This window comes from Myodes glareolus, chromosome 10 (assembly GCF_982192425.1).
Source record: "Myodes glareolus chromosome 10, mMyoGla1.1, whole genome shotgun sequence".
Classification (NCBI taxonomy): domain Eukaryota; kingdom Metazoa; phylum Chordata; class Mammalia; order Rodentia; family Cricetidae; genus Myodes; species Myodes glareolus.
Window position 1 is genome coordinate 30,526,490 of NC_142035.1, and position 60,948 is coordinate 30,587,437.

The 60,948-nt window shown below is 44.7% G+C and overlaps 1 protein-coding gene and 1 long non-coding RNA gene across 6 annotated transcripts; both read left to right on the plus strand.

Annotated features, from left to right (window-relative positions):
• Positions 1-37,146: 37,146 nt before the first annotated feature.
• Positions 37,147-41,402, plus strand: Foxa2 (forkhead box A2). Of its 3 annotated transcripts, XM_048455539.3 has the most exons (3): positions 37,147-37,432; positions 38,385-38,454; positions 39,446-41,402. In XM_048455539.3, exons 2-3 carry the CDS (start codon positions 38,386-38,388, stop codon positions 40,757-40,759), a joined length of 1,383 nt encoding a protein of 460 aa, XP_048311496.3. In that variant the 5' UTR covers positions 37,147-37,432; position 38,385; the 3' UTR covers positions 40,760-41,402. The 3 variants fall into 3 exon arrangements, with proteins under 3 accessions (XP_048311496.3, XP_048311495.3, XP_048311497.3); XM_048455538.3 differs by lacking the exon at positions 37,147-37,432 and having other exon boundaries at positions 38,303-38,454; XM_048455540.3 differs by lacking the exons at positions 37,147-37,432; positions 38,385-38,454 and adding an exon at positions 38,812-39,002.
• A 2,602-nt stretch (positions 41,403-44,004) lies between these two features.
• On the plus strand, positions 44,005-58,996 carry LOC146892691 (uncharacterized). 3 transcript variants are annotated; one of them, XR_015004198.2, is made up of 3 exons: positions 44,024-44,234; positions 54,726-54,793; positions 58,523-58,996. It is a non-coding gene; the product is annotated as an uncharacterized LOC146892691 (long non-coding RNA). The 3 variants fall into 3 exon arrangements; XR_015004197.2 differs by lacking the exon at positions 58,523-58,996 and adding an exon at positions 55,184-56,778; XR_015004196.2 differs by lacking the exon at positions 58,523-58,996 and having other exon boundaries at positions 44,005-44,234; positions 54,726-54,913.
• Positions 58,997-60,948: the final 1,952 nt, after the last annotated feature.

The following is a 60,948-nucleotide window of genomic DNA, read 5'->3' on the forward strand; positions in this document are numbered from 1 at the left end:
CATGTTAAAGAAAATAAGCCTGAAATAAGTAGCAATAAGAAAGATATCATCAAAATAATATTAAAGAATTAAACCAACAAACTGGGGGACTTGTGAGACTTCATGGGGAGAAGCAGACATAGCTCTCAGACTCAGGGACGTGAAGGCAGTCATGGGATTTGATAGAATACTCTGGATGTTGGCTTTATTAGTTTTTTTAACTTACCAGTCCAGCAAATCCTCTCCTAGTTTAAGATCATGGAGAAACTCATGACAATGTTTGCTGAAGCAGTAATTATGACAAAGCATATGGAGCCCAAATGTCGATGGGGTAGAGAACTGGACAGAGAAGGTAAATTCACGCACTCTAACATTGGACAACTATGAAAATAAAACACAGACACAATAACATAGGTAAAATTGAAAACCATTGTGGATGGTTAGAAGAGTCACTTAAAGGAATGTATACAGTATGAATCCATGTAAATAAAGTAAAAAATGCTACAAAATTAGCTGAAATGTGAATGGCATTTTCCATGGTACTGTGATTACAACAGACAGCAAAGAGAGCTTGGTCTCTATATTATGATGGTCTGCCCCTAATCTAATATAAGTGATGAATGGATAGGATGAATTGTGGATCCCCCCTGGGATCACAGAGGAGCCTGCTGGCATCCCATTGGGAGTGAAATGGGGCATCGGGCTTGCACGGCTAGTGCTCTCATCTGTTTTGACTACTTCTATGACCCTTCCAGGAACTCCTTTCTTTGTTTTTCCCTAGCATGAGGGTGGGCATGGAATCATAGGTACTCAAATTCTCTCACACCCACACCTTGCTGGAAGTCCCCAGTCTCCTGTTCTCTTTCTATCTGTGAACCCTCATGAGCCTCCCTCTCCTGTAAAGTCCAGAGCTTAAACACCACCATCTTCATCACTGTGGGGGAGAGAACAGGAAAGCAATGGCAAATGAGTTGAAATTAAATCTCAGAAATGTCTGTGGATTTCAGTCAAGAAAGAGTTCTACATCAGACCTTCTGACAAGAACCAGTTCATTTCCAAGTAAGACTCTGACTCCATTTCTTTGGACACCTTAAGGAGTAGAGCTTGTAGGTTGTCTTGCTAGAATATTTTTCTCACTGAAGACTGCTAGACACTCTCCCAATAAATGCAAGGGTCCGAGTTTGCACCCCAGACCGAAGAGAGGATGTGAGAGAGGGAGGGAGGGAAAGAGGGTGGGAGAGAAAGAAAGAAAGAGGGAGGGAGGGAGGGAGGGAGGGAGGGAGCATCGTGCCACACATTTATAGTCCTAGGTGAGACAGGAAGATAGGAAGAGTGAGACCTCTGTAGTCAGATCCTCCAACCAACCCCCCTCCAAAAATTAATCTATCTCCTAGACTTCTTACTCCGAGAACTCAATAGCAGAGGAATCTGTGTGTGCTGTCACTGAATTAAAACGACATGACAGTACAGAGACTGTGACTCAGTTTACATTAAACAAGTAAGAAGAAAATGCAGAGTAAGCCCTACATCCCTCCTCTTCCTGTTTCCTAGAAGCAATAAAAGATACCATCCTGGGTCGTGGGACCCAGAATGCCCACTTAAGGATAACCACGGAAAGAACTGGAAAAAACCTGACTCCCCATAGGGGCCTTGACCTTTCTGACTCTATTTTTTAATATGAAATGGTGCGGGAGAATTGTTTGTATTCTGTCAATCATATTTTAATAAAACGCTGATTGGCCAGGCAGGCAGTATAGGCGGGAAAGCCAGACAGGAAGTAGGGGTGGAGCAAAGAGATTGGGAGTATTCTGGGAAGCAGAAAGCTTGCTCCGCCACTCCTGCCCAGATCACCGAAGAGGCAACATGTGAGCTGTCACACTGAGAAAGGTACTGAGCTGTGTGACTAACATAGATAATGATAATGGATTAATATAAGTTACAAGGACTAATAAGAAGCCTGACCTAATGGGCCAATCAGCTTATAATCTTATAGAGATCTCTGTGTGATTGATTTTCTCTGGGACTTGCCAGCTGTGGGGTATCGGGTGGGGACAGATACCCCAACAAGCCAGCCTTCATGTTACAATGAAAAACTGAATATATTGGTAGTTAGGCCACTTTTTTGTTTTTTGTTTCTGTTATAGCTCATAGCAATTATTAATCTGTCTACATCAGAACACAAAATTCCAAAATCACTTACGTGGAAAATGAATAGGAATGTGCCTTTAAAGTAACACAAAACTGTTTTCTTTCTCTTTCTTTAAAACAATTCATATTTAACATCATGTAGCTTGTTGTGATCTTGGATTTCCCACTTCACCCCTGCATCCGCTCCACCCCAGCCTACAGGTTCTTATACCGCACATGATAATATGGTACTACTATTAGATCACAGCCCTGGCTGTTGGTTTTGGGTTTGTTTTTTTTGTTTTGTTTTTGTTTTTTTTGGGGGGGGGTGTTTGTTGTTGTTGTTGTTGTTGTTGTTGTTTTGAACGTGGTACAAGTTAAACAAATGTAAACAAGGAACATGACTGTTGCTGAGAGAAAGCTATTAGAAACTGAATAGAATTGTTATTCATGTGTGAGAGAAAATCTAGAGGGTCAAAGACACTCCAACACGTGACAGTCCATTTCCTGTTATGACGTTGGATGGAAACTATCCTGTTTTGTCAGTTACAAAAGGAAGCACACATTCAGAGGAGTGGTGAGGCTGAAGGTTATATGCAAGGAAAGTGGACATCGGCTCCAGGAGTGTGTGAGAAAAGTAATATTTCATTGCTTCCTTCTGTCTTTTTCTCTTTTATAATTGCTGAACAACTGGCTTATGTTTCCTACATCATTCCATAATTTCACACCGTGGAAATTCCTTTCCCATTATCGTGTGTGAACTAAGGGTGTGCTTTGGCTAAAGTCCAAGGGACTTTCCCAACAGCCAGAGCAGTGGGTTCAGTTAAAAGCACCTCAGCCATTAGCTCTCAGGAAACCAACTCTGCCTTTCTTGAGAGAAAAAGCTAAGTTACTTCAGTCCTGGACAACTTTTGTGCTGTCTGCTTTCTTACTACATGGGCAGCTTATGCCGCTGAACCCTGGACAGGACACTTGTGGCTGGCCGGGAGGGACAGAATCTGCAGGGGACAAATCGGCAAGAGTGTGTATGACATCAGGTCTGCTGAAACCCAAGTCAGTATAGGTAAATAGAATCTGCTGACTGGGAATCAGACAGGCGGGTGCAGCATCCGAGGGCTGAGTGCTGGGCTCCGGACAGTGACCACAGTGGTGTGTAGAGAGGACTCACTGCTGGGACTGACAGTGATTTAATACACATCTCTACACACTAAAAGACCTCAATAAACGTTGTTGACTGACTACCCAACTGGCTTTGACCTCCCCTGAAAAGAGGGTGGGGGCACTAAATAAACTGAAGGTATTATCATAATAATACCTGTTGGCCAAGAATGTCCTCAAGATGAATGAGCGCCTTTTAAAGGGCAAAATCGGTTTCTCTGCAGAATGACACTAGGTGAATACTAACTTCAATAGCATCTGAATGGGACCTTATATTGCTTCAACTCTGCCCCTTGCTGTACGGCTACCGGCCTCCTGGAAAGGCAAACACTCTCCTCAAACAGCTGAGCCAAAAGGTGACCTATCTTGACACTCATGACTTGCTCTGCTGTGATTGACTCGGAGCCCTAGAATGGAATGATGCTGAACACTTTGTCATCCGCCCAAGGATAAGACTGCCCTGAATGCATCTCGAGGTGGGTCCTGACTTCTCTGTCCCCTTCCCCCAAGACAGCCCCAGGCAGAGAGATTCCCTACAGCCCCCTATCACTCCCGGGAAACCATGCCAGTCCGAATCCTTTGTGCTTGACCCTAGTCCTCCAAGAAATGATTACTCAATTTCTTATCATTTAGTCTTCTGGGAAAATAAAAATCAATGCTCCAATACCTCATGCTGGTATTGGAATTTCGGCACACATGTTAACTTTCCAGCTGGAGTCTTTACAACTTGATTGTCGTAATGAATTCCGGATAAACTCTAATTCTTCATAACTACGTATCTTTTTATAGTCTCGTTTTTGCTCCTTCTACCTTCAGTCTATTTTCAATTCAAGCCACAAGTTCACAGTTATTGAAGAGAAGAAAGAAAGAGAGGAAAGAAATGTAAAAAAAATTGCATAGCATACCCAAATAATGCCTTTGGCCCAGCACTGGGGTTTCCTTTTTTCCTTTTTTGTAGGGAGATGGGGTGTACCTGTCAAGATTGAGGAGTGAAAGAACAACCAACCATTCTTCCACATGCCCAGTGATTCGTAACCCCAAATCTTGATGTTACCTTTAGCGAGAAGCCTCTAACTTTGTGGCTTTCTACAAAGTCATGGAAAACAGCTGAAAAGCAAAATTTTCAGACATTAATTATATTACTGAGAAACTCACAATTTTTCACTGGATAAACATTTTTTTATTAATCATTTAAAGAAATATAGACAATACTGACGTTGCTGCCTTAATTTTTTAATTTCATAGTTGTTTTGGGGGGGGTGTCTTTCAGAAGGAGCTCGAAGTATTTGAGCAAGATCACTTGACTAGAGTCAACTGATTTCTTTTGTGTGGTGAATAGGCCTCGGATGATGTCTAGGAAAAAACAGCTTCCCCCAACACAGAGATTTGTAATTCCCGAATGCTGGTGCGTAGGTGATGGACACTGAGGCTCTCTTCTATTCTCAGCTCAATCTGTCACGAGCAAGGGTTCTCCAGGAGGTCTTAATGGCTAGGGCACAGGAACAGTTTAATGGTTTCCCTCACTTATGAGAAACTTGCACAGTCAAAGGGGTCATCCATGTGCTGTTCCGCTAAGCTGTTCCGCAAAGCCTTTCTGGAACTTTTCTATTCGTGTTCCCCACTTTCTCTGCTTTTAATAGACTTCTGAGGAAAGATCAGCAAGTGACTTCTCTGGCCCCTGAAGCAGTCTAGCTTGGAGACCTGGGCTCCTTTTTGGCATGGATCTTCTCAATATGCTGATTTCGGGGGGTCAGCTTTTTTATTCAAATGTTTCTTCTGCTAACTGTGATCTGAGAGAGATGTCAAGCTTAGTTCCTATAGCAGTTCCTTGGAGACCAGGAATTCAGGTCATTTGTGTTCCCCACAAATACACTCTGAACTAAGGAAGAGAGGGAAAGAAGAAAAAAGAGAAATAAAAACTTCACAGACCACAATGAAATGAGTTATTTCCAGGGAGCTATAAAGTGTGGATGTTTGGGAGACAGTGTAGTAATGCCTGACCAAGGAGGTCTGACTTCAGCCTTTGAGAACAGGCTGCCTGAATTCAAAATCTGTAAAGCCAGCCAAATACTGTGGAGTATGGGTGAGTCCTCTACTGCCCTGGCCTGTATTTGTCAATTGGATATAACAGCAGAAGAAAGGACAAAGAATTTAGGAGTGCAAAGGCCACAGAATGATACCCAAGACCAGGAGTAAGAGTCAGAGCGTTAGGTAAATGTAAACTTGAAGGATAACAGTGACTTGGGACACAGCCCACTAGCCTACTATTTAACTTAGGGAGGTCCAGGTAGATCCTCAGCCCTGGAGAAATTAAGAGAGCTGGGAAGTAGTACAATTACAGTGTTTGTCTTGCCCTGTCGGGCCCTGGATTAAATCCCCAACATCACCACAAAAAGCAAGCACAGACGTGCTCAAGAGGATAAAGGTCCTCAGTGGCAAGGCGGCAGGGTGCTTTCTTAGAATAAGCAAACCCTTGAGTACAAAAAAGAAAATAACAATGATAATTATAATGATGATGATGATAATAACAAAATCCAGGAAAAATATTCCAAAGTTTGCCATCTCCACACACTGGCAGTTGTATACATTTCCAAGAACAGTCCTTCCTGGGACTATAAACTGCTCATCAAAAAATAGGTTCTGAACAATTGCTGTGGTGATTTATATACATCATGTACAGTCTCACAGCAACAGGCGTGTGTGTGTGTATGCTTCGAATTAGCACATTTCCCTGCCTGTCCTTTAGTCAACATTTGATTTACATGCAAATTATGCAATCAGCCAATTATACAGTGGGCTCAAGACATAGCAGACCGTACTCATTTCTACAGTGGCGTTGCTGAGGTTCCAGAAATTTCAGCTTGCCTTGGATCCATGCGAGTCCCCAGTTCTTGTTTAGAAAGAGTTACATAGAGAATTGGAGATGCAGCTCACTGATAGAGCACTTGCCTAGCACACACGGGGCTCTGGTTCTACTGTACAAATAACTGTGGACAAGGAGTGGAGGAATGACAGCACACTGCCTGCAAAGAGGAAAGAGCTGAAGGCGAACTGTTCCCACTCTGTCACTGTGGAAAACTCATTCTCTGAATTATATATCACTCACTGGTTTCTTTTTCAAGTAGATGCTCAACAATGAAATATAGAAATATGAATCCATTTCTTGTTACCTTTTGGCATAATCATGATTATTGTTTGATGACATGATTATATCAACATATACAAAGTTTAATTTTAAAAAAAAAGTGTTCCACATCTGCGTTTTATCTCATGTGCTCGGTCAGACAATCATTGTATTGTACCCTGGTTTCCAGTCTGTCAGCTGTTCTACTTCCTGGAACCAGGTAAGCACTCAGCCAGTGCTAGCTAAAATTTAACTTTTCTAGGACTTCATATAAATCTATTTTTGATGCTTATCTCTCTCCTCTCTTTTCATCTTCCATAAAGTGAATACAGTCCACAAGACAGTTGATAGGATTAAGTGTCACAGATATTCAAAAGACAAAGGAAGATCCTTGGATAAACCAAGTCTTCAGGTCTCCCAAGAGAGGAAAAGCAGAGAATAGAGTGAGACAGGGTGAAATCAGAAGCAATAAGAAGAATTCCAGGCAGGAAGATTGGAAAACAAGCACTACAGTGAATTCGTGTGTGTTTTGATTCATGTTGGGACATGTGATACACAACAGTGCCATTTGTCACACTTCAAATCTGTGCACTATTTTTGGCTTTTAAAACATTCATTCTTTTAATTTAAAAGAGATTATAAGTTGCTAAATTTTAAAGTTCAGAGCAACATGAATGAAGTAAGAGAAGATCTGGAGAGAGGGCTCAGCAGGTGCAAGCATGTATTGACTTTTCCAGAGGGCCCAGGTGCCATTCCCAGCACCCATGTCAGGTGGCTCACAGTCTCCTGCAGCTCTGGTTCTAGGGACCTGACTCCTCCAGTCTCGGAGGCACCACACTTACCTATGCATGCACAGAATTAAAAATCAATGTTAAAAGAGGAGGAGCAGAAACCCTCCAAGATTCTATAAGTCAAGACAGCCAGGATTAGATGTTAGAAAACATCAAGCAGGACATCTGTCTCTGCGTCTAGACAAAAAGGCAAACTGATAGGCAGACAGACAGCTAGGGAAAGTAAACCAGAGGATGCCAGGAGCGTCCTGTCACATTGTTGATGTCCTTTTCTTTGGATTTGCTCAAACATTTTTATCTTAAGCAGATAAAATGACTGGGACTCACCTTTCTGGAATTACTGGAATTCAGATATTTTCCCATTGCAGAAAGGGAATGTAAGCACCCAGGCGATGGTGTTAGTCATTTCTATAGCCAAATTGCTACTGTGGACAGTATCTGGTGCTGACTACGAAAGAAAAGAAAGCAGCAGATAACAATTTGAAATATAAAGTTTTTAGTTCCGCAAGTTACCTGTCTATGGAAACATGTGTTTTCATTCAACCTTCTGTATCATTTCATGGCTTTAGTCCTGTTCATTGAATCCTTGCTCATTCCTATTGTGAGAATAACTCATCTATAGGATTAGTTTATCCATTTTTAGGTTGAGATAGATATATATATATATACATATATATATATATCCATTTCACAATTTCACAATATTCTTTTCACTTTTTTAGTTGAGAGAAATTTCTATTTTTTTTAAATTTTTCTTTGGAAGATAACTTCAGATTTCCCAGATAATTGCTGAAGTAGAAAGCACTTTCATGTATTCTATGCTCAGCTTCCTCAACTGGTAAAGTCCACTTACAAGGCCACAGACAATTACCAAAGTAAAGAACCTAATAACTTTTTTTTTAACAAAGATTTTTTTAAAAAAATAATGTTAAGGAAACACCGTTCCATCCCATCAGTTTTCCCTCTAAATGTCTATAATCCAGGGACCAATCTATGATTGCATATTGTATGAAGCTATTGGAGGTTTCTTTCATTTTTCCTTAATTGGTGCTGTCAGTATGAAGGTTTCAGTTACGGGGATTTTCTTCTGATCTTTGGTTTATTATCTCTTTTAATTTGACATCTCCCATTTTTTACATGTTCAATCTTAAAAGTGGGTGGCTGCAAGTGTGCTTTAGCAAAACCCCCTTTCTTGTTTCTGGAACTTCAACCTCATTCAGGACTTCATTTTCCTGGTGCTAGGAAAAGAACTAAGGGCCATGTATGTGCTGGGTCATCGCACCCCATCCTCACTCTAGCATATGCTCGTTAACAGAGCTGTTTGGTACCCTGTAAGACGTACCAGGTCAATGGGATCAAATAGCCTTCTGAGACAACCCAACCCAAAATACCTCAACTCTTAACCCCGGTGGAAAGAACCTGGGAAAAGATGATCCTGCAGCATGAAGGTTGAAGAACGTAGGGGAAGAGAACAACAGCCTAATGTTGCCTCTTAACCCCTGCCACTGACTACCAAAAGCATCACATCCTCGCCAACTGTGAGAACATGATACACAAAGCTTTTGGTAGAATATATACAGTAGAAACCCAAGACAAGTACAGCTGCTGACCCCGAATAACAATGTCAGTGAGCCTAAACCAAGACAAGGAACTAGCTCCCTCTGGTCTCCATAAATGAGCAAGAGAAATCTCCCTTGTGGAAGATGCTATCCAGATGTTCTGATGCTCTCCATTGGATGCATCCTGATGGACAGGGCTGGCTACGTCTATTTTTTTTCCTTTTTTTTTTTTTTTTTTTTTTGCTCAAGCCTATTTGCATAGTTGCTTTGCTACTTTTCATCTTGCTTACGCGTGAGTGGCTCTGTTCAGACTGCTACTTCCTCTGACCTAATGGGACTAAATTGTCCTTGATGACTTTCCCACTTTTATTTGAATCCAGTGTGTCCTTGTCTGTGAGGTAACATGTGAGGGCTGACCCTGCTCTCAAATTACATGATGCAGAGATTTTAATTGTAAGGACGAAAATGATACGACTTTGTGAGGTTACCACTCAACTCAAGTTATATACAAGTAAATCGGAACTCAGAGATGAAACCCCAGTGTCACAAACCTAGAAATGGGCAGCCTGCTAGGAGATAACACACTTGTACACTGTAAAGATTTGTCACTCATATTGGTCTAATAAACCACTGATTGGCCAGTAGCCAGGCAGGAAGTATAGGCAGGGCAACCAGACTAAGAGAATTCTGGGAAGTGGAAAGGCAGAGATGCAGTCACCAGCCAGATGCAGAGGAAACAAGATGAGAATGCCTTACTGAGAAAAGGTACCAAGCCACATGGCTAAACATGGATAAGAATTATGGGTTAATTTAAGTTGTAAGAACTGGCTAAGAATACACCTGAACCATTGGGCAAACAGTGTTGTAATTAATATAGTTTCTGTGTGATTATTCGGGTCTGGGAGACTAGGAAATGAAAGCACAGTCTCCATCTACAGCAATTCCACCTCATATTCAGACTCCTTGTGACACACACCCTCCAAGACCCTGCCAAGCTCATGGAAAAGTTTCATTTCCCCAAGCAAAGGCCTAATTACCCCCTTCACATAACTGTCTGGGACATCTCAGGCCAGCGGCAACAAGATGCCTAGTGTGGACTTCTTGTTCCTCTTCCCCAGAACTCAGTGACAAGGCTAAGTACACATAGTGTTGGGCAAGAATGTCCTTCCTTTCATCAGAAGGATTTCTAGAGAATTTCTACCTTATCACTCCTCCCGCTTGCCCTATCTACAGATGTCAAGAAAAGACAGCAGATTACACATATTTAAAAAGAATGGCTTTTGTATATAACTATAGAGAGAAGATTACAATGAAAAGATATAACTTTTAAAGTCTTAAAATTTCATATAAGGTATCCATTCTCACCAGTGTGAGAGAGGACACCACCAAATAACTAAACACCACTGACCAGCTTGAAGGAGGTCTGAAAAGATCAGACTGTCAGACTGTCCTCAGCTCTAGAGAGCACTTTGCTTGAATGTGTCTTCTTATAGTAATGAGAAAGGTATTGTCTTAATGACTCATACAATGTAAATTTAAATTTTGAATAAACATTATAAGAAATCAAATATTAGAAAACCATTCCTCAAAAGCAGCAGTGATTTGTCAAAGTGCTGGGTAAGCTTAAGTAAGATCATTTCAGATTATGTATGCAGTGCTGAGCCAGTTCAATGTAATTTCCCTAAAATTGTATTTTCATTAAGGCTCATCCCTAAGGTGAGAATGCGTTATAATTATGTTCACTGACATTCTTTGAATAAGACGGCTTTGAAGCTGCAAGACGTTTTTCCAGGTGGTTGTTTTTAGATGTATGGTGTCTCTGTGGGAATAGACTGCACCGACCATGGTCAATGGGATGCTGAATGGAATAAAAGGAACACTATTAAGGTAAAGCAAGAAGCTAATAGCCTAAACCCAGTAGACACTTTGAACACCACTGTACTATTACTGCTACTAACAATCTCTGTCTTAACTGTGCCACCTGTGACAACAAACACAGATGTAAACAGAAACCATCTCTGCAAACGCATCTGTGAGCTGTTGGCAATGTAGAGATGGGACACAGGGACTCCCTGCTAGTGGCTGACCCTTACAGATGAGTGAAGAAGAGGAGGAAAGCTTTTAGAACTAAAGCAAAGCTCAGTATGGCTAGGCTAACAAGGATAAGTGCACTGCTATGCAGCACCCAAGAGCTGGTATGTGAGATGATGATCAGGACCTGAGCCACGATAGAGCTTCCTCCACCACACACATACTGATTGCACATTGATTGCTCACTGGCTAGTCCAATATTTATTTTGCAAGTGCTTGTTACGTGTTTAGCATGTGCTTGGTGCCATTGAAGGTCCTGGAGATGCTGCTGTGAATGGGGATAAACAGATCCCGTACCTCTGCATCTTATCCTCAGAAGAGAAGCAGGATAACAAACAAGACCACAAATAAGCAAAGTAGAGAACACTGAATGGTGACTGCTTACGGGAGGAAAACAGGAGCAACTGGACAAATAGTGAACCAGGGTGCAGAGAGCCAGCCGAGACACAGTGGGAGGAAGGTAGCACTTGAGCTGGGAAGGAGTCAACACATTCATGAGTTGCTATAGAAGTCCGACCTCTTCACTTTAAGGTCACTTTGCTCTATATTTAGAACTAGATTAGATGTGGGCAATCAATGAGAAAGAATAAAATTATTAATTTTCAATACAGGTTCTGAAGCACAGAGACAAACCAGGAATGGATGAACAGTGATCAGAAAAGGCCCATGGAAGATGAACATAATAGGAGAGAGGGGAACCAGTAAAAGTCATGTGTAATTATTAGACTTTGCCCATGGAGTTCTGTCAGGCTACCCAAATGTCAATCACACAAACTCAAAACTGCAGCAAGGAAGGTCTCTGGTGACATCTAATCATTCCTACTTCCTAAAGTTCAAACATTTCTATAGTTCCTACCACTTGATTATGGGTTAAGACTTGTGAATTGCTTCCAACCAGTGGACAATAATGAGTTGTCGCTACCATGGTTACATTGTATTGTTCATGAGTTTATGCCCTCTTGCTGGCTGTTGGGGAGGTTCATATAACTAGGAACTAAGATGGCCTCCAGCCAACAGCCAGCTAGAAACTGAGACTGTCAAACAGGAGACAAGAAACCAAATTTGGTCAAAAACCCTGGATGCTCGACGAAGATCCCTCTGAAATCTGGCTCAGGTATCTTGAATTCATTTTATGACAGATTTTGAGGTTGGGTACCAAAGAAGCTGTACCAGGCTAGTCCTCAGAAGTGTGAGGTAATAAATGCATACTGTGAGCCACTAAGTTTGTCATGACTTGTTATGAACAAAATGAAACAAAAATAATGGCATTGGTGAAGGTTGATAAAGGACTCAAGTATGTGGGCAAAGAACCAAGTGAAAATCTTCCCCGAGTGAGGATGTCATGGTGGGGAAATTACTGCAAAGAAAAATGTCTATTTTTGACTTTTAAGAAAAATAGGAAATTTATGATTTTTTTTCTAGACAGTGTTTTTCTGTAGCTTTGGAGCCTGTCCTAAAACTCACTTTGTAGACCAGATTGGCCTTGAACTCACAGAGATCCACCTGTCTCTGCTTTCCAAGTACTGAGATTAAAGACTTGCACTACCACCATAAGTGTGCCCAGCATTTCTTATGATGTTAAGGTGAAATCTTGTGTAAATATTTTCATTTGTTTTTGAAAAATGCAGGGCTAGGCGGTGGTGGCACACACCTTTAATCCCAGTACGCGGGAGGCAGAAGCAGGTGGATCTCTGTGAGTTTGAGGCCAGCCTGGTCTACAAGAGCTAGTTCCAGGACAAAAACCAAAGGCTATGGAGAAGCCCTGTTTCGAAAATAAAATAAAAAAAAGGAACTTGTGATTATGAGTTAATGTTATCTTGCATAAAAATTTTTCTATTTGGAGGTATAAAAGGGATAGGAAATAAAAGAGATATAGGAGAAGGAAGGAAAGATGTAGAAGTAAAAAAGATCAAGGAAGAAACATCAAAGGGATAGAAGAAGAGCAACTGGAAAAAATGTAAAGAAAAATACAGTGGGGTAAAAGAACAGAATAGAAAAAGAGCAGAGAGAAAAATAAAACAAAAATCCCCCAGGGATGGTTTAGAAGTTGGGTCCACAATGAAGGATTTGCACAGTGTTACTTCACACCTTTCCTGTGACGGGAAGATCTGATGAGGAAGCTGACAGTTAAGACTTGCACCTCGATCAGGAGAACCTGAGACTAGAACAGGAGTGCCAGTAGACAAAAAGGAAGCAATGTGGATTAACTCAAGAAATACACAGTCATGTTCCCAAGTAGAGTTTTTGCTCATTTAAAAAAAAAGGTCATGGGAGCTGGAGAGATGGCTCAATGGTTATGAGCACCGACTGCTCTTCCTGAGGACCCAGGTTTAATTCCCAAAACGCACAAGGCAGCTCACAACTGTCTGTGACACCAAGATCTGATACCTTCTCACAGACATACATGCAGGCAAAGCACCAACGCACATAAAATAAAAAAATAAATAAGTTTTTAAAGGCATTGCTACAATAAAATAATTCAAAAAAGTATGATATTTTTCAAAATCCAAAATGCTAAGAGAGTATAAAAAGGTGAGTTAATTCACCCACACCTCCTTTCAGACAGTCAATTCCACTCCTGAAAAATTATAGGTTACAGACCTGCAAGATGGCTCAATGGGTAAAAGATGCTTGTCACCAAGCCCAAAAACTTGAATTCAATCCCTGGGACCAATATACTGGAAAGAAGGAACTGATCCAGCACAAATTGTTCTCTGACCCACACATTCACAATATAACATGCACAAGCACACACACAGATAGATAAATATAATAAAAAAATGTTTAAAGATTATTAGTCATACAATTTTAATGTATTTCCCAGAAATTTTCTACTCGTGCACACATGTACTTTTAATACAAGGTAGCTTAGCTGATAACTACAGTTCTGTCTAGTGCTGGCTTTCTTAGCAACAAGTTCTGGAGCTCATGCCCAACCCTAACATTCCAATCAGCCCATCCTTGCATACTCCTGCCTGCATTCTATCTGCTGTCTGACACACCCAGGGGTGTCAGCCCCCCATGGATTGGACAGACCAGATGCTATTTCAAAGTTTTCATGCTGACAGTAAGTGCAATAGGTGACTCTGCTTGTTTCTCTAGATGTAGGGTATCCATAACCACAGCCAGAATTGAGGGATCAAAGAGTAGGCACCACACAACACTGTACACGTTTTGTCCCATGCACAGCCTATAAGGTAACAATTCTAGCTTCACTTTGGTCAGCTTCACTCACTGGCAAATTTTAATCCATAACTATTTAATAATAAAAGCAATAACTAGGCTTGGTTTTGTTTGCTTTTTGTATCCACTTGAATTTTACACAACTTTCAAGGATCTGGGATTCAAGGTAGCATGTGGACAACACAGAATGAACCCCAGTGCATGAGAGGCGGAGGCAGGCAGATCAGGAATTTAAAGTCATTTTCAGCTTTATATGGAGACTGAGACCAGCCTAAACTATAGAAGGCCTTGCTGCCATTTTGGCAGTCATCTCAACAACATTTAAAAACTTCCTTTTACTTTCAAAAGTCTCCTATTGTCTGGAACAAGATTAGGATTTGTTAAGAGCAGCAACATGTATCAGGTGCTGCTGTGGGATAATGCTTTTGTACACTGTAAAGATTTGTCACTCATATTGGCTTAATAAAACTCTAATTGGTCAGTAGCCAGGCAAGAAGTATAGGTGGGGTGACCAGACTAGGAGGATTCTGGGAAGAGGCAAGGCAGAAACACAGTTGTAATTCAGAAGAGAATTACAGAGCAAGCGAGATGAGAATGCCTTACTGAGAAAATGTACCAAGCCACATGGCTAAACCTAGATAAGAATTGTGGGTTAATTTAAGTTGTAAGAGCTAGTTAATAATAAGTCTGAGCTAACAGACCAAACAGTTTATAATTCACATAAGCCTCTGGGTGTTCCTTTGGGATTGAACGGTTGTGGGACTGGGCGGGGCATAAATTTCCATTTACAAGGTGTAGCAGAAGCATATCCCAGTGTGTGATCACTATCAGAAAGATGGCAACATGCAGGTCCTTTTATAGATGCCCAAGAAAGAACTTGCACATCCCAGGCAACTGTCATCTGAGAGTAGTCATACTTGAAGGCTAAAAAGAATAGCCCTTTTCCCATTACTTTATATTACATTCATGGGGAGAGCTGTCCCCATTACTCACTTGTCATGTGACAACATAGTGAGGGATCCCCCCACCTCAGGTGGAAGAGCTGGCCCTGTGGTCTCCTGCTCTCCATAAGCTGCTGCACTCGGGAGAGTGGCCCCTACACCTCCACTGGGCAACACAGTAGAACTAGCCCTGATGTTATAGATGTGGAGAACCAATATTGAGGATGTGAAAGTAGGAGAACTGGCTCCACCCCTTTGCTCATACAAGGGGTAAACTAGCCGGGGCTATGCAAGTGAGCAAGAGAGAGCTGGCGGGATGACCAACCCTGCAACTACCCAGGCCCAGAACTAGAGTTAAGCATCAGCCCATCCCAATATCTGACCCATCTGTGATCTGCTGGAGCACTGTTGGTGGTGTGGGGCTGGTCCTGAAGACCCAGGGTTACAGGATCTCCGTGACACAGAGCCACGCGGGATGTCCAGGAAGAGTCCCAGCGAGGTCCCATTGTCAATAGAGTAGCAGACACCAGGGGCCTCGAACCAGACCTATGATTCTTTGCGATGAACACCTGCATCTAAAGAGGTATAGAGAAAGGTGTTGACTGCGTGACTCAGTGCATCACACTGCGGCTTCCATAACGAGATTTTCTTTTTTATTTTTAATCTTAAATTTTATTTTGTTTTATTTTGAGGGGAGGTTGCAGGGACAGAGAGCAGATGCAAGGGGACAGGAGATGGGTGGGATTGGGGTGCAAGATGTGAAAGACACAAAGAATTAATTTTAAAAAAAGTTAAAAAAATAGAGACAAATTTATATATAAATATATATAAAAGAATAGCCTTTTCCTTCCACTTTCTAGCAGAAGCTCCACCCAATAAGTTTTCCTCATACAAACTAATAGCTTAAAGAGAGCAAACGAACAAACTCACAGATTTATAGAAGGGGGAGGAAGTGTTTAATTAACATGTATTAATTTTCTGTTCCAACCATGTGCAGTAGCTTTGAAGTAGCCTGTGAGCTCACAAAACTGTTGACTCACGGTAAGAAAAACACACAGGGACAGCAAAGGAACTACTCAGGTCTCTCCCGCTGGGCCGAGGCTCTGCCAAAGACTGGATTATTTTTTAAATCTATTTTTGCAGTGAAAGGAAAGCCACAGGCATCTGCAGCCTGGCTTCCCAGCCCGACGCCTCCCTTCTGCTAGTGTATGAAGAGCACCTTCTGAAAGGCTCTTCTGGACTGCCGGAGGGTGTGAAGCGAGATGGCTGTGAGTGTTTGGGTGGCTTTTGTTTTTGTTTCCTGGCCCTCCATCTTCTGGGTATTTCTCTTCTCCAAAGGACACTCTGTCCCCACCACAGCTACTCCTGATCATCCCTAGACACAAATCCAGATTCATTCTGTAACGATTCATGAGTGAAGGCTTGTCCTGTATTTTTGTTTTCCCCGGCTATAGTCTTCCTGTGCCAACACAAATGAGTGTATTCCTGTTTTATTTTTAAAACACCTTTTTTTACAAATCTTCAGTCGCTCTTTGAGTATGAAATATTCATACTTTGACTGCAAATTATGGTTGGGAACATAACCACTCAACGAGTACTTTTAGTTCGGATTCATTTCAGATTCATACAAGCAGGGAAGGAAAACTTTGGAAACACAAAGTGTCCTTTAAAGGTGAGAAAGAAAACCTGAATGAAGAAATGGGAGGAGGGGTGGCCATTCCCAGTCCAGTTGAATGCCTTTGCCACGGAGTCAGAGTCATTTAGGGTGGTGAACAGGCTTTGGCAACCAGCAATGGAGGCAGCAGTACGGGACACCCAGACTGAGGAACTTCTCCAGCCATGAGCCCTTGTGGAGAGTCAAGGTAAGTCAGTTCAAACTGACTCTCTCCAGTGCATCTTCTCCCTTCCAGTCCTTGCAGAGGCTCTTCTGAGCATCTCCTGCAGACAGCTAGAAAGCTAATTTCACTACAGATTTGGATGCTGGGAGAAGACGATCCAGATATTCAAAACCCATTTCTTAGTTTCCGTGAAATGAAACCTGGCAGGTCTGGTTGCAAATCATTTTGCGAATGCAAATGCAATCCCCCACAACTTCAGGACCTTTGCTTCCCAGGCATCCTCTTAACTGCTGCCAGGTTTTCAGAAGGAAAATGTTACTTCGATCTAAGCCTTGAGCCTTTTGTAATGGAGGTGATTTTCAAATGGGAAGTTTTGTTAGACAACAGTTGGAGGGAACTGTGCTACTGTTTCTGAAGCCTGCTGGATTGTGAGGTCTTTGATAGGCGCAGACTCCGTGAGAGGCACTCCTCTGAGCCTTGAGGCTACACTTGTTAACATTTTAACTAACCTGCCTCAGCCTCTTTTGCAAAGGTCACACTTGCCTGAGCTTCAGAAGTCGAGGTGCCTTTGAACTGGTTTGATCTGTCAGGGTCAAAGTAGCCGCCCATCTTCCTACTGCGCAGTTGGCCTCATCCAAGGTGGCAAATGGGAATCAGCTACTATTAAAGTTTTTCCCATCACCTTAAAGCAGGGAGAATAGGGACTTTCAGAGAGTGCAGCAGCATTCTCCCCGGGCACCTGCAGCCCACCTTGGGGGAAGGGCTTGCTTCTGAACTCTCACTGTCGGTAGAGGCTGAGGTATACAGGAGTTCAAGCCTGAGACCCAAGATATCTGCCAGAGCTAGAAGCCCTGGGCAAAGCCTTCTTCTGAACAGACACCAAGGACAGGGATTGCTAGCTAAGACACTTATTGCAGGGGAAAGTAAACTTCAGCGGGGATTAAGAAATAAGTAAAGATTGTCCTTGCTGACATTGGGTTTTTCTCACAGTGCTTCCTTGATGCCTGTCATGTCTCAATACCCAATTTGGACTTAAGCCCTAACCTCCATTGTGACTGTGTTTGGAAAGAAGACTTTTAGGAGGTAAACAAGGCTAAACGAGGCCCTACGAGTATGATCCTCATCTGACAGGCTTAGCAGCCTGATATGAAGAGAATGAGAGGGAATATATCTGCCCAAGTACACACTCCACAGAAAGGTCATGTGTGAACAGCAAGGAAGAGGGCCCCTTCAAGTCCAGAGACAGCTCCTGCAAGAGCCCTACCATGCTCTTTCAGCATGTTTCAGAATGTTAATTTGTATCCCCGGGATCTATGAGAAGATACATTTTGTTCTGTGTTTGTGTTTATGTGTGTGTTCATGCATGAATGTATGTGTGTTTGCATGTATGTGTGTGCATAAGACCCGGGGTCTTATGCATGCTAGCCGACACTGTCCTATTAAGTTACAACCCCAGGCTTGGTGTCTTGGAACAAAGTCTTGCTATGAAGCTCAAACTAGCCTTGAACCTGATACATAGCCCAGACTGGTCCTAAACTCACAATCCTTCTCCCAAGCTCAGCACATCTATCCATTTCTATTTTTTTTAAGTGTAATGGGAAAAAGGAAGGAGGAATAGAGGGAGGAAAGAATGGAGGGAGGAATGAGGAAAGAAAGTAAGGTATAAAGGCAGGGAGGAATATGTAAAAAAACAGAAAGTTCATGACAGCTGAAGCAGAATGCTTGCAGACATTGTATGCATGGGCCAATTAAGGCTGGCATGGGTCTCTCTCAAGCAATTAGATGTGGCAGACACCATACCAAAGGCCCTGCCTCAACCAGCCCGAGATAAGTTAGCTGTTTCCTCATCGAGAATATTCATCATTCAAAAGTCTTAAGACCTAACATTCAGTCTCTACACCCTAGAACTTCAGCCAGTGAGAAGATAAAATATTTTCCTATCAATTCAGTTAGCCTATCGCTGCATCCCTCTGTGTCAATGTCGATAACAGTCAGTAGGTCCATTGTCACTTGCTATTTTGTCTCCTCTGCGGGCCTGCTCATTTCCTACCAGATAGCACGTTTTGTCTTGATTCCCATTCAGTCAGCCTCAGTAAAGCCAAAGGCCTTCAGCTTTTCACTCTTCCCAACTCTGCACGTAGCAGTTCAAGGATGGGTGTCAGACTAAGGGTGATACAGATAGGAAGGGAAAAAAAGGAAATCCAAGTTCTAGATTCCAAACCCCTCCTCAGGACCCTGGGTCCCTTTCCCTGGACTTGCTGCCTGAAACCTGGAATGTCCCAATGACTTCTTTTCTCCTTCTTTCCAGTAGACTCTTGCTCGATGTATTCTAGATGTTTCCAGTGTGTTGATCAACTACTTCATAATCACATGGTTTCTCAACTTTAAAATAAAAAAAAAAAGTCTTAACATTTTGTCATTGGATAAAATCTGGGCTAGCACCTCCTTAATGGGCACAGTGGCACGAGGGTCTGCTACCTCTTCATTCCGCCCATATTAAAGCCCTCTCAGTCACACTTCCAAATCATAGCAGGCCTCCTGTTCCGTACTGTGCAGTTCACGGGTGCTCATCATTTCTCCCATCAAAATCCAGCCTTAGCATCACGTTTCTAAAACTCTCAGATCCAAATTTTTTGCTGTTATTTTTGAGACAGGGTTTTATGAACCCCAGGTTAAGCCCAAACTCAATAGATCTGTCCTTGACCTCCTGGCCCCTCTTGCTTCCACTCTGAAGTACTGGGATTACAGGCGTACACTACCAGGCCCAGATTCAATTCAGCACTGTTGGTGTTTCTGACCTGGCAACCCAAACTGTCATGTCATGGGTGAATTAATATGTGTTCATGGCCATTAAGGGACCAGATCACAGCCCCTGTTTTCAAAGAGCTTTCTTGCATAGAGAATACTCAATAAATGTTTGTCAAATGCATGTTATTCAAACACACACAATTAAAAATAAAAACAAAAAGAAACAAATAATTTGGACATCTAGTTTCACTGGAGGAAGTATTAACTATCCTCAACATAAATCTATTCCTGGCTGTTTTTCTCATTCTGGAGGATGCAGCGCATGTAGGCTCCCTGAATGGCATCTTCCCCTAACTCCTCCCCAAGAAAGCTTTTAGGGTACCACATAGCCCCTGGTATTGATCAGAATTCCTTTAAATCCTGTGACGGAGCATTCAGGATGGCTCGGCAGATGAAGCATTTGTCACACAAGCCTGATGACCTGAGTTAATCTCCAAATTGACCTAAAGGTAAAGGAGACACTTGACTTCACAGAGTTACCATCTGACCTCCATATATGAGCTGTGACATACACACATCCACACATACGTCATACAGGCACACAAAAACAATACAAAATTTAAAATAAATAAATTGCGTCAAACTCCATCCAGCTTTCTCTACAGCATGGCATAGCAGACATGAGGAGATGCATTTCACAGGCAGTGATTAATACCGCTGTTGATTCAACGTGAGTCCTCAGCATGAACACATGATCTTCCTGATGCGTGGAGGAAGAAAATCCCAGTATATTCATTAAGAAACAAAGAAACTGGGGTGTAGAGAGGCTAGGAACCTCCCCCGTATTACTGAATTTAGAGTCTTAAAGTCACAGTCTCTGAGACAAGCAAGATCTTAACACTAAACTCATACCCTTTACTATTTTTATTTTATTTTATTTTATTTTATTAAGTAGACGGGGCCCAGAGGGCCTTTTTTGCTTGTTTTGTTTTGTTTTGTTTTGTATGTGTCTTTTTTATTATTGATTTTATTGAGCTATACATTTTTCTCTGCTCCCCTAACTTCCTCTCCCCACCTCTTCTACCCTCTTCCATGGTCCACATGCTCCCAATTTACTCAGGAGATCTTGTCTTTTTCTACTTCCCATGTAGATTAGATCCATGTATGTCTCTCTTGGGGTCCTCATTGTTGTCTAGGTTCTCTGGGATTGTGAATTGTGACTGATTTTCCTTGCTTTATGTCTAATAAAGTCACTTATGAGTGAGTACATATGATATTTTCTTTCTGTGTCTGGTTTACCTCACTCAATATGATGTTTTCTAGATCTATCCATTTGCCTGCAAATTTTAAGATGTCATTATTTTTTTCTGCTGTGGAGTACTCCATTGTGTAAATGTACCACATTTTCCTTATCCATTCTTCAGTCGAGGGGCATTTAGATTGTTTCCAGGTTCTGGCTATGACAAACAAAGCTGCTATGAACATAGTTGAGTACATGTACTCGTGGTATGATTGAGCATCCTATTGCTGGGTCTTGAGGAAGGTTGTTTCCTAATTTTCTGAGAAATCACCATACTGATATCCAAAGGGGCTGTACCAGCTTGCAATCCCACCAGCAATGCAGAAGTGTTCCCTTTTCTCCACAACCTCTCCAGCATAAGTTGTCATCAGTGTTTTTGATCTTGGCCATTCTTACAGGTGTAAGATGGAATCTCAGATTTGTTTTGATTTGCATTTCTCTGATGGCTAAGGATGTTGAGCATTTCCTTAAGGGTCTTTCAGCCATTTTAGATTCCTTTGTTGAGAGTTCTCTGTTTACGTCTGTACTCCATTTTTTATTGGATTGTCTGTTCTTTTGATGACCAATTTCTTGAGTTCTTTGTATATTTTGGAGATCAGTCTTCTGTCTGATGTGGGGTTGGTGAAGATCTTTTCTCATTCTGTAGGCCGCTGTTTACATAATAAAGACAATATACAGCAAGCCAACAGTCAACATCAAACTAAATGGAGAGAAATTCACAGTGATTCCACTGAAATCAGGAACAAGACAAGGTTGTTCACTTTCTCTATATCTATTCAATATAGTTCTTGAGGTCCTAGCTAGAGTAACAAGACAACAAAAGGAGATCAAGGGGATACAAATCAGAAAAGAAGTCAAACTCTTACTATTTGCTCATGATATGGTAGTTTACATAAGTGACCCCAAAAATTCTACCAAGGAACTTCTACAACTTATAAACACTTTCAGTAATGTAGTAGTATACAAGATTAACTCAAAAAAATCAGTAGCCCTCCTTTACACAGATAATAAATGGGCTGAGAAAGAAATCAAAGAAACATCACCCTTCACAATAGCCCCAAATAGCATAAAAAAATCTCAGAGTAACTCTAACCAAACAAGTGGAAGACCTGTATGATAAGAACTTTAAATCTTTGAAGAAAGAAATTGAAAAAGACACCAAAAAATGGAAAGATCTTCCATGTTCTTGGGTAGGTAAAATTTACATAGTAAAAATGGCAATCTTACCAAAAGCAATCTACAGATTCAATGCAATGCCCAACAAAATTCTTCACAGACCATGAAAAAATAAAACTCAACTTCATATGGAAAAGCAAAAAATCCAGTATATCCAGAACAATCCTGTACAATAAAGGAACTTCTGGAGGTATCACAATCCCTGACTTCATACTCTACTACAGATCTACAGTACTGAAAACAGCCTGGTATTGGCATTAAAACAGACAGTAGGACCAATAGAACCAAATAAAAGACCCAGATATTAATGATTCATCAATTTTTAAAGTATTACATTATCTTTATTCTTGAGAATTTCATGTATTTCAATGAAATATGATCACACCCATCGCTATTTCTTTCCTACAGTTCCCAAATATCTTTCACCCAATTTCATGTCCTTTTAAAAAAAATGTGTGTGTGTGTGTGTGTGTGTGTGTGTGTGTGTGTGTGTGTGTGCTGCTTGTATACCTGTGCACCACATGTATGCCTGGTGCTTGCGGAGGCAAGAAGCAGGTGTTGGATCCCCTGGAACTGAGCATATTGACTGTTGTTAGCCACCATGTGGGTGCTAGGAACTGAGCCTAGGTCCCCTGGAAGAGCAGTCAGTGCTCTTAACCATTGAGCCATCTTTCCAGCTCCTAACTCCCCCCTCCTTTTAAAATAATTCACTAAGTCCAACTAGTGCTGGTGTGTGTGTGTGTGTGTGTGTGTGTATACAGGCCTATCCACTGAAGCATGGGTAATCAATTAGTGCCTACACATTCATAAAAAAAAAAGGGAAGAGTCAGGGTGTAGCAGCACACACCTTTCATCCTAGCACTTTTGAGGCAGAAGCATGTGGATCTCTGAGGTCGAGGTCAGCTTGATCTAACAGAGTTAGTTATAGAACAGCCAAAGCTACATAGTGAGACCTTGTCTCAAAAAAACAAAACAAATAACAAAGAATGATGCTCCTTCCCCCAGTAGCTAGAACTTGCCAATAGCTCCCCAGTAACAGGTGGGGCCTGGAGAGGACCTCCAATTTATGCTAGAATTGTGACTGGATTATTATGTACAGACCAGTAGAGGATACATGCAGAAGACCTGTATATAATCAATCACTCATCAATTGTTATCCTCAACCATGAACACCTTTAGTTAGTTTAAACCACCTGTTAGGCTATATGATAAGCCTTGGGGAGGGGCATTTACTGACAGAGCTCTAAAGGAAGGAATGTCTGACAAGGGGCTGTTGAAGGACCCTTGGGGACAGAGAGAAAAAGCTCTCCAGACATCAAAGTATTTTCTAGCAGAGAGGGTTCAGTCCACTATATTGACACAGTTGCAGAGGGGGTGGTGCAGATGAGCTAGACAAAGATAAAGGAAAGCTGAATTTTCCCAGCCAGGTTCTGCTCACAGAGCCATTTGACAAACAGTGGTTTCAACACGAGTACTGGCATGCCTTCATCTTATAAAAATTTAAATAAACTCAACTACAGCTCTTCCAGGTGCAAGGAGGTGTTATAGGTGCAATATGAATCACAGAACATTTTATAGTTGTTGTAGGAGGTCACTTGTTCGTTCCCAGCTGCCCAGTCCCAAAATAATCACTCAGAAACTATATCATTTGAATCCCTGCTTGACCAATAGCTTAAGGATATTTTTCAGCTAGCTCTTACATCTTAATTAACCCATTTCTATTAATCTGTGTATCACTATGTGGCTGTGGCTTATGGGCAAGGTTCCACCCGGTGTCTGTCTCTGGAGGGGCTACTGGTTCCTCTTGACTCTGCCTTCTTTCTCCCAGCATTCAGTTTAGTTTTCCCCGCCTAGCTCTGTTCTGCCCTGCTATAGGCCCAAAGCAGTTTCTTTATTAATCACTGGAAATCACAGCATACAGAGGTGAATCCCACATCATATAGTACATTTTGCATAATTCTGGAAGTGAGAGGTTCCATTCAAAGTCAGTTTTCCAGCACAATTTTCTCATGGGCCCTACCATGGTAATCGACCCATGCAATCAACAGTCTGCATAAAATTGGAAGATCCTTGTTTTGCAAATTCTGATCAACTGTGTAAGAGAAGACAGCAGCCTCATCATCTCTCTGTCATCTGTACATATCTACATATCCACTTGCTAGTATAATTTCCAAGCACTCCACTCATCCATGTCTCGCCTACCAAATCCAGTCAAGATGGAAGCCTCGTTCTGATGCCTTTGATTGGCTATTGCTGGCAGCTGGTGTCCAATCAGTGCTCCTGGAGAATGCAATTCCTGAGCAGGCTTCAGTCATCAGGGGGAAAAAAAAACAAAAACAAAAAACAAAAAACAAAAAAAAAAAACACAACGATTTTCCTATATAGGCCCCTGGAGAATTCATTATGTGGGTTGGTCTGAACATGGCTTTAAATACACATATCTTTTCAGTGCTGCCATACACAGAATGTAATAGACTAGGAATCAAGGACTCAGTCCTTTCCCTTTATGTTCTGATCATAAAGTCTAAAACATTGTGTGTGTGTGTGTGTGTGTGTGTGTATAGCAGCAAGCATCCATTTAAAATTTAAAGTGATTCATGCCTAAGAATCTCACTTATTGGAAAGGCTGATGGAAGACTGATGAGAGAGAGACAGAGAGAGACAGAAAGACAGAGAGGGGGAACATGCTGAAAGGTCTTCTGACTGAGTTAATATCTCATTAGCCTCATGGGGATCTAATCAAAGACTTAGGGTAAAAAGTAAATCTGTGCCTGGGGAGTGAGAGTTTTTGCAAGGAAGGGAGAAATTCCATCAGAGCTTTGTGGAAATGGCCCTGGAAATGGGGTGTCCCTTCTCACGTGGTGAGAAATGTGAGTCCTGCCTGGTATTTTGCACACAAGTGCATAGGGCAGAAAATTGGGACTGCTTTCTTTGTGGTCTGTTTCTCCCTGTGACCTCAGGCCTGCATGGCCTTCAGTGTTTGGGGAGCAGATCCAGGATTTCTATGGGGAATTTCTTTGTTTCTCATTCACATCTGATCAATCACCTCAGCAGAAAATCAGAAGTAAGGCCAAATGGCTTACCTCCTTGGTAGGAGCAAAGTTCATCGTGACTCAGTTCCCCAGCCTCTTCTCTCATCGCTGAACATTGGAAGTGCATAGAGTTTTAAAAGATTTCTGCTTAGGGTGGGCTTTCTCTCTTCAGTCAATGAAGAAATTCTGTTCTCTGTGAGGACAAGTGGAGTTCTCCCTTCAGTTTCCTACTGCTGACACTCCAGGTAGCACTGGTCTCATCCTTCACACTGCTAACATGTGAGGAAGATTATTTCTGCGTTACGAAGCTTTCTGGAAAACTTGCTTTAATACACCTAGAGGCAGTTGGCAGAATATAACTTTTGGTGTCTGCAGGTGATTCATAACCCATCAATTTAAAACTTCCAGTGTGGATGGTCTGTTTCATCTTGAAGGAAAGAAAACAATATAGAGATCCAGAGCCCATGATGATATTAATATTATTGTATGCCTCCTTGTCTCTCTCAAGCACATTAGCCACCCTTGAAGATATTACTCAAGAATTAAAGAAAAGCCACATTTAAATCTTACAACTCAAAGGCGCTGATATTATCCTATTATCCTTAAAGGAACCCCCTGGCATGGAACATCAGGTTCTTGCCATCAGGAAATGGAGCATATAGCCCTTACCCTACTCAGACAACACTAGAAAGATCTAGAAAATTAAGATTTTCAGCAGCAACTGTCAATAACCACAGGAGCCTGTTTATCCCTGCTCATGCTCCTTTTTCCTTAGTAGAGATAACTCAGGAGCCTACTGTGCCCTAGTCCCAAAAGGCCCTAGCATGATTTAGCCTCAGGTGGCCACAATGATCTCTTTCTTGGTGCTGAACCTCTCATCAATGTCCACCATTCCTACTTCATCCCTTAGTTCCCTTCTAGACGTTCCTGGGCCAAATGTCCTGTGTCCTAGTTAGGGTTTTTATTGCTGTGAAGATACACCATGACCTTGGCAGCTCTTATAAAAATAAAACATTTAATTGGGGTAGCTTGTTCACAGTTTCAGAAGTTCAGTCCACTATCACCATGCCAGGGAGCATGGCAGCTTGCAGGTAGGTGTGGTACTGGAGCCGAGAGTGCTACATCGTGCAGGCAACAGGAAGTTGACTGACCTCAAAGCCCACCCCTTCAATGACATACTTCCTGCAACAAAGCCACACCTAATAGTGCCAGACCCTTTGAGCTTATGGGGGCCAATTACATTCGCACTATCACACCCTGATTACATTCAATTTCTTCTATAAAGGTGTAGTTCTGAAGAAGCCAAAACTAAAACACTTTTGGCTTCCAGTTTCACATTTTTTTTTTATTTCACTTGATGTTTTTCTGTCTCGATTGGTTTGGAATTTTCTTGGGAGAGAGTTGGAGACCCAACCTATCACAAAGGTCAACTTCATCTAGAACTAGGCTGTTTTCATTTGTGCCTAGTGGAAGCCGGAGAGAGTGTTCCATCCAGAAACTCATCCTCTCTACCTGAATTAGCATTATCGTGCATGAGAACCTCTAAGTTAGGTGAAATGTATTTATGTCGTTGTCTGAGCTTGGCCTGAGGTGGTCAAGCCTCTGTATCGGTTTGTGTTCAGAACTGGATGTGTGTGGTCACCCAGGATGAAGTTGGACCTCGCACCTGGAGCTGAGATTATCCCTGGGAGGATGCTAACTGAGGGTAGCTTGTAGCCTCCACTCCTTGTAGGAGAGCAACTGGTACTGTAGTTCATCTGTGTCTACCCAGGCAGTGACTCACTCCCCTTCTGTCTAATCCTGGGTACAAAGCCCCTTCCCAGCACTCTGCTGAGGAACAGGCTTCCCAAATCTGTCCTAACTTATCTCCCCAGCTGGCAATTTCAGCACTCAAGAAGAACCAAAGTCTCTAGCCTCCGACTCATCTAGTGGTCCCGTAATCTGCTACCAGCTGGCCAGCTTTCCCAGGAAGTTCTTGCCTTAGCACCTGCAGCTGAGCTGCCTCTACACCTCTATACAAGCATTCCCCTCCACAGGAGGGGCCCTTAGTTCTCCCCTTTCAGTCTGGCAAGCTCTTTCCCTTTCTTCAGAGACTTGTTTTCTTATCAGCCCACATGCAGGAGGGTACCTAACCCTCTCCTCCCCAGGACTGGTGATAATAACTGCTATCTGAGGGATGCATGACCTTGCTGCTGTGATCTGATGTTACATGGTGGTTATTTTCCTTTCTGGTCCACTCTCACCTCAGTGACCTCCTTGAATACATTCATGGCACCCATAAATCTTGACTCCATTAGGTATGTGGTTATTTCGCAAATGACGAATGTAGCCTGAGTCACTACAGGAACACAGACAGATATGCCTTCAAATGAGGGCTAAGCTTTCAGCGACCATTTGGGCTACTGTTGAAAGAGATGAGGGCTATTCAGTGTAGACCTTTGGTGTGATATAGGGCAAATGATTATTCATCAGGGATTGTTCTTATTACATTCACTGAAGCAGTTACAAGTATCTGGCATGGGTAAGGCCTTTGGTCCCACAAGAGTCTTCAGCCAATGAGGAATAAAGGGTTCAGCCTTATCTACTATCCAAAATACCCTTTGGGATGAGTCTGAGCTCTCCTCTGTGAGACTTTACTCATTCCATCTTCAGCAGTTCCAGTGATTTCTGCCATTATCTGTCTAATAAATGAGAAACCTGAAGCATCTTTCCAAGGACTAATGCTCTCTCACCTCCTACTGCACGGAGTTTCTTAGGCTTTAGACATCACACCCACAGGAAGGGAATGGATTTCAAATCCTAATGCAAACACACATTTATAACAGAAGCAGAATTTTTCAGACTACACTTCTTTGCCATGCAAGACGGTTGGGGAACATTAATTCCATTCATCTTTCCCTTATGTTTATTAAGTCTAGTGAAACAATTTGTTATCACAGCACAAGAATGGGTCATCAATAGAAGTCTGGTAAAGGCACAGGACTAGAAATTGTTGTAAGCTGATTTGATCCAACCCAAATTAGTGCACACAAGTAAAGTATGTGTTTGTATATCACAGTGATATGCACCTGTCCTATATCCCACCCCTCACTTACTAGCACAGAGAACCAGCTTTCATCTGCAGTTCTCATCTTGAGGAAGCATATTATCTCACCAGTCTCTGTTCCAATGCATCAGTATATGCAGACACCTATTCTCGAAACACTCAACAGAGCCACACAGATGTCTCTAAAGCTAATAGCATGGGCATTCCCTTTCTCTTCTGCTTGGGGGCAGGGTAGTGAAAGAATGAAAATTTTCCTTCACACACACACACACACACACACAGAGAGAGAGAGAGAGAGAGAGAGAGAGAGAGAGAGAGAGAGGATCTGTGGGAAGAATCACTGTCAAATTTAAGCTTTGATTTCTGGAGGGCTCACCCAGCATACATACAACATGAAATGGAAAGACAAAGAGGCCCCAAATCCCACACACCTTTGTAGACCAAGGTTTCTATCCTGCCCGGTCCCACAGTCGTTCAGCCCCAAAGAAACACACAGAGGTCGACATTAATTATAAACTGGTTGGCCTATTAGCTCAGGCTTCTTACAACTTATATTAGCCCATAATTCTTGTCTATGTTAGTCACGTGGCTTGGTACCTTTCATCAGCAAGGCATTCTCATCTTGCTTCCTCTGTGTCTGGGTTATGACTGCAGACTGAATTTTTCCTCTTCCCAGAATTTTCCTGTTCTCGTCTCCCCACCTATACTTCCTGCCTGGTTGCCCCACCTATACTTCCTGCCTGGCTACTGACCAATGAGCATTTTATTAAAATACAATTGGCAGGGTACAGACCATTATCCCACAGCACATTTAGTTTCTGGACCTCTTGTGAGCTTTGCTGTCCATGACCACAGGCTGTTTAAAATTATACTGTTTGCCATATTTAATTCTCTTCTGCAGTCATAAATATTAATTAAGTGAAACCACATAGAGCCTACATTTAGTCTTTTCCCTTCCTGAGGCCCATAAAAACTAGAGCCAAGGCAATGGAAGGGCTGCTGGGTCTTTAAGATGTCTCGGACATCCACTTCTCCTTTCTAAACCTGGGTCAGATTTATTAAATCTTATCCATGTTTTCCTACCTAACTTCTCCCAGTCAGTGTGCTTCTGATCTTTTCTCTTCCAAAAAGAAGAAAAAATAGAAACTGTCTCTCCAGAGAAAGGCTTGCTCTTTTTCTGTGAAACAGAGTAGTTTTGATTAAAGAAGGCAAAAAATAAATGTACACAGTAGCTATCCAGGGGCAAAGAACACATTTCTCTGATTTTGTTTACAAAAACAGAAGATGTAAGCAGAAAAAATTAGGGAGACATAAAATCAATAGAGGGAGCCCTCTCTCATTCTCCCCAAGTCACCTTCAGAGCCTGTCCGTGTTGACAGTTTGGCATGTAAACTTCAAAAGTTTCCTATGTAATGACAGTTTTTGCTATTCTTAAAATCAAATGAATCATATTCTATGACTATTTAAAACTTCATTATAAATATGGTTATGGAGACAGAGTTCAGCCGCACAGCACTGCACAAGCTAGCAGTTCCATCCACAGAATCAAACATAAAATAAATAATATTAAGTAAATGACATGATATGCAATCTATATTATAATAATATAATATGCATTACAATATATTTTATAATAAGTTATATATTTAAATTCTAATATAATTATATCTTTTTAAATTAGTTATACTATTATATGCACATTATACAATATTATATAATCTATACAGCATATATGTATATATGTGCATATAATATAAATGCAATATTACAGTATAATTAAAAATAAATAATATAATATACTGGTCTGTCTATGATTTTATAGACATTTAGATCACCTTTTAGAACAGTGAATTTAAACACTTCTTCCTAGAAAGAGTCCTACCATTTAGGAGGAGGAATACAGGAATGAAAATGACAAAACAAATATTATGTTTCCAAATTTAACATGCCAAAGGGGAGGAGAGAATGAAAGAAGACAGAGAAGTGTCCAGAAAGTCGTATTGGTCTGACTATGAGACCTGGCAAATGGGTGTACAGTCTGAGACTCCCACTGGGCCAGTCCAGTATCCTCCACAATGAGCATCTACTTAGCACCTTATTTGGAGACTTGGAAGGATGAATGCATGCTTCCCACTTACAAGGTGTAGCTGGACCCTGGAGATTTTGAAAGTATAGACTTATCCATAGAACCTTCTCTGATGAACAAGACCAAGCACTGACATCACACCTTCCATCTAAGCATGGTGTGATCAGTCAGCTCTCTTAACAAAAAAAAAAAAGAGCCCTCTTGGGTGATTTAATAACTGGACGTGAAAAAGACAGCTAATAAATAAGTTTGCACTTCCTGCCCAGTTCCACCTAAATGTTTGAAAAGTACATTAGTATAATGTCTTTCCTAGCTTTATTAACCCCCAATCCACCGACACAAATGAGCTGACTCCTCAGTGACTCGCATTAGTTCCTCCGGTGCATATAAAAGCATTGTATAAATAAGAACTTGCCCGCAGAAGTGTTTTGCTTTCCTTATGGAGGTTCTGACATGAAAGGAAAGAGTTCTTCACAGAAAAAATACTTCACTCAAATTCTCACAATGGAAAGATGGTCTTACCACTGACAGCAAAGCTCATTGCAGCTGGAATAAGAGCCAGCAGCAGCCTGAAGCCTTCCATTTTTCTCACCTCTGAGGCTTCAGTTTCAGCTCCTAAATTTTTCTTGCTGTGCATGTTAGAAAATATTTGGATGGCCCGCCGAGGTTAATGGGAGAATTTGCTGTGATGTCTAAGAATTCAGTTAGACTCCTTCTCACACAATGACAAGCAGTGTGGCTTCAACATTGTGTCACATTTTAGGGAAGAGATTCTTTGTCCCAGTAGCCTTCAAAAGAGCCCTGGGATTCCTCCTGGGTGAAAAGGCAAATGTCATTGGAAACTCAATAAACACGCTTGTTCTTGTCAATTTCTCATCCTTTTGATCCTTGCATTTTGTTTCTTAAATGTATATTAGGATGAGGATGAGGATTAGGGCTCCTGGCCTATGCTCAGGGTCAGACCACCACCCAATGCCCGCCTGGATTCCCTGGGCATCTCCCTTAAGGAACAATGGTAAAGGGATCCCGTTCTCTGTGGCTGTTGACTAAGGTAGTAGCAGTGGACTCTTTGATTCTGCTCTTTCTCCATACTTGGAAAATATTTATCAGTGCTGCAAACTGATAATTGCCATAGATCCCCTGTCTTTCCAGTCAACCAGGGAGGTCCTTGTCTCCGGAAAGCATGTTCGGGGCGGGGTGGGGGGGGGCGGAGGGGAGGAGGATGTGCGCGAGCTAACAATGCACCATGGGGGAGCTCTGCTTTGGAACCCAGCTGCCTATAGGGTCCCTTTCCACAGTTTGCGCACTAGTGATACCCTGCAGAACCTAACCAGGGCAGTTAAGGGAGCTCTCTGGGAAAGCGAGTGTGCAGGTACTACAGAAGTGGCAGAAACTGGAGAGGGGCCTCCAGTTCTCATCTTATCACATGACATCTCACTACCTGCTCAATACCGACTGCAGGAATCGTGACAGAAATGGACCCACAGGGCTGAGACCACCTGTGGTCAGTGGACCAGCCCCTCGGCCCGTCTGCAAGGAATGCTAAATCTACCTGCTGAAGCAGAATCTGCATTTTAACAAGATTCCCTGGGGGGTATTCCTATGCGCATAAAAAGTCAAAGGGTGTGTGTGTCTCAACCCTCATTAATTAGCCCAGTGTCAGTGGGGCCCTGTAATTTGGTAGCACCCTTAGAAGCTGCATTGGGAAGGCTGATCCACTATCCTTTGGCTGGGATTCCTTTGACAAGTCCAACTGAAACAGCTAACACAGACACATGTATCACAAACGCTTAAGCCCAGCATTCATCAAACCTGACAAGTTTCTCAAACCAGTACTACCCCAGAGCACATCCTTCCTAAAGTCAGAATTCAAAGACAGGAGTTTATATACTTAGTTGTACAGCACTTGTCCAGCGTGGCTCTGAGTACAATCCACAACATCATCACCTCGACCGCCGTAACCAACCAACCAAATAACAACGACAAAATCCACAAAAGAACAAACAAAACCCAACACTTTAATAAACACCAATAGACATCAGTAGGCAACAAAGTAGCATTCACAATGTGGAAAGTGACGCCACATATGATAAGGGTACAGTGTTGGAGAACCCATCATCACTTGGAAGTTAGTCTATTTTTTGTCACCTAAAAGACTAGTTTTGAATGGAAGAATATAGATTTTTTCCACTTGAAAGTTCCTGGATCATTGTTGGAAGGAATCCTGAAAATGTTAAGAGGTTGGAACATTTTTTTTTCTCCTTTACAGGGTTTCTCTGAGTGGTCCTGGCTGTCCTAGAACTAGGTCTGTAGACCAGACTGGCCTCCAATTCAGAGATCCACCTGTCTCTGCTGGGATGAAAGGCATGTGCCACTACTACCCAGCTAAGGTTGAAACTTTTAACAGAAGAGAAAAAGGAAGAACATAAGGAAGGACTCGGGATTGGTCTCTACAGACAGGTGGTGTTCCCTGTGTGTGTACCACCTGAGTCAGAGCTCATTAAATATTTGCCAAATGGGTAGGAATATATAAGTTCCCCTTCCCTTGTCACTGTTAGTATTGAAATAAGTTGTGCACAGCTATTCTGAGTTTATACCAAGGCTCTGCATGACTTTAAAATTGAAACAAAGATGCTAAGACCACTTCCCAAGTCTCAAAGTTGAATTCCAGGCCTTGCTGCCCTGTGCCAGGTCTCTACACTGCTCAGTGCCTTGCTGCTTCTTACTTGTTGGGAGGACATTTGCCTATCCAGTAAGTCATCCATGGTTCCATGGGTCTAATGGACTATCTTCCAGGTTAGCTACACAGAGAAAAGAAATGGCCAGAGCATGTGAGCGACTTCCCAGGACTGCAGTCCTTCATGAAGTTCACTGTTCACTTTGTTGGCAGGAACATCTGCGATATCTCCCAATACCAGCCTGCGAATGGTTGAAAAGCTCCCAGGGCCACAGATGCAGGTGTGGTCCTTAGCTGAGATCTTTTTCTCACATTGCTCTATTAGTATTGCTATTAAAACGTTATCATCTTTTAGTTTTATCTTTTCCAATTATTTCAATTGCCTGCTACAAGAGCCTCATATACCAGAAACATGCTAAAAGTGCTAGAATGATGAGCCAGATGCCAAGCACATCCCAGGAATACTCCTCAAACTCTTGACCCCAATGGACAGAACACTGACTTTCAGTACTGAGCAAAACAGATGTCAGTGCAGTGTGTAACTAACTGCTCTACTAAACTGCCGAGACAGCCCATAAATGACAAACATTCATAACTAACACCCAGCCTCCAAACAAGCTCTAGGTGCAGTAAAAAGGCAGGGAGAGGAGGGAGAGAGGGGTCTGGGTGTAGAATGAATTTGGCTGAACCTTAACCCAGATCACACATAGTCTTCTGTCCCCTGCTCTGAAGTAGGACCATGCAGGGAATGTCCCCTGTGGTGGACATCAATATCTCTTCATTTCCTCTCCCTGAAGAGCAGAGTCCATCTGCTGATACCAGCAAGGAAGATAAAACAAAACAGTTTTAGCAAAACCAGAATCAGTTAGAAGGATGGCTTTTCCTTACTGTTCCGGTATGAGAAACGAGTGACTAACTATACAAATTATTTTTCCAGGATTTCCTTAATATGAGAATTAATAACCTTATTGAGTACTTCGCCATAACACAACAAATATAATAAAAGAGGATGCAACAGTGAAACAATATATAAAATGATGTCACCACTCTGCAGAAAATGTACATTGGAGACACCGTTCTACAACCCAAATCCAGTCCGGTTTTGTTTTGTTTTGAATTCATTTATTTTTTTTTATTTTATGGGCATATTGGTGTTTTGCCATAGGTATTGGCTCCCCTGCAACTGGAATTACAGACAGTTGTGAGCTGCCACATGGGTGCTGGGAACTGAACCAGGGTTCTCTGGAAGAACAGTCAGTGCTTTTAAGCACTGAGCCATCTCTTCATTCCCTTGTTTTATTTTTTGATGCTAGAGAATGAACCCAGGGTCATGCTCACAAAAAGTACCTTCTCCCACCGAGTTATGTCACCGGTTCCATCAAGGGTACTACATATTTATCTTATAATTATTCTATCCCTGTTCACTCTTTCCCATAGATCTCCCAAGAGACAACACAGCTTATTAAACTTGAAATCTTACTTTTGTCCCACCCCACTTCTATAGACATTTTTTTTCTGTATCTTTACAGAAGAGTACAAACTATTAACTCTTTTCTTCATTCATGCATGTAAATATCCTTTGATGACGTGTTCATGGCTAATTGACTTTTAATGTACTCCCCATTAACAAGTGTTTTGACTCAAAAAAAAAAACTATGAGAATCACAGAAGAGGATTTGAAAGTGTTCACAACTGTTACATAGACGAACTCTGGGGGTCTGATTTTTAAAAAAATAAACTTCAGAAACAACAACAACACACACACACACGAAAAGTGAGATGTTACCTATAACCTTTGATATATTATATAAACTCTCTACATTGAGATTTGGGGTTCACCCAGAGAATTCCATCGTGTTACATAGGGGGAATTCTGTTTAATGATGTCCTAGCTAGCTTCATTGATAGAATCTTTGGGGAGCAGTTTTGCTATGGGACACTGGATATCATTCTCTCCCCAACGACAGCAGAGGTAGCCAAGATTTGAGGTCAAATTAGAAGGCCCCCTTGCCGCCGGCCCGACGTCCAGAATACAAACAAACCTAGGAGCAGTGGCTGTTCATAAGGAAGCTAACCCCGCCGCTATGCAGGACTGAAGAAAGGGAGAAAGGAGAGGGTGCAGGCAAAGGAACTCTTTGTGTGGCTCGGCCCCAGGTGAAGTTTAGACAGTCGGGGATCAGAGTAGACATCTGTGTGTAGCCGGAGCTCCCGAGAACTTTTTCCTGGAGAGAGGCACCTGGGGCAGTTTACAGCATTCCAGCCTGGAACTCTGGTGCCAAGGTTCTGAATAAACCTTTAGAAATCGCAGCCGCTCGGGGAGGACCAGCGTAAGCGCCACCAGGAACAAGCGCCGGCAAAGCCCTAGGCGCGGGGAGAGAGAGCGCGGGCTGCCAGAATGTTTCCCCTCGTTTCGCAGCTGGTTGGGCGCCCGGCTCTCTGACTGCTTACTAAAAGCCAGCGGCTGGTGATTCTTGGAGGGTCGCAAACCTCAAACTCAAATGTTCCAGGTGGCGTCATACGCAGACAGACCCTTTCTCGGAGCTAGGAGACAAGGGGCGGGTTTGGCTTGCACACAATTTCAGGGACCTCCAGGAGGTGCTCTGGGAATGGAGATGGGGTGTGGGACCAGAAGAAAGAGAGCAGTGGCAGGAGTTGCCCGGTTAGGAGCCCTAGGATAACTTAGGACTTGGGCTTGACCCCGTGAACCTCGCGGCCAACAGGGGGCGCCCTGTCACTGTGGAAGTTGGAGCTTATCGCTCCCGGATATCCTGAGATCTGAGCACTCCCGACGCTTCAGGTGAGGGTGGGAACTCTGGAGGAAACGTGCTTTGCTCTGCGGACCCAATCTCCCAGCGTTTAGTAGCTAATTTTAAAAGGTGAATAATTTCTGGGGCCGAATTTCAACTAGAAGCACATAGAGTAATGCAGCCCACAGGCTTATAAACATCCTGGCATTCAACAGAGATGGGTGGAAGAGACCAACGGTGTGTGGTGTGGGGGGGAGGGTGTGTGTGTGTGTGTGTGTGTGTGTGTGTGTGTGTGTGTGTGTGAATAAACCAGATTGCTGGTATCCCCGCACTGGGGAGGCAGAGGCAGGCGGATCTCCGAGAAAAAGCGCGTTCCAGACAGACAGCGCTGTTATACAGAGAAACCCTGTCAAAAAAAAAGGGGGGGGGGAGGTTGGTGTCTTGAGTTTCCTATTTGGGGCAGGGAGGTCGGTACAGTGCTTCAGCATTTAAGATCTCTGTGGACAGGACAGGAGTGCTGAATCGTTTAAGGGTGTGTGTGTGTGTGTGTGTGTGTGTGTGTGTGTGTGTGTGTGTGTGCACGCGCGCATGCCTACATTTTTGCTTTGATTTTGAAAACTTTTATAAACAATATGTGTACCCTTCTTTTCCTGTGAACAACTCACCATCCTTGTGAGCTCTGGGGGAGATGCTGGGGATCTGATCTCTCTGGGTTCCCTGTAGTCACTAGCTGGTCAGATTCACCATTCAGCAGGAAAGTAGGTCTTGCCCTTGGGGTATCTTGCCCTGCACTTCTTCAGAGGACTTAACTTGTTCTGTAAACTGTCCTAACTATACGTTTCAGTAAGAAACTGTTGATGCTGCATCTTCAGTCCAAAAGGATGTTGACCCAAGAGACTTCTTCCTCTACCAATCCTCTAGGTTGCCCCTCCAGTCTGATCCTCATTCCTGCCTGCCACCTCTATCCTCTACCACCCCCAATTCCAACTCTAGACATTTGGATTTGAGCCAGAGACCAGCTGGTTCCTATTTTCTTCACCTCTGAGGTGGAAGAGTTCAGGGTTGTAGCCTTCCATTTCAGTCACATTTTCAAAACCAAAAGTGTCCACATATAAACGCTTGCCTTCCGGACCCTCTACGACAAAATTTTGTGTTACCGTAGTCTTGGTAGCAAACGATACACATGACATGTTCTATTGGTTTTTGTTTTGTTTTGCTTTCTGAGACAGAGTTTCCCTGTGTAGCCCTGGCTGTCCTGGAATTCGATCTATATGTAGACTAGGCCAGTCTCCAACTCAGAGATCTGACTGCCTCTGCTTCCCGAGTGCTGGGATCAAAGCACCACACCCAAGTGACTTTTTTTTTAACACTCATAAAGTCGAAGAAAATAGGAACTGAAAATTTCAAATTATATAAAACCTTCCCAGCCTCGGCAGGCAGAGAGACCGCAGAGCCTCCCGAAGTCATCCCATAAGGCCTATTATTGATTCCTTTTTCTCTCTCTTCCCTCCTGCCCTACCCCCACCACTGCCCTGTTTGTTTTAGTTACGAAATGCTGTTGGGCACCTTGGATTTAACTGAAAAGTAACCTTGAAACACCGAGGCCCGAAAGTCAGAGGCAAATCGCAGCCTCCCAGGCGTTGACTGCAACTAAGCGGGGCTCTCCCGGCCGTCCGGCCGTCCGTCTGTGGTGGGTAGCCAGAAAAAGGTCCGAGGTAGCTGACAACCAAGGCGGCCCGACCATGCGTGTCCTGCGCGCCTCCTGAGGCCGCTCCAGGACTTAACTGTAACAGGGAGGGGCCTCCGGAGCAGCGGTCAGCGAGTTAAAGGTGTGTACACTGTTTTTTTAAATAGGGCAGCGCTTAACAAATTGGCTGTCACCTGCTTGTTGTTTTGACAGGGAATGTGCGCCGAGAGTAAAGAAAGCCGGGATAAATAAATCTGGCTAGTCTCGGCTCTGCGGGACACCGAGGCTGTACGCACCCTCGGATTGATGCACCGGGAGCTTTGGGAGAAGAGGGTGGGGGGGATGGGGCAGAAGCAGGAGTCCAGAGCTTCTCCAGGGGTAGCCTGATCCCAGGTCTCTGGGTCCACGGAAGACTCCCCGTGGACGCAAAGAAAGGGACACCACCGGGGTGTCCGCGCGTCTGCTTGCAAGTCCCGGTCTTAGGGGTGCTGGGGACAGCGGGAGCTGGGCTGGCTCCGGGCGCGGAGCGGCAGGTGCGGAGAGCCGTTCCGGGCTTCCTCTCACCTAAGTGTGAGCTGATTATTCAAATGGGCTGCCCGGGGTCTGGGGATTGGAGGCCTGCGCCAGCGAGCCGCGCTATATCACCAGCCGCCCACGTCACTGCGGCACTTGTCCGCTGCGCGGTCCACACCTCCTCCTCCCCCTCCTCTAGCTCTCCCCCCGCCCGCCCCCACGCCGCTAGCTTCCCGCCGCCTTCCGGCAGCTCGACACTGCCAGCCTTAGCCTGCACCGTCAGCCCCGGGAGCGCGGCGACGGAGGGCACGCCCGACGGCACGGCTCGGGTTCCGGCCTCCTAGGTTCTTTGGCCCCCTCCTCCGCCAACCACCTTCCCGCCCACTCCCAGCTACCTCCCGCGGCAGGCCGCGGGAGAGAGAGAGGAAGTGGAGACGAGAGAGAGGGAGCGCGAGAGAGGGCGGGAGGGAGGGGACGGTGCCTTAGCTGACTTTTTTTTTTAAGAGGGTGGGGGTGGGGGCTGATTGCTGGTCGTTTGTTGTGGTTGTTAAATTTTAAACCGCCATGCACTCGGCTTCCAGTATGCTGGGAGCCGTGAAGATGGAAGGGCACGAGCCATCCGACTGGAGCAGCTACTATGCAGAGCCGGAGGTAAGCGCTTGCCTTCGCCGGGGAAAGTGGGGTGGTAGGTATCTTCGCGTCCCCAGCCTCCGAACGCTCCCTTCACGGGCACCCGACCCCCCCCCCCCCCACCTCTAGCCTTCCTGGACAGCCGCCTTTTCCGCCCTCCTTCGACTCAAATGGGTCTCTTTTTTATACGACACACTGTTAGCCTTGAGATAATATTAACTTTGTGATCAAATATTGACTTGCGGCGCCTCCAAATCCTCTTCGTGGCCGAGCCACGCACTATCCTAACAGAGTTATGTTTGGCAGCGCGCGGCTGGGGAGGGGTGGGAGGTCGGCTGGCGAGGGGGTGGGGAGCTGAAGAAGAGAAGGTGGGTAGGAGTTGGGGACAGAGGTGCAGGCAAAAAGTCAAAGAGAGTGGACAAAGAGAAAGAAAGTTGAGCCGGGACACTAATAGTTCCTAGCCGAGTTGGCGGTCCCTTGCCTATTCCTTCACGCAATGCCTCCAACTACCCGCGGACTCTGCGCAGACACTGCGCTTCACTCCCCTGTGACTGAGGAATGGGGTCTCGGTATGAAGGTCCAGAATAGGGACACTGAGACTATTTCCACTTGAGACTGCCCCAGTGACGTTCCAAAGGTGGCTTTTGGCGACCAGGGATTGCAACGGAGATTTCCAGCCTTAGTATGCTATCCAGGGGGTTTGGGGAGTCCAAGAGAGTAAAATACACTTGCGGCTCCTGACTTAGTGGTGGTCCCGGGCACCGATGTTCTCGAGTCTGGGCAAGGAACGAGCCACAAGCCTAGAACCTAGTCACCTCTCCTAGGGCGAACACCCGTCCGGCTCGCTTTGAGGCACAGAGGACTTGGTGTTGGTGGACAGGGGACCCAGGGAAAGAAAGAGATTCCCCAAACCCTCCAGGAAGGCGGAGGACTGGATCCAACTGGTGGGTGGGAGGGTCTGGCACGCTCAACTTAGGTGCTAACCTGTCTCCTCCCCGGACTCTATCCGTAGGGCTACTCTTCCGTGAGCAACATGAACGCCGGCCTGGGAATGAACGGCATGAACACTTACATGAGCATGTCCGCGGCCGCAATGGGCAGCGGTTCCGGCAACATGAGCGCGGGCTCCATGAACATGTCATCGTACGTGGGCGCTGGAATGAGCCCGTCCCTAGCTGGCATGTCTCCGGGCGCGGGCGCCATGGCGGGCATGAGCGGTTCAGCTGGTGCGGCCGGCGTGGCGGGCATGGGACCGCACCTGAGTCCGAGCCTGAGCCCACTCGGGGGACAGGCGGCTGGAGCCATGGGTGGCCTTGCTCCTTATGCCAATATGAACTCTATGAGCCCCATGTACGGGCAGGCGGGCCTGAGCCGCGCACGGGACCCCAAGACGTACCGGCGCAGCTACACACACGCCAAGCCTCCCTACTCATACATCTCGCTCATCACCATGGCCATTCAGCAGAGCCCCAACAAGATGCTGACGCTGAGCGAGATCTACCAGTGGATCATGGACCTCTTCCCTTTCTACCGACAGAACCAGCAGCGCTGGCAGAACTCCATCCGGCACTCGCTCTCCTTCAACGACTGCTTTCTCAAGGTGCCCCGCTCGCCGGACAAGCCTGGCAAGGGCTCCTTCTGGACCCTGCACCCCGACTCGGGCAACATGTTCGAGAATGGTTGCTACCTGCGCCGCCAGAAGCGCTTCAAGTGTGAGAAGCAGCTGGCGCTGAAGGAAGCCGCGGGGGCGGGCGGGGGTGCAGGCAAGAAGACCGCTGCTGGGACCCAGGCCTCGCAGGCTCAGCTTGGGGAGGCTGCGGGGTCGGCCTCTGAGACTCCGGCGGGCACCGAGTCCCCCCATTCGAGCTCTTCCCCTTGTCAGGAGCACAAGCGAGGAGGCCTGGGAGAGCTGAAGGGGACACCCGCCTCCGCGCTGAGTCCCCCGGAGCCGGCGCCGTCGCCAGGGCAGCAGCAGCAGCAGGCTGCAGCCCACCTGCTAGGCCCACCTCACCACCCAGGCCTACCACCCGAGGCCCACCTGAAGCCGGAGCACCATTACGCCTTCAACCACCCCTTCTCTATCAACAACCTCATGTCCTCCGAGCAACAACACCACCACAGCCACCACCACCATCAGCCCCACAAAATGGACCTCAAGGCCTATGAACAAGTCATGCACTACCCTGGGGGCTATGGTTCCCCCATGCCAGGCAGCTTGGCCATGGGCCCAGTCACGAACAAAGCGGGCCTGGATGCCTCGCCCCTGGCTGCAGACACCTCCTACTACCAGGGAGTGTACTCCAGGCCTATTATGAACTCCTCCTAAGAAGAAGGTTTGCAGGCCCTGCTAGCTCTGGCCACTGGGAGAAGGACCAGAGAGAAGAGAGGCTGCCTGGAGACTTTGGAAAAGTGGGAGGAAAAAGTAGCCACCACACTTCAGGCCCCAAGAGTGCAGTCTCACCCAACTGTTTGTGCCCCTAAAGAAATGGGCCACCATGGTGATCTGTCATTCTAAATAGAAAAGGGGATGGAAATATATATATATATACATATACATATATAAGCGGTTTTAAATGAGCCTTTGGTTTCCTCCCTGTAGACGTCTCCTACTCAAGGCACCTGCAGATTCTGATTTTTGTTGTTGTTCTCTATTGTTGATGTTGCAGGGAAGTCTGACTTAAAACGAAAACTTTTGTGACTGACTTGGTGTAAAACCATGTAGTTTTAACAGGGAACCAGAGGGTTGTACTGATGTTTAAAAAGAGAAAAACAATAATGTAAGAGTCTGGCGTAAATGACCAGGAGAAGGGAAAAAAATGCATCCCATTCTGGACATGGTGAAATCCAAGTCTCGGGTCTGATTTAATTTATGGTTTCTGCGTGCTTTATTTATGGCTTATAAAATGTGTGTTCTGGCTAGAACAGCCAGAGTTCCATAAATCTATATTAAAGTGTTATTGCCGATTTTACCCTTTGGGTCCTTTTCTTCTGCTCCCCTTTCTCTCCCCCCTCCCTTTTCCTGCTGTCTCTTTTCCTGCTGTTTTTCTCCTTAAAAATTAAACAGATTTATAAATTATTGCAAGAGAATGGGAAGGAGGTGGGGGTTTGTTGTGGGGCTTTTATGGAAGGCTGAAGGTCAGTGTTTCTGTTTACCTAACATTTTATTTAAATATCAAAGTTGAATGAATTTTCCTGTAAGCACCACTGCTGAGTCCTAGGAAAGTCTCCCATTCCCGGTTTGTCCACCTAGCCACATCCCCATCTTGCCTCCTGAAAAATGCATGTTCAGAGTGATTCGGAGACAGTCCCTAAATAATGCAGTAACTACATCAGTAAACAAATCAAAATTGTTCATGGTCACCTTTTAAATTTTGAGATTTATACAACTAAACATTGCAAAACACTTAAATCTCTGATGGACCATCCAGCGTCTTTACTCAAATCGACACTTTTTTTTTTATTAAGGTGCAGAGATTGAAGACAAGCTCTCATTATGAAGACCAGATGTTGGTCATCCTCCTGTCTCTGCCTCCCCAGTGCTAGGATTACAGACCTGTGCCCCTGAGCCCAACTAAAAGTCCAATAGTGTTATTTGTAAAGCCACAACAACAACAACAAATGCTTCCTGAGTGCACCTATCTTAATTTTCCACCTGAGTTACTGGAAGATGTGCTGCTGACCAGGCCCCTGAGACTGGCCATGCTAGGAGAAAGGCAGAATTTTACATATGTTTGCTTTTTTCTCTCTCTCCCTTTTCGCTAGTCATTGTGTCTAGACCGGATTTACAGCCTTTTGGTGCAGCATTTGACAACTTCTGGCATACAACCCCCTTTACCTTCCTGTGGACTTGAGATCACCGTCTCCAGTCTGTGACACCCCCCCCCAACACACGCGCGCGCGCGCGGACACACAGACACACACACACACACACACCAGCTTGTCTCACCCTCTCCTTTCACAGGTGTTATCCTGGTGTTGGGAAACCTTGCTAGCCTGAAAATTATGAGCCAGCTGATGTGGGGAAAGATTTTAAATATGGTTCCGGAATTGGTTTTAGGTGCACAGCTTAGGGTAACCTCCAAATCCCCTTTTATAAAGCTATATGGAGGGATGGGGGGGGGGGGAGGCAGTGAAGGGCACCTTGAGCAGCTTACCAAATGACTCCACTAGTGAGATCTCAGTGTCTCGAGATTGGTGTACCCCTTCTACCAGCTAACCTTTGTGGCCCTGACAAAGATCTATTAGCTCCGAAGTTCAGATAGACAAGCCAGAATTGTGGTCCAAGGGCTGAATGGGTATTTTGTGAGTCTCTGGGAAAATACAAAGACTCCCCCCCCCCAATAAAATCTTATCAATTGTCCCATCTCTCTCCAGATGCTCCAAATTGACAGGTAACTATAACTCTAGTGGGACTGAGCCTTGCAAAGGGAACCTCCTCACAGGGGCTTGTATCTCCTGCCCAGCAAGGTTTGTGGGCTAGGGTAGGAAACAGCTTTTTTTTTTCTCCAGAAATGAGGCCATTCCCATGGGAAGCAAAAACAGTTTCGTTGTTTAAAAACTCAAGTAGCCATCAGAAGTGTTTCTAACCTCCGGCTGCTGCTTAGAGCTGACATCTGGCTATTGCTAACTATTACAACCTAGAACGTCTGTCTGTCCCACAAGAAACTCAGCCCAAGATCTCTGAGATCTTCCTGACACCTGGTTCATCCCTTTCCCTCCTCCCCACGTCTGGCCTTCTCTTGCGCTTGTGCTTGTGCGTGTGTGCGTGCGTGCGTGCGTGCGTGCGTGCGTGTGTGTGTGTGTGTGTGTGTGTGTGTCTGCCTCCCCCCCACCACCACTCTCCCAAAATCCCCTTTTAACAAGCCACATTGTTCCGTAGAACACAAGGAAGAGAAATTGAAGGAGGGGGTACCCGCAGGCCGCAACCAGCAATCAGGCCTTCTCTTTGCCTGGCCAGGACACACACGTCGCGAGCCCGGCCTGAAATGTGTTTCATTATCACATAAAAGGCTCCCGTGGCGAAGGAGCGGAGAGGCAGGGCTGGGGGCTGAGTGGGGGACAATAGAGGCTGAAAGCGCTGCCCTAACCTGCTATGTTTCTTATCGCATGCCCATTGTTCGAGGGTCGTTTTAAACTACTTAGCGCGCCCCCCTCCACTGATCCCTGCCGATAAGATATAGTTCTGTGCGAATACATAAAAAGGTTGTCGGGGAGCTGTGCCCTGGAGGCTTTTCTCCCTTCTCTGGTGTCTTCCCCCCCCCCACACACACACACAGTTCCCACCCCTAGTTTCCAAGTTTAGAAGCTTAGGGATGCCTCCCCCCCCCCCCCCGCAACTCGACACATTGCAGGGTGCAGCGGCTACCCCCCCTTTTTTCTTCCGGTTGCCCGTCGCCTTCCTTGCTCAGGGTTTAAGCAACCGTGATCTGTGAATAAACAAAGTCAGTAAACAACCGAAAAAAACATTCTAGATCCGAATTCCAGGAGGGTAAACTTTCCATGCCACGTCACACTTCAGCAAATTTGCACAGATATTATATTGCCTTCCCCCTCCTTTATTATTCCTTTTTTTTTCCAGGATCCCATTGTACTTAACTGAATTTTATAACGCTGATCGATATCTTGGTAAAATATTCATTTTTAAACTAGCGGGCAGTGAAATCTTTGCTTTGTGTGCTAAAGTCAACAGTCGCTCGGTTTGAGCTCAAATAAATGCAGGGATGCCTCGGCTAGGAGCAGTCCGCCGCCTCCCTCCGAGCGCAGGACGCTCTGACGCCCGCCTGGCCCGCAGGCCACCACAGGTAGGGAGCGCGCCCACTCGGGGGCCACGCCCGGGCACCCCGCACAGAGTCCGCCCCCCACTCAGGTCCACAGGCCTCCCCTCCCCCAGTCAATCGCGAACTCCTGTGCCTCTACGAGGACAGGGAGGTGCACCCAGCGGATGAAGACCCAGGGGGTTGGGAAGTAGCGTTTTCGCGGGGGAGTGGGAGATTCAAGACTGCACCGTGGCTTAGAAGAGCAAAAACTCTAGGAGTTTAAAACTCCCAACAGTTTACCAGTGTGGGTGGGTTCCCGAGGCGATGAGAAACGGGGACTGGTTCCTGTAGCCGGTATGGCTGGAGAGGGGCTAGTTTCCTAAGAGTTGTGGTTGGGAGGCTTGAGTCCGCCTCGGTCTCAGAATCTAGATTGGTGTACAGTCGGTGTGTGCCTGAAAGTAAGGGATCCTGAGACGCGGAGGCCACAGCTTGCGGGGCGCGTGCGTCTCTGAGTTCTGTTCTCTGCCGCTTCCCGGATTCTGGCAGACCAGGCAGTCCAAACGGATGCAGGGAGGGGGGACAGCGCCTTTCCTGCAAGTCAGTTTAGCTCTTGCCCGTAAGAAGTGGCGCTGGCCTTTACGCCGCAGAGAGCCCCCCTGGGTCAGGAGCTGGGTCCTGCAGAGAAAGTCAAAGCATGCCGCGGGGTCGTCTATCATCCCAGTTCTACAACAACCCAGTCGCGCTGCCCTAAAGCAGGAGCGGGTTCCGGGGTGTTGCACTTGAGCGTGTAGGGGTAAAAAAACAGAACTTTGGAAGACAAACCAGACTCCAGGGCTTCTTTCGGCTGCCTTCGGAAAGGTGCCGACATCTCCTAAACTAGCTTCCACTCTTGCCTGTTGAAAATACAGCATGCTAGACTTTTGAGGGCAGGGTCTAGAAAAGATCTCGTTTGGACCAGAGATAGACGATTATCTTGTAGGTAAAGCTTAGGGTTCTAAGCTCATCTCAGCGGGAGATATGGTGGGGGTGGGGGGATGAGAAGAAAAGGAAAAGCATCTTTTCGGTGGTCTATCAGTCCTTCCATTCTTTCTTAAACCGGCCTTCTCCCAGGATCTTTGCCTTAAACACCTGGATGCCTGGCATTGAAAGAAACCCACTTCCAGTTAAGTTTCACTGGGACTTTCAACAAAGGATGAGACGCACTAGGTGAATAGGACATTCCCCCATAACTGGAAGTCTATTCCAGGTTGCACTGCCATCTGCGGACAGTGAATCTAGTAGGCAGAAACAGTCCACCTGACCCTCTGGGTCCATGCTACAAGGGTACCTCCGAAAGTGCGCAATCTACGCACACCCTCCGGTCCTGCCCTTGCATCCCAGGCTGTGGGCCCACGTTATGGACGCTGGAGGCCAACTGGAATGCCTCCGCAGCGTTCCAAGCTGGGGTTCCGCCTGGTGTGCCTGGCTGGTTGTCTTCCCCGAACGAGATGGAAAGCCGGCAGGACACACAGCGAGGCTAATCGTTTTTAAATAATTAATGCCTCCCCATTCCGCTCGTAATGCAGAGCTTCGAATCCGTCAATTACTTGTCATTAGACGAGAGTCACCCCACGGCCTTCCCTCGAGCCTTTGTCGGGTCACCTAGCCCTGCCCACTCCACGGGCGGAATTAAAAGGTGTCCGGCCTTTGAGAACCGGTGCGGAGTAGCCACGGCCTCAATTCAGTGAGAGTTTAGAAAGAAAGACCCTCGGTGAAGAGATGTAATCTTTCAAATGGCCAATTTAAACGCCCGATCTTTATCGCCCTCCTCCTCCCGGCGGCGTTATACAGAGAAGGGAGTCCGTAGTGCTTTGGGGCCTTTTAATGTGGAAGTGGGGCGCTGTGGGGAGGAGAGAGATAAGGCTTAATAGGGCTTGGGGAAGGCGTTTGCCAAAGGACGTACCTGGAGGTACCTTGAAGCCACTGTCGGTCTTTTATTGTTGTTGTCCCCCCACCCCCTCCGCCACATCGTAGTAGTTTGGGGTGCCTCCTCTCCAGAGGAGCAGGGCTTCCCGATCCTGCAAAGCAGGGACCTGGACGGATTATGTTCTCCCTAGGCAAAATACAGTATGTAACAAAGGGAACGCTAAGGATGGTTCCCATTCATCCAGCTTCTGTGGACCCAGACGTGCCGTACAGAGAAACTGGCTAAGATTCACACAGGGATCTCAAGACCTGTCTCACAGAACAGACAGACTCCCTCCCCAACCGAAAGAAAGGGAGGGAGGGAAGGAGGAAAGAAGAAAGAAAGGAGGAAGGAAGGAAGGAAGGAAGGAAGGAAGGAAGGAAGGAAGGAAGGAAGGAAGGAAGGAAGGAAGGAAGACCATCCAGTAGCCTCAATTCCAGTCAGGATTCTCTGTGGTTGGCTAAATAACAAGGGTTCAGACTTGAGGTGTCTGTGTCAAGACAGGGATGACATGGCCCTGGCTGCAGCACCATAGCAACCAAGGCCAGCCCGGAGTCCTCAAGTGAAATAAAAAAAATTAAATCCAAAATAAGGGAAAGGGCCACCAAAAGTTTGCAACTTTAATTACTCTTCCGACCAGTTTCTTACGGGTCTAATAGGTTTTTGTTGTTGTATTGTTTTTGACAGTAAATAAAAATCACAAAATCTCAGGACCTTACCTACCCCCGCCTTGAGGAAAAGCTATGAGCTGTGTCTCTACCCTTCCTGAACTAAGAAGGCACCTGTCACTGCAGTGGCCTTAGACTAGACTCCAGATAATGTATTTTTTTTAACACCCTTCCACTCCAGGGGAAGTTTTCTTTTGGGGGGTGGGGGTAGGGATGGGGAATGGAGGAAAAGATCAAATGTGGAAGGAGAAAGGTGGAGAGCTTTTGTGTCTGGCCCAACTGGGAGCTTCTTGCTTTTTAGGACTTGCCATGCCTTTCAAAGCAGCAATACCAGATTAGAATAAAAAGTAAAATTAATGAGAAATCCCCGATATGGAGGGGCACTTCCATATTCAAAGAAAAATAATAAGAAATTGATGTGTTCCTGAGGGAGCTCAGTAGGGCTCCCACTCCTAGTAGGCCTGAGTTCTTTTTGACAAAACTCCCATACTCTCTGTCACTCCAGGGGTTGCCTCGGAAGCCTAAATCCTGGGGCATCTTCCCCATTCTGCTCACAGCCTTCCTGCCCACTCTCTTATCCCTTTTCTTTTCTTCTTTAAAACAATAATGTGTGTCTCCCTCACTCCCTCCTCCCATTGTATTTGTTGATGACCTAACACGCTCACACCAAAAGCCACACACAGAAAACCAACAACGTGGGATGGGAGGAAAGACCAATTATGGCTGAGGCTAACAAGCAGGGAACACCCAAGTAGAAGCTGGCTGTCTCCTGGGAGACTGAGGGAAGCTTATTTTACAAGCTGTAATTCCGTCCCAGTCCCTATCTCCAGCCTGGAAGTGATGCCTCCTCTCCCCTCCCCCTCAGCTCTGTGCTCTAGGAATCCAGTCCAGAACTCCTGCAAATTCTTCGGGAGAATCTCTCTGAACAGGTGAAGAGAGCAGAGATGTTTTCTAAGGTTGTCTTTAGGATATCATGCTTAATTTTAAGTCAGTGGCAGCAACTGTCAACACGGAGACATCATTGTGACATCTACATGAACACCACCGGGATTCACCTTAAAATTCACCGTGTGTGTGTGTGTGTGTGTGTGTGTGTGTGTGTGTGTGTGTGTGTGCAAGCTTGCGCACACGCCCCCGTGTGTGTATTTTATTTCACTGTTAGATGATTAATCAGATAGCTAGGGGTGCTAAAAGAAACAAAACAAATTAAGTTACGTTCATACCTGGATTTAACTCCATTTTGCTAATTAGCAAATGCTGGAGGGGGCGTTGTTAAGCGAGGATGTCAGCAACACTGTATTCTTGACTTAAACATTTTTAGCCTAGAAGCGAAATGTCAGCATCACAAATGGGTAAAGAAGTCTAGGCTTACTTCATGAACTGGGGCTTTACTGCCTACATTGGAAGTTTGGAATGAACCATGAATGTGTTGCTTTTGAAAAGGTCACTTTGCTTTTGTAATTCTGCTCACATGTGTTTAAATGGTTCAGAACCAATTTACTTCCCCCATATAAAAATTAGTTTCCCCCAGTTTCATTTATTTGAAAATGATGAGAAAGCTCCAAGAATACACAGATGTTTGGGGGTGTATTAGATCATAAGCTATATAGACCAAAATAGAGTTATCTATATGTCTGTGAACTTGTTTGCTTCTCAGGAATTTGGTCTACATTTATAAAGCAGACTTAACTGTATAATGAGTTATCTTGGCTGTTGTTTCCTTGCTTAAGGCAAAGCATCAATTTCTTAATCTGAAACCATGAGTGTTAAACGTGTGATACTTAAAACTATAGAATGTAATCTTGGAGTGTTTGGAGGGTAAGAGGAGAGGCATGAGTAGGGTAGGATAGAGAATTGGAAAGAACAGAGAAATAGGTGACAATTTCTGTGAAGGACTGGGGGGGGGGTGTAAGCCAGGACAGGACCTGGGCCATCGGGAGCTCTGTGAGGTAAGTAGCATCTTTAACTAAGAAATGGTAGGAGTGAGGAGTGTGTGCCTAGTATGAGACTCTGGATTCCACCTCCAGCATGCAGAAATTATATATATATATATATATATATATATATATATATACACAGTGCTTCATCTTATATAAAATATACAGTTCTGTTCAAGCTGTTTGCCTTACCTTTTAAGGCTCTCTGTTTCTCCCTGCAGTTCCGATCTACTAAGAGAAGGTATAGTTTCCACTCTATGTCTTGCCAATTGAGAAATTTTGCCTTCTTCCCAGAACAGGGAGCCCATTTCTCAGCAGGAATCCCCCTCTTTGTCCTGTCATTGTAGGCCCTTGCCCAACAGGACACCCCCATCTTGCTTATCACAACTCTCTTCGGTCCCACCCCTACTGAGTGGAGCATTCCACTTGCCACCCACCCTGTGATATGTTGTCACCCCCCTGATGGAAGTCAGAACTTATGAGTAAAGCTCCTGGGGCTTAGAGTTTGGGAACTTCCTCAGCATTGGCCTCTCAGCTCTCCATCTGGGACAGGCGATTTGTATTTCACCTGAATAATCTTTCAACTTCCCAAAGCTTCAGACTGTCACACTGGACACCCCCAGCTCCCAAGCAGTAGGAAGCCTGTCTTCCCAGAATTCCAGATTCTCCCAAGGAATGGAAGGCACAAGGGAGAATAAATCTTAGGGACTATGTGGCAGGACAGAAAAGATGCCACCCCTTTTTCTAGTAGAGATTCGAACGGGAGTGTCCCAAGTTAAGTGGATTCGTGTTTCTACAATGGAAATGACTGGGATTGCGGTCCTTCAAAGTCAGCCAGATCTGAGCAACATTTTCTTTGCACCTAACTCTGGGACAGCTGGGTAAGGCGGGAAGAGAGGTGACAACGAGAGACTCGGCAGCTAAATAGATGGTTCTTGAATTGTGATTAGAAAGACAAAATGCCAGAGAAAAAGAAAATGTCAGGGGCAGAGACCACCGGCAGCCGTGAAGACTTAGAACAATGCACACTGGCAGATTATTTCAGAACTGCAGCTCCTCAGCCGGCCTTATTCCTTGCCAGGAGATCTTGACAGGAGGGTCCAGGAATGTTCAAAGCCAGCCTTGCTTCTGACCTCCTCCTGACCTGCACCTGGTGACTTGATGACACAGGTGACAACAGAGACAATTGCATGCACCACCCACATTGGGTCTCCCCCCCCCCCTCTCATGCTCCTGCTCAGCTGACAGAGAAGCAAAGTCCCTGCCCCCCCACAGCTCTTATCTTTCTCAGGACGGACATACAGATGCAGATCTAGTAAACACCTGCTTTCCAGCTCAGACTCCTGGTGGGGATGCTGACCTGGCACCATGGTCTATATGTCTTTCATGGAGGAATTGACCCTGCAACGTGGTGTAGGGTTGGGGGGAGCTGTTGTCAGCAAGGAACCAGCAGGTAACATGCCATTGGGCTGCATGTAGGTATGCCTTATGGTGAGGGTTTAATATCCGCTTGGACAGACTTTGGTGACACAGTGTGGAACAGGGCAGAGGCCCTTATCCTTCTCGAAATAGTGCTCAGCCTCAGCACCAAGGTCTCCTTATTTTTAGGGCCCTGCTGCTGGCCATGTCTGGGATCTTCTTTTCCACTGTGACATTTCGGGAGACTCTTAGGTGACTGGACTCAAGAGTCGACTCCATGAACAGGGATGGTCAGCTTTTGAAGATGAGCAGAATTCTAGAATCAAATATACTTCTCACTCTAAATGGGCTAGCTGAGGTCTTAGATTAAGATGGATACATGAGATTCATATGAATGGAAACCTTCGAAGACAGTGGAAACAGAGAAGCTGCCATTTGGGAACTGACAAGGGAATGGACAAGTAGGGAAGGGTACGCAGTTTATACTTTTGTCCTCTTAGGTTTTAATTAATACCCCTCTCTCACCAGAAAAGTTTGCAGCTAAAGGCCAGTCTCTCTTGATTCCTTTGCTTTAAAAGGACATTTTGATTCACCCAGGCAAGCAATTACCTCCCCCAACCTACCCCCCCCACACATACTGCCCGACTCCCAAGCCTCTTCCTTCCCAAAGCTCTGAGAGAGCTGAGTCCTATCTGCTCCTGGCCTCCAGCATAGAGCCCTGGCTGGGAACTAGACTGAGGTACTCATCTGCAGTCGTCAGAATGCCAAAGATTATCCAGGGAGGTCAACCCTGGACCCCAAGTTTATTCTTCATAGACAGTGGAAAACGCTGTTTAGATTTTGTCTTTGCTGGGTGTGCAACTAACAGTAACTACAGGGTTTCTCCCTAGAAGATGCTGGATCTCAGTCCCCCCCAACCCCCAACCTCCAGTCTCTCTCTTTCTTCCCTCCTTCGTTTTCCTCCTCCTCCCCATCTCTCCTCCTCCCCCATCTCTCCTCCTCCCCCATTCTTCCCTCCCTTCTGTCTTATTCTTCCTTCTCAAACCTCTTGAAGGGCAACTTGATTGCCTTTCCTTTACTTTATACCATTTTTAGTTAACTCCCTCCTTCTTGGGGGGGGGGGCACTAGGCCTTCATCTTAAGGTGCTCAACACTCCTAAAGGGCACCCGATCCCAAGCATCCCAATCTGTAAGGAAAGTGCTCTTTTGAACCTTTTGTTCTGCAACCTCTACAAGTCCTTACCTGGAAAAAGTTCAGGTCCATTCCTCCTCATTCCCTTCCCCCATCCAAGACCCAACAGACTTTAGGGTTAGTCTTTGATAACCTCCTTGCAGAACAAAGTTGGGGCGCATGTGGCATATCTACAATCCTCCTTGTACCCATACAAGGCAACCTTGGGTCCTCCAATCAGGTATTTGGGGAGTGGGGAAGGTAAAGTAAAGTGGCAAAGCCACACTCTGAGCATTGCATTTTAATGAACTTAACAAGATCCCCATTTACTCCTCCCTTAGAAATGGAAAAGGGAGAGATGTTTGATGCTCAATATTGCCAGCCACCAGTGGCCCTTTTCTTCCTTGCTCTACCTTAAACTTGCCAGAAGGGATTGCTCTGGTGAGACGGATACATTGTCATCTGTTTGTGTAAAGCAGATGTAATTGCCAGTCAATCAAAGCAATACAAAAATTTAGTACGTACTCCGAAGGATAATAACTTAAAATTCAATAATTATGTTTCAGAAAGCTAAATGTGTGAGTTTTCCTCACCTTTGGACAGTTAATCTGGAGTGACTGGTGGTGTTTTTTTTTTTATGTTTGTTTTTGTTAAATTCAGAAGCTTTCTCTTCCAAGGCTGATATAATAAAATGGAACTCTCGTCATATTTATCTAGCCTCCGTCCATGGGATAAAAGGTACTTTTCAAATTAGATCACCTCAGTTCTATTCATGAATTGCTATTTTCAGCTAACCACAAGCAAAAACTCCTTCAAGTGCCGTCAGTTTTAAATCAGTTCTTCCCAGGATGCAAAACTCCTAGCGCTTTTAAATCTAAGAAATCACTAATCGTGCCTGTGAAATAACTAATTAAAAATAAAACAAAAAGCATTTTCAACTTACAGATTTTTAAAATTTAAACTAGAAGTAGTTTAACAGTATGGCATGTTCCGCAGGAACGGACAGCAAGCAGGTAAATATATTTTTTTTTCAATGAATGATGAGGCTTGAGGTGTAGTTCAGTTGGTAGACTGCTTGACTAAAGCAAGCAAGGCCTTGAGTTCAATCCCCAAGGCTGGAATTAAAAAAAAAAACCACTATATTATGTTTAGAAAAAGAGAGAATTGCTCTTGATATTAGATAACACTTTTTAATATAAAGGATCCCTGGAGAAACCAAAACATCGAATTTCTCTGCTCTTTTCATTTTAACGGATAGTTTTCAAAGAGGTTGCAAAAATATATTTGAAACTTTAACATTTTGGGCCCATCTATCTGCCTGTTCAATCGTCTCAACTATTTCTTTCCATGATCTGGAGCGCCTGGATCAGACCCTGAGCAATACGGAGAAGAAAGACTTGGGTGCCTTTCCATTGGTGTTTGGTGTGTTGCTGTTCGCAGCCCAGCCGACTGACACATTCTGTTCTCATTGTCACTGGCAGCACTATGTACTTTTGATATGAATAAAACTAATTACTCACTTGGATTTTATAAACTTTCTCTTAATTGTATGTTTGACCAAAAAAGGTCAATGCTAACTAAACTGTTCTTGGAAAGACTTCGAAATAGTCTTTAAAAAGTAGTCTTTAAAAATAGTCTTTAAAAAGAAAAATACTTTTCTTTTTAGAGTTAAAAAAAAACCCACATTAAGAAATTGCTGGAGGAAGCACATTTATTTATTATTTTTTAGATTGTTTACAAAAGTTCGGTACAACAGTGAGAATATTTCTGGACAAAACTACAAATGTTCTCTGTGGGAAGGGGATTCGTTCACCTTTTAGTCTTCATATTGGGAGTGCAAGGTGATTGTCCCTAACTTTCCCTAAACTGGTGCCCAGGACCTACATTAATCAACTCACCACCTCCGAAGCCCAGGCAAGGCCGCGCTAAGCTTTGAAAAACAATTTAAGAGAAGCTTGCTTATATTTTTTAGCACACAGTAAACTCCCATGACACTGAGACAGAAATTCTGTTTGGTGCAAGCGGCAAAAAACACAATCTATCAGTGTTTACATGTGTATTCAGCCATGAAATTGAATACTATCAGAGTTGAAAAATGCAAATCAAATTAAAAACAGAGAAAATTGCCTTTGGAATTATAGTACCCAGGAGTTCCAGAGTGTTTGCTTAAACGGAAATATTTTTTAAAAATAACGGAGAGTGTCTAAATTGCCCTCTCACCGTCGACTCCCCACTTCCATGGACCAATTCTTTAATTTTACCAAGAAATAACGTCCACTGTGGGTACAAACCGTCCACCACTATAACAAATCACACTTTGTTTCTCCAGAACAGAGCTTTTCTTAAATATCAAATTGCCTCCATTAAGCCACGTGTCCCTAAAATCAGGCTTGCTTCAGCATCCCCGATTCATATTCGGAGCTGTGCTGCAGTTGCTATACTCCAGCGGCACGCTCAGGTTGCGCGGCGAGTGCAGGCAACCCCGGCCCTAGAAGCCGCGCAATTCGCGTGGGGCCAGGACTCTGAATCTGTGGATTGGCGAGCGGAGCCGCCAGTGCGGCCCTGGTGGTTTTTCAAGTAGCCGACCACTGCAGATCAAACACCCGAGAGACAGCGGGCCCGGGGGACTGCTTCTCTGCTCTGCTCTCACAATCCGCTGGGACGCCACAGGGCCAAAGGAAAAGGAAACCGCCCGCCTAGTGTTGGGGAAACCGGGTAAATAAAAGAGCGAGAGAGGCAGGATCGCGGCAGGTGAGAGGGGCAAACTTGGGCCCAGCGATCCAAGTTCTAGAATGTGGAGAACCCACCCATGTCGGTCTTGATAGCCAGTTGGGCGAGACCAGACCTACTCCACTGTCCCCACAGTGGGCACTTTACTTCTCTTCCACCCCTCCCCCACGTCCTTCGGGCCCCTGGGAAAGCCAAACTTGGTCTCTGCTTCAGGTGCCAAGGTCCAACAGCTTTCAGAAACAGTCTTGGGCCAAGTATCAGCCAGACCAAGACAGCCACGTCCACCTGGGTTCTAAGTGAGGGGTCCTGGGAACACCCCCCCCCCCCCCCGCCGCAGTGGCCAGGCTGTGGGGTAGAGAAGTTTCCCTGTTACTTGGTGACCTCTGAAGATTTTCATTTCTCCCTTCTGACACTTGCCCACCCCCTCCGGTCCCAAATATCCTTGACTCTAGCCCGCGGTCGCCAAGAGCACTGTCACTTTTTCTTCTCTGGGGAGGAAGATAGTTGAAGGGCCTGTGCGTCATTTTTTCCTCTCTCCTGCCTATCCCAGACCTGGTGATCCGAGGCCCAGCCCCAGTTACAGAACGATAACTCCTGTCCAGCCGTGGGCAGCAGTGGAAGCTACTTTTCACTCGAAGCTTGCCGGTCTATTTTTTTTTTTTCCAGGAACCCCAAACGGTGCAGAACAGTGCCACCGCACCTAGAAGACAGCCCGAGGCTCCTGGGCAGATCCCGTAAGTTCCAGCTGGGGAGATTCCGGAACCCATTTCCAAAGAGTGTTGCGCTGCTCGCGTGTGTGTTGTTTTCAAAACCAAGCAAAGGAAACAGCAACCAATTAAAATGAAATATTTTCAGTTCCCTCCTACGTTGTCAGTGATTTGCCCCCTGGGGATCCACAATTTTCCCAAGCCTGTTAACGGGTGACAATGAATGAGTGCCTCCTGTAATTTAATTTTCCTGTCACACTAAATAGAGCGACATTGTAAACCTTAGATCTACTCTTACTGATAGCATCGCCTTGTTTTGTCATTTGCACCATAAAGACCCCCCAAAAGGGACACTGTATTGTGATCGCCACTCTTGAATTATTCAAGAACTTAATGACATTTTTCCATTTTAAAAAGGGAACTAATTGCCATTGAAGCGAAGCATGTGACCTTCTCGGGGTGCCCAGTATGAGAATGTTACCATCTGTACATCTACACGGAGCCACGGAACAGCAAAAATAGGGGGAAATGTAAACAAGCTGGATTCAAAATGAACACTAAAAATCACCCGTATTATTTAATTCCATCCAAGCCAGAACATACAGTTCCAAAACTCTCTTCACTTGACCAAAAATCTATGCCCAATGTGTCGTCATCAGTCAGGCTCACTTTGGGAGACCTGCGGTGACTTTTTAGTTAGGATAGACGTAGCTGTGATTCCGAAATCAAGTATCCCTTCTTAGATGTGAAATTACTTTTTGTCCTGATTGAGCCGTCTGCCCTCGCCCTTTGCTGACTTTTTCTTCATTTAATTACTTATTTATTGGAATGGAAAAGGAACTCAAATTATGAAGACAGGTCACCTCAGTATTTGCTGTTTGAATCTATCTGGAGTCCTCTGCAAAACCAGGCTTGCAATTCTTCATTTGTATGGCGTTCTTCTTAAATTATTGAAATGGGTGTTTATCCCTTCTGTAAAGTAGAGAAGACAGCTAGTGTGTTTCCCACAGTGTTCATGCCTTTTCCCTGTTTCCCAGGAAAGCAGAGAACATATATGTGCTTCCATCAACATCCTGTGACTTCATAAATACACATCTACAGAGGTCCTTGTGTTCCTGAGCTGACTGACAGCCACTAAGAACCATTTGAAAGATGTGAAGGAGTGTTAATAAGTTCAGGAGCAAAACACTTCCCTTCGCTGGGCTCCAGAAAATACCCTGAAATTTTAAGTGATGGTTGAGATGAGGCATGGAGATTTCTACAGAAAACCACAGTTCCTTTCAAATCAATGCCCTCAAATACGCATTTAGCTTAGCAGAGAGTTATAAATATCCTGTACTGGGCTGTGAATCTTCAGCTCCCCCCATCTCCTGCCCTGTCTCAGAGTTTCTGAAAAGAGGAAGGAGATATGTGTGAACATCTAAGAAGATTTTTCATAAGTATCAGTATAGCCATGTGTCAGTGTGGGGTCGGCTAGAAGCGACTGGCTGATCAGTTGGGGAAGTACAGTAAATGCTTTGTTAAAGAGCTATAGAACAGAACAACTGTTTCCATTTTTCCTCAAAAGAAACATGTTCTCTCCTTGGCGACATGTGCTCTTGTGTTCAGTAAGAAGAGAGAAGAAATGTATCAAGGATATGCAGGTTCTGAGTTATTTGTTTATTTACTTTGAACTGCTGAGGCTGGAAAGCAGGCCTCCCATATCTAAGCACGTGCTGTATTACCCAGGCACTCTCCCAGCCCACAACACATAGCTGTTACTTATTAAATAATAAAGACATCGAAGAATGCAATATAATGTGATAAAAGCAACCCTTCATGGATCATGTGTTAAAAGTCATTTTAGAAATTTTCTTATGTGTTTCTATGCTTTTTTCCCTCTTGAACAGCTTGTAGACTGTAAGAGTAGATTGAATTATCAAGTGTTTCATGTCTGAGCTCTATTGTATTCTGTAGTGAGATTACTCAGGAATTCAGTATGCTATCAAAATAAAAATTTATTTACCTTTCAATTCTTTGGACGCAGGACCACTTGAAAACCACTTCAGTACTGTGGAAAGATCTAGGCATCTTCTGGATACAAGGTTTCTCTCTTCTGGCTCCATTTCTAGGACTTGCTGTCCTGAATAAGTCCCACCCTGTCCTGAAGAAGTGTTGGTGCTGGCATTTCCTAGAGCCAGTGTGGAGATTTCATTCTTATTTAGTTGTTGGTTCTAGGGGGTGCGTGAGAACTTCTGATAGAGGACCATGCTCAACTCAGTTGCATCTAATCTCTACCTTCTGCCTTCCAGTGATAACCATCTCTGGAAAGCATTCCCATTTGACTTTCATGAAAGAGAAAACTAGAGAATTTTGCCATAAGATAGACGGAAGCCTCCAGTTCTGCATCTGTGAAATGGATTTTTCATTGTTTTTGTCTCTTATTTCTCCATCAAACCCATTGTGAAGGGATTCACTGAGGCTTTGCTGATGAGCGAGTCATCTTTCATCACTCTTGCTTGTGTCTGGAATTGCTGCAAAGTTGAGTGTGCATGCTCTGTGTTTTGGTTCTTTTTTTTTTAATGCTGTGCACACTCAGGAAAGGATGAATAAGGCCATTATTTTGGAAAAAAAAAGTTTCACTTAAACCTAGGCAGACACGCTGTCAGACTATTTTCCAGGTTCTAAAAGGGTCCAAGAATCACACCATACAATCAGTTGGCTGTCTTTGTTGCTTTAATTCCAGCAAAGAGTTACTTAGGTTCTCTTTTCTGTACTTAGTCCTGTAAGCATCAGAACTACTAGCACATGGTTTTTAAAATTCTAGAACTGACAAAGTCATCAGCAACTCTCTGCCCTTCCATATTTAATTGAATGTCTGCACTTAGACATATTTACTGGACTTCTGAGTGTCTATGTTTCCTCCCCTGGAAAATAGCGGCAAGATAGCTTAGCTATGGCCTGGTTATCAACAATACCTTTAAAGGAGATGCAGTTCTTCCTGTTTTGCAAATACTTGTTTCATAAGCATGGATTGTGTTGCAACTCTGGGTCAGGATTCTGATCAGACACAGAGCATTGTTTCAGCCAAAGACAGTTATATTACTTAGCAATGACAGTGTCCAGCTTGAGCAAATTGCACTGTGGAAATGGGAATACCTGTTGGTTCTAGTACATTTTTTTTAAAATAGAGATCAGGGAGGTATAAAACCCCTCTTTAATTTTCTATATACTAGGTGAAACTCATGTGTTTGGTTTTTGCTTGTTCTTTTTGGTGACATTTTAAGTAGCTAGTTAAAGTACTGATAAAAATCTATCTGGGTGCATTAGGATAGGAGGGATCATTTCTGTAGTGAAAATGCAGGGAGTCTCACATATGCCATCAGAAGGACTCTTCCTTTTCCTTTTTCATACAATTCTAAAGGAACAGGGGCACTTTTCTTTGTTGTTTGTTTGGTTGGTTTGGCTTTTCTAGGCCTGAGTTTTTCTGGGTAGTCCTGACTGCTCTGGAATGCACTCTGTAAATGGTAGCAAGGTTGGCTTTGAACTCAGAGATCCTTATGTCTCTGCTTCCCAAGTGCTGGAATCAAAACTCCTCTCTCTCTCTCTCTCTCTCTCTCTCTCTCTCTCTCTCTCTCTCTCTCTCTCTTGTTGGGGGGATATCTCACTCTGTAGGCCGGTCTAGTCTTGAGTTTGTGATCCTCCTTCCTCAGCTGCTAGAGTGCTGGAATTACTGTCATCCCAGGCCCTTCTCAGCGGCATTCTTGTTTTCTCTAGATTTGCTTATTCACCCCTACTGGAACAAAAAGATGAGCCAGAGGAATGACTCTGGCAGGGCTGTTTGCCTAACAGCACCATGGGACTCTCAAGAACAGAAGCTTCTCCCCACACTGAACTTTGACCCTCACAAGAATGTCCCCAAAAGGCCATCATGACACTACAGTCAGATAACCCTGCGTACTCTCCCAAGTGTTTACTGCATCTAACCGGAGGAATGAGACAAAATGAGGGTGACTCAGAGCGAAGTGGTGGTGCTGCTGCCCCAGGTGGGTGCTGTGCTGAATGCAAACGTAGGCAACTGGAGGGTCAGACACAAGGGAGCATCAGTCACGAGAACTGTGAGAACTGTCAGCGGAAAGATCTTCAAACTGAAAGTGTCCATTTGACCTCCTTGCAGAACTGAAGTTATCCAAGTTATTTAATCTCCCCCCAGAATTACCAAATCTTATGAGAAATAAACAATGAGGTGTGTGTCTGTGTGTGACTCACTGTTAGAAATCTTTAACATAAGACCCAAGGTCTGACCTGAGATAGGAGTCCTCTTTCATGGCCAGGAAGTATCTACCAACTCAAGAGCAATTCTGTGATGGAAGGTGGCTGGTTACCCATACCAGGGGAATCTTTCTTTGTTGGTTTGGACAATGTTGCAAGTTAATTTATACTTCTCAGAAAGGTGAATAGGGACAAGCATAGAAAAAGCTCCTGGAGGACTCTCTTGGAAGGGTAGGGCAGGCTGGCCATTTTTGGAGCTTTTGCTCCTCAACCCAGGAGGATTTACCAAACAAAAACAAAAACAAAAACAACAAAAAAACAAAACAGCCCCACTCAACATCAACATCTATTGAGTAGTCAGGGAACAAGGTGATGCTTTTTTACCTTGCCAATGTGGAGAGACTTTTACTGTTCCTCATTCCCAAGGAATGAAACTCAACCTGCTTAAAGTAAAACACACCGACCCCAGCGTGCAGCCTGCTACCTCCCCTTCCTTTATAAAGGCCTTTACAAACTGGGGCGCTTGCTGAGTGAGGGTTTATATGTGTGAATTTTCAAGGTGCTTTGTTCCTGTGGAGAGGATTCCAAAGGCCCTTGAAGTCCTCAGTCTTAAATCCACGTTAATAGGGGAAGTCTTCCCCCAACACCCTCACTCCCCCCCACCCCGCCCGCCTTGGAGAGGTTTGGTTGGAAGAAAACTGACCCTGAGTGCACTCTGGGCAAACTAGGGTGAAAGACCTGATATGGTCTGCGGGGTACTTATTAACCACCGTTCATTTGCAGGATCGATACTTCTGGCAAAGGAGTCAACACTGAAGATATACCACGTTGTCTGGCTCTTTCCTTGACACAACAATTTATTTAATAAATGCATCTCCTGCAGAAGAAGGCACCAGGCACTGTGTCTTTTATCTGCAGGATATGCAAAGCGCATTTATTCAGCTTTTATCTCTGGAATTGTATGCTGATCCCATACATATAGATTGATTTTGTTCAGGTAGATAATGAAAAGTCAAGTGGAAAATTACACAATGGCACTCACGATCCTGGTCTTATATCGGTATATAAATTGGTTTATTATTTCATTCTATTAAAGGGGCTGCCCCCCTTCCAGGAAAGCTTGAAAACGCACTGTATTGTCTGACTGTCTGGATTTTCTTGGGAGAAGAAGGTTGAATGGAGAGAGACGGCACGATGGTTTCCATCCCCGCCCCCCCCCCCGTTCTTTTGGTTAATTGTGCAAGATAAGTAAGCAGCACCCAAGGGTGTCCTGGGAACTGTGTGCTTCCCGCAGCCCACTTCAGAGTCAAGCCGGGACGTCTGTGATTTGGACTATTAGTAATGAGAACAAATCTGCCCCTCACGAGCATCCTGTTACAGAGGTGTCTATTTTTTACCAAAGGCAATTTATAATTTTGTCCTGGGGACTGGAAGTGGCAACTCCCTTTGGAGTGTGGGGAGGCCAGGGGTGAGAGGGTGGCATCAGGGAGAATCAGGGAGAGGCCTCCACCCAGGGACAGCTCTGAGCTGGAATCCTGGAGGAAACGTTATTAATAAACATCTTCTGGACATTTGGCAGCCCATGGAGCTTGCTCCAGCTTAAAGCAATTAATTCAGGACACCGACATCAACTCTCCAGGTCTTTGACAGCTTGGAGCCGAAATAAAAATGCTAGTTCTCCGGGGAAGAGGGGAGGAGGGCCCGCTCTTTGCTGGACTGTTTGCTTATGGGCCCAGCGAGCAACCTTCCCTGCAGAATGAAATGCAAGGTCGCACACAGCCAACCGGCAGAGAATAGAAGATGGGAACGAACAGTTTGAACTATTTGCTCAGCAGAAGGGCACCACAATGCTGGGGTAGTGGCTTTCCCATGCATCCTCTGTCCCTTCTTTGGGATCTTTTGTTGTCCCTGTCTCCTTTGGCCAGATAAGA

Excerpts from the sequence above, each read along its gene's own strand:
- Foxa2 (XM_048455538.3), top strand. The coding sequence starts at position 38,368 with ATGCACTCGGCTTCCAGTATGCTGGGAGCCGTGAAGATGGAAGGGCAC. Across the intron at positions 38,455-39,445 it reads GCTACTATGCAGAGCCGGAG|GGCTACTCTTCCGTGAGCAA; the intron begins GTAAGCGCTTGC and ends CTCTATCCGTAG.